This window comes from Lycium barbarum, chromosome 9, assembly GCF_019175385.1.
Source record: "Lycium barbarum isolate Lr01 chromosome 9, ASM1917538v2, whole genome shotgun sequence".
NCBI lineage: Eukaryota > Viridiplantae > Streptophyta > Magnoliopsida > Solanales > Solanaceae > Lycium > Lycium barbarum.
In genome coordinates this window covers 95,235,722-95,307,810 of record NC_083345.1, presented here as the reverse complement: position 1 = coordinate 95,307,810, position 72,089 = coordinate 95,235,722, and the positions used below count along the sequence as shown (strand labels likewise).

Sequence of the window (72,089 nt, the reverse complement as noted above, 5' to 3'; positions counted from 1 at the left end):
AAAGCGGTGCTAAGTTGAGAATAAGGTCCCTTGTGCGAAGAATCAAGGATTGATTATAAAATGGGAGAAAACAAGATAAATTGAGGAGGAAGGTATGTAGAGGAATAAGAATGAGAATAGAGAGAAAAGGAAATATGCGAAATACGTATGCTTAAGAAGAAATTGTGTTATGGTTAAAGGAAGGTGCATCTCCTCCGAATATCTTATACCAAGTTAGAACGAGTAGAGTATATGAAGTAACAGTTGAAAAAAAAATGATCATGAGTTATGAAGCTTACCGTACGGCAGTAAAATGATAGAATAAAGCTATCGCCAAGGACAAACGCCATATGATTACGATTGGTTTTGAAACCAATGTGGAGTGCAAAACAAGAGTAAAAGAGTATGAGGCATAAGGAATATTAGTTGCGCATGAGGCTTGGGTTCTGAACAGCAAAGGCGACGTTACAGGTAAAAACCAGGGGGAAGCGAGTGAAGAGAATATAAGTGTAGAGATTGAAATGATGGACTCCAAGGTGTGACAAATATAGACTCTAAAATAAAGAATAAGAGTTATGTAGAAATGAGTCTAATAACGAGTAAATAAACGAACTTGAATTGAGCAAGCATCTGACACTGTAAGGGAAATCATTTACGAAGACCTTGAACCATGTGACATTGATGAGTAAATAACTCAAGGAGTATGTAAAGGATATGTGTATGATATGATTACGAATAAGAATATGTACAGACATGCATATGAATATGACTATTGATACGACGGGTAAATGAGTACGATTACGAATACGGATGTCGATACCTGTATATGAATAGAAACGTATGTACACGAATCACACAAGAATGATTATGCCACTTGCAAGTATTGATGCGTCGCCAATGAAACCAGGTGATGTACGATCAGAAAAGAGAGAAATGGCTCGCGAGCTCCAACAGTTAGCTAGCCTAGGGGTCCGAGTAATGGACTCAGGTAGCAGCGAAGTTAGTATTCATGATTCAGCGATCTCGTCGCTGGTAGCAGAAGCGAAAGGGCGACAGCATGAGGATCTCATATTAATGCAGCTCAGAGATACGCTCCCTCAGAAGGAGGAGTCAGCATTTGATATTTCAGGAGACGGAGTCGTCCGATGCCGAGGCAGATTATGTGTCCCTGATGTGGCAAGTGTACGCCACCAGATTTTGAGAGAAGCTCATTGCTCTCGTTACTCCTTCCACCCCGGAGCGACGAAGATGTATCACGACATTAAGTCTATATATTGGTGGAATGGGATGAAGAAAGTTATGGCAGAATTTGTTGCTCAATGTCCTAATTGTCAACAAGTGAAAATCAAGCACCACAAGCCAGGTGGATTGTTGCAAGATATAGAAATCCCAACTTAGGAGTGGGAAGTGATTAACATGGACTTCATTTCAGGTTTGCCTCGTTCTCGATGTAAGTATGAATATATATATATGGGTGATTGTGGAAAGACTCACAAAGTCAGCTCATTTCTTACCGGTCAGAACGACCTATGTGGCAGAAGATTATGCAAGGCTTTACCTTAAAGAGATAGTAAAACTCCATGGCGTCCCGATATCTATTATCTCCGACAGAGGGACTCAGTTTATAGCTAAGTTTTGGAGGTCATTCCAAGAGGGTTTAGGGACCCGAGTTAGCCTTAGCACGACATTTCATCCCCAGACCGATGGACAAGCTGAACCTACTATTCAGACTCTTGAGGATATGTTACGAGCATGTATGATAGATTTAGGAGGGAATTAGGATGATCATTTGCCACTCATTGAATTTGCTTACAATAATAGTTATCATTCCAGCATTCAAATGGCACTATATGAAGCTTTATATGGGCGAAAGTGTAGATCCCCAATTTGGGTGGTTCGAAATCGGAGAAACTAAATTGATAGGGCCAGACTTGGTCCAGCAAGCTATAGAGAAAATCAAGCTTATACAAGATCGGTTGTTAGCAGCCCAAAGTCATCAGAAGTCCTATGCGGATAATCGTCGAAGAGACTTAGAGTTCGAAGTGAAAGATTGGGTATTCTTGAAAGTGTCGCCGATGAAGGGCGTAATGAGATTTGGCAAAAATGGGAAGCTCAGTCCCCGGTATATTGGGCCATACGGAATCGTACGCAAGATAGGCAAAGTGGCCTATGAGTTAAATCTACCTCCAGACTTGGAGTCAGTTCATCCAGTATTTTCATATTTCGATGCTTTGGAAACGTGTTGGAGATCCTACTAGGATCGTCCCAGTGAATGATGTGCAAGTGACAGAGAAATTGACTTATGAAGAGATACCCATTGCCATACTAGATAGGCAAGTACGGAGACTTAGAAACAAAGAAGTGGCCTCGGTTAAGGTCTTATGGAGCAACGACAACCGAGAGGAAATGACGTGGGAAGCAGAAGAGAGTATGCGATCCGAATACCCACATCTATTTCAGCCCTTGGAAGAAGTACAAAATGAGACGTCGAGATCATAAGGTATGCATGTTTTCCTTTTATGCTTTTGGGTCGTGTGTGGCCAATTTTTATGTTATTATGTAGTGGCCCTGTGTGGCATCGATATTATGGGCTGTTGTGGCAGGATGGCAGTGCCATAATGTAGGGGAAACTCTGGCGAAATTTTTATAGAATCCCCGAAGACTTTAACATTCGAGGACGAATGTTCTTAAGGGGGGGAGAATGTTACACCTCAGAAAATTTTCCGTTGGTACGCAAGAGAACGAACTAGTGATGAATATGAGTGCATGATGTCCATGAGCAAGAAACGACGTTGATGACCTTAGGCGAGATTTCGAAAGTATCCGATGTGAGACGAGGAAGTTGGCTAAGTTAAGATGAGATACAAGGTGAACAATGCATGTGCATGGACGGGGGTGATTAAAATTAGAAGTCTAAGAAATATGGGAAGTTGCAGAATTGCAACTGCCCAGTGGTCGTATTGCAAAATACGGACCGTAAATTGCTATACGGTCCGTAAACTGGCAGTCGTAAACTGCCATGCAAAAGCTTCAGCTTTCTGCCAGCCGAGGAAATGGTTAAATACGACCTGGTGGACGGACCGTAAAGTGATTTACGGCCCGTAAACCATGATCATAAATCACCATGCATGCAGCCTTAAGTTTCTGGTTCTGCTTAAGCTTAAAGACGACCACGAGGGACGGTCCGTAAACTGAAATACGGACCGTAAACCTCCATGGACGACCACTGTTCACCCAGCACAGATTTTTCAATTCATTAAATATGACGATCAAGACTTGTCTTATTTCATTTCCACATTACACCACTTCTCTCTAAAACTTCTCTCTACATTTATTATATGAGTTTTCAAGGATTATAAGTCACCAATAACATTAAGACAAGTGAATCAAGGATAAGGGAATCATCAAGGATCATCCAAGTCAAGAAATGCTAATGGAGAAAAACTAAGGTTTTGCTCAAAGTGGAGTGTTATTAACCAAAGCTTGTTCCTACAACTTCTGTCACGACCCAACCCCGTAGGCCGTGACTGGCGCCCTACTTGGGCACCCTGACATACCTATCCATATTTGATCACACACAAATAGCATATACGGCCATAATTACTATATGCCGTCTCAAACTATATCAAACTGTTCAAACACATCTCAACGCAACCGTATGCGGATATATATGTATAGATGTCAAAAAGCCGGCAAGGCTATCAAATATGTCAAAAGCCGACAAGGCTGTCAAATGGCACAACGGCCCAAAACGCATATACAAATGCACGCCGACAAGGCTGCCACAACATATACAAAATGCACGCCGACGAGGCTGCCATAACGAATAGAGTCATGCAAACACATCCGTACAGAAGTAGGCACACACACCCACAAATACGTCTACAGACCTCTAAACAGACAAACCGAATCATATGGCGGGACAGGGCCCCGCCGTGCCCCTGAACAAATACATATATACATGGCGAACGAATATATACCAAAATGTGTGCTCTGAAATGAGAAGAGCACTCCAAACAGCAGAAGAGGGTGTCCTAAATGGGTAGATCACCAAACTGTGCGTCTGTACCTGCGGGCATGAAACGCAGCCCCCCCGAAGAAAGGGGGTCAGTACGAAATATGTACTGAGTATGCAAAGCAGAATATACAGAAAGCAAATCTGAGACATAAACGGAATGGAAGTACCAAACATAAGTACCAATCCAACATATCAAAATGTTTACTTTCAAAATATAAGTCATGCATAAGGTACAGAAGAATATGGTCGCCCACCCGTCGATGGCGCCATAACACAGCATAACACCAGAAAGTTTCAAATCTCCGTATCCCCGTCACATATCACATCACAACATAACGCCATACACAGCATAACACCAAATATATGTGGAACCCGACCCTCGTTTGCGAGTAGCTCGGAGAACCATAAACACAGCATAACTTCGGAGTATATCAAAGCGCGCACGATAACAGAACCGGCCCGGGAACCGGTGAAAGATATAACAGAACGCACGAGCAGAGTCATGAGTAACCATATGCATAAAATCATTATCATAGACTCAAATATAAGTAAATGACCATACTTGAAATTCGAAATGATAATCATACCAAATTCTTTCAAAAGTCGTCCGAATTACATAAAGAAAAGTCGCGGGACCCACGGACGGGCATTGACCCGAATCGGGCCCGCCTATGAAAAATATACTCATTATATGCCATATAAACTTCTACAAAAATATTGAAGCAATCCGAGCCTTTCGGTGAAAGATATGGCGTTCACAAATTACGAAATTCTTTAAAGTGAAACCTTTTTATGCAAAGTTCGGAAAACGATTATTTCAAAGACATAATGGTTCATATTTCATCAAATCATACATAAGAGTGCCAAGGAATATTTATAAGGCTCATAACATGCTCGGATTTCGAATCTTAGAAGTTTCCTCAAGGTTTATAATCTAGCCTATTGAAAACTAAGGCATGCCAAAAGAAAGAAGGGTTGCGCTTTACATACCTCGTACGCGCTCCAAGTTTTCCCAACTAAAATTAATCCCAACCTACGCCTCGGGCTCCCCAAGGCCTATGAATACGCCAACGAATATCAAACATTAGCCATAGGTACTTAAGTCATTTATTCCAACTAATTCTAAATTCTACAGAAAATTCGGCAGCACTTCCCCTGTAAATAGGCTAACCCGAGAATTTAACTCGCTCAAAATCAGCAACAACAACCACAATAACCAACCTAGCAACATCGATAATCAATTCGAAAGGCAAAATAACATTAATAGCTCTTTTTTACACCATACGACAACTTTCCAAATATTCAATTCAACGGTTTACCTCAAAGCCAACATCAACACTTATACATTCAAATACTAACCCAAACCCATACTAACAACATCCAAGAACATTCTAAACAATTCACATAATATTTCCAACAATCCACAATTTTTCCATCTATGGCCGAAAACAGCCCCCTAGCGTAGAGCAGCCCCCTTTTCACTTCTTATACCGTATTTCATGCAATCTTTTCAGCAAATTTAATGAAATACTGCAGCAGCTACACCACAACTACATCATCTATCCATATGCAAGTAAACCACATTATTATCATTATAATCCTTATAACAACCCACAACAAATTTAACTCCAACTCTAACCATTAAATTCCTTCATTCTCATCACATAATCCATGATAACAACAACAATAATCATATGAGCATAATCATACCCTTAATCCTTTCAATTCAGCAAGGATAACAACATGTCAATAAAACAACACAACTTTAAATTTGACCATTTAATTCCTCCATAATGCTACTAAAATCAATTCATCATTCTTACTCAAAACACCCCCCCTTACACGGCTCAATTTATAATTCAACATCAACATACATAACCCGTTTGTATTCAACACACATCTACCAAGCTATACAAGTCTAAACTACCTCCAAAACATGTAGAAAAGAATTAAATCTTACCTTAGAGAGAAGCTCTAATATTTCACCATGAAATGTCTTCAAGAAAGCCATGGCTACCATGAGCTCCATCTTTTTCCTCCTCTTAATCTTCAAATCTCTCCAATTAATTGTGTAGAAGGGGGCAAAAATGGGCTGGCCGTGAAAAGTGGCGGCGTGAACAGTAGCGCCGCCGTGAATAGTGCGCCGTGAACAGTACCCGCGATCTTCTCTCTCTCTCTAGGCTTGAGAGCCCCTCTCTCTAAGACCTAATTTGCAAGACTAATTTGTGGTATAAGTGATGACTTAGTCTTCCACTTATGCCTATATATTTTATCTTTACAAAGTGGACATGTGTCAATTTTTCATGACATGTGTCCATCTTTATTCAAGTCCAACCAAATCTCACCACGTGTCGTAGGGCCCACTTTTCGATAATTAGATTAATTAATCACTAATCCCCACTTAATAATCTAATCATGGTAAATTAATCCCAACTTTCCATTAATATTTTTTACACTAAGTAAAATTCATAAGCAATTCATTTTCTAATAGAGACCGGAAATTAAAGATTTTTGTTTCGTGCCCGAAAATGATCCCGTCTTTAACTTGAGTCGATTCTCTTGCGAATAACTCGACGTATAAAATTACGGGGCATAACAACTTCTAAGGTAAGATTCATGATTTTTACAAGATGTTTAAGGTATTGGAGAATTAAAATACATGGATTGAAGAAAATGTGGTCAACTAGGTCATGAATGGTGAATAGTGACATTTTGAGGAATAGTTTGAATTGAATTATGAATGTTGTTGTGTTACGATATGAATGTATTATAAATGGTACTAAGATCATTAACTAGATACTTTAGACGAATGGACGAAGTTGGAGGTCCTGACCATAAATATGGGAGAATTAGAAGCAAATTGAGAAATCTTGATAATGTGGATGATGTGAATGACTAATGGCCATTGTTATGATATTAATGAAGGTATAGACGCTAGCATTGGAAGGAAACGTGCAAGTGTAGAATAGTCTGACGAAAAGGTATGTAAGGCTAACCCTTCTTTCATAAGGCATGGTTCTTGGCCAAATTGCTAATTCCTCTATATGAGTATGTTGTATTCCAGTGATTGACACTCCGAGCTCATAAGCTCACGATCCTTAACATGTACCACCATTGTACTACGCCCCTCATATGACGAGTAAGCCTAAGATATGGATGTAGCAATAATGACGATGATAGTGATGACGATGATAATAATAATGATGCTAAAGGTGCCTTCGGGCTATTATATTCACATGTGCCTACGAAGGGATATAATGACACCCCGAGCTTATAATGCCGGGTAGAATATATGTATATGGATGTATATATGTATATGATTATGTATAAAGTATGTATACGATTACGTAACGCGCGCACACGTCTGCAGATGGTACGGATAACCCTGAAGCCTTGGTAGGGCCAGGTAGAAATAACATTGAGCCTTGGTTGGCTAAGTACGTATGAAACACCGAACCTTATGGTCGGGCACGCTATGTATGTATATAAGTGTATGGCTATGCATATAATATGAATATGAATGTGAAAAGACTATGTATACGAATGCGAATAAGGACATGTGTACGAATATGAGCACAAGTATGGTACGAGTACTATTATGGAATACGGATGATTTCGTAGGTGTACAAATACGTATGAAAAATGGAAAGTCCTACGAAAGGCAGGTAAGCGCTATGACGATGATATTATTGTCTCCCCTCCTATGCTATTTCATATGTTGTTCATGATGCTTATTTATTGATGTTTCTTATGCTTTACATACTCAGTACATTCTTCGTACTGACGTCCTTTTGTTTGTGGACGCTGCGTCATGCCCGCAGGTGCACAGGGAGACAGACTTGATCCATAGCTGCCTATTCGGAGATTACATAGAGAGCTCCATTTCCTTCGGAGCCATATATTTTGGGTACTCATTCTTTTGTGTATATATTTATGGGCATAGCGGGGTCCTGTCCCGCTAATGTGATATGTTATACTCTTAGAGGCTCGTAGACATGTGTGTGGGTGGGTAGATGTGTTTGGCCTTGTCGGCCTATGTTTTGTATGTCATTTTGTCGGCCACGTTGGCCCATGTACATTGATGTGGCATAGATACCTATGATGATATAAATGTGTTGTTGTCCAAATGGGACTAGTTGACGAATGAATGGAAATGCATGTATAATTATGTGGCTCACCTAGATGTAAGCATAAGAGTAAGCTAAGAGGGTGCCCGGGTGGGCTAGCACCGGGTGCTCGTCGCGGCCCCGAGTCGGGTCGTGACAATTTTATATAGTACCCTACTTATTTTTGTGCGATTAATAAGGTAGGATCAATACATCAAGGATACGCAAAAGTTCAGATGGCCGTTTTAGTGGCTGAAAAGTGCTCGAACACCATTTTCGTTTGAAGGCTCGGTGACATTAACTTGAAGTTCTTTACGAATTCTTAAACTTGTTCATTAATAATTAATCAAAGTTAGTCAAAATGGCAGCATTCATACAAAAAAAATAAACTTAATTAAATTGCATCATTCATTCATAACCTTGAGTAGATCAAAATACTTAACATACTAATATTCTTCAAAATAACAGCATACTCATAAATTTAACTTAAAACTAAAATCACAACATTCTTAATCATCATCAGAGTACAAGTCCTCAATATCGTCCTCAGAAAAATATTGGCGGTTTCTTAAGACACATCTTATTTCAGTAGCAGTTAGTTCTCTACCGGTTGATGATGCTTGTTCTTCGGCCAACTGTAGCATGTAAAATCTACATCGTCCTGCCAGCATTCTATTGTTTTCTTTTCTAATACTTTGCACGACAAGCTCGCAAGTTTCTGGACCTACTTAAGGCATGGTTAAGGAGTACCTTGTTGGGATTGGAGCGTTGAGATTTTCCAAATCACGAACAAGACATTCTGATTCGGCAAGCTGATGTGACCATTCTCGGCGTAAACCGCAATAATATTCCCGCAGATCTGAATATTTCACACTGCAGAAATCATCATTACGCTCTATAAGAAGGTGGGGATTTAGCTCATCTAGTTTGAAATCACTAGTATCGCTCGAAAAACTGCTATGATTTGAACTCTCATCATCACTGCTATTTGGTTCTTTTGGAAGGAGTAAAGACCAAGCTAAGTTTCTACTACTCGACATTGAATATGGTGTAGTCTAATAACAAAAGAAAGGGCTACTTATATAGTTGCAAACCCCCAAGTACCCTCGGGGGGGGGGGGGGGGAGAGGGAGGGTCTTTATGACCCTACCTACTTACCTTATTGTAAGAAAAATATTAATCTTCATCGGACATTTCACAGTCCGAATCCCACTTGGATCAAATCTTGTGCTACCATATTCTACCCTATGGTAACGTATTTGCATCTGATTGTTCTCTTCACGAAAACGATTAAGAGCCAAATTAAACTCTTGTGGAGTTCCGCGAGACATTGACATAGCACGTTTTTTTGGGCGTTTAAGCCCTACTAACGCTAACTTGTGCTCCAGTGCTTCAGCTTCCCTAACACGCCAATCCCACTCCTCTCTCATTTTATTATTGTATTCTCGATTGAATCTGTCGTTAGGGTTATTTGAGTAATGAAAATCATCATCACCTAGTTCCCAGGTCCTACCCATAGCTTCAATGATGTTTGCTGGAGTGAACAATATAATACGATTAATATCTCTAAATTGGTCAAAAAATGACATCGTAACTCAATTTTGTGTGGAATGTTGTGTTGGTAAGTTATTCGTCAAATTACGTTATATAAAGTTTGATTCGAATCATGACGTTTTTTTGTTTGACAGTTGAGGTGAGAATATGATGTAGCGGCATAGCGCAGTAAAATACTGCGTTATACCAGTATAACGCATTAAATTAGTGCGTTATTCTGACATAACGCATTATTTTACCGCGTTGTGAGGCTCTGTCACAGAATAACGCAGTAATTTACTGTGCTATTCTGCCATAACACAGTTATTTCATGCGTTATGCAACACTTTATACTTCACTTGATTTGATGTAACACTGCAAGACCCTGTAATTGCATGGGCGAAAGTGTAGATCCCCAATTTGGGTGGTTCGAAATCGGAGAAACTAAATTGATAGGGCCAGACTTGGTCCAGCAAGCTATAGAGAAAATCAAGCTTATACAAGATCGGTTGTTAGCAGCCCAAAGTCATCAGAAGTCCTATGCGGATAATCGTCGAAGAGACTTAGAGTTCGAAGTGAAAGATTGGGTATTCTTGAAAGTGTCGCCGATGAAGGGCGTAATGAGATTTGGCAAAAATGGGAAGCTCAGTCCCCGGTATATTGGGCCATACGGAATCGTACGCAAGATAGGCAAAGTGGCCTATGAGTTAAATCTACCTCCAGACTTGGAGTCAGTTCATCCAGTATTTTCATATTTCGATGCTTTGGAAACGTGTTGGAGATCCTACTAGGATCGTCCCAGTGAATGATGTGCAAGTGACAGAGAAATTGACTTATGAAGAGATACCCATTGCCATACTAGATAGGCAAGTACGGAGACTTAGAAACAAAGAAGTGGCCTCGGTTAAGGTCTTATGGAGGAACGACAACCGAGAGGAAATGACGTGGGAAGCAGAAGAGAGTATGCGATCCGAATACCCACATCTATTTCAGCCCTTGGAAGAAGTACAAAATGAGACGTCGAGATCATAAGGTATGCATGTTTTCCTTTTATGCTTTTGGGTCGTGTGTGGCCAATTTTTATGTTATTATGTAGTGGCCCTGTGTGGCATCGATATTATGGGCTGTTGTGGCAGGATGGCAGTGCCATAATGTAGGGGAAACTCTGGCGAAATTTTTATAGAATCCCCGAAGACTTTAACATTCGAGGACGAATGTTCTTAAGGGGGGGAGAATGTTACACCTCGGAAAATTTTTCGTTGGTACGCAAGAGAACGAACTAGTGATGAATATGAGTGCATGATGTCCATGAGCAAGAAACGACGTTGATGACCTTAGGCGAGATTTCGAAAGTATCCGATGTGAGACGAGGAAGTTGGCTAAGTTAAGATGAGATACAAGGTGAACAATGCATGTGCATGGACGGGGGTGATTAAAATTAAAAGTCTAAGAAATATGGGAAGTTGCAGAATTGCAACTGCCCAGTGGTCGTATTGCAAAATATGGACCGTAAATTGCTATACGGTCCGTAAACTGGCAGTCGTAAACTGCCATGCAAAAGCTTCAGCTTTCTGCCAGCCGAAGAAATGGTTAAATACGACCTGGTGGACGGACCGTAAAGTGATATACGGCCCGTAAACCATGGTCATAAATCACCATGCATGCAGCCTTAAGTTTCTGGTTCTGCTTAAGCTTAAAGACGACCACGAGGGACGGTCCGTAAACTGAAATACGGACCGTAAACCTCCATGGACGACCACTGTTCGCCCAGCACAGATTTTTCAATTCATTAAATATGAGGATCAAGACTTGTCTTATTTCATTTCCACATTACATCACTTCTCTCTAAAACTTCTCTCTACATTTATTATATGAGTTTTCAAGGATTATAAGTCACCAATAACATTAAGACAAGTGAATCAAGGATAAGGGAATCATCAAGGATCATCCAAGTCAAGAAATTCTAATGGAGAAAAACTAAGGTTTTGCTCAAAGTGGAGTGTTATTAACCAAAGCTTGTTCCTACAACTTCTAAGGTAAGATTCATGATTTTTACAAGATGTTTAAGGTATTGGAGAATTAAAATACATGGATTGTAGAAAATGTGGTCAACTAGGTCATGAATGGTGAATAGTGACATTTTGAGGAATAGTTTGAATTGAATTATGAATGTTGTTGTGTTACGATATGAATGTATTATAAATGGTACTAAGATCATGAACTAGATACTTTAGACGAATGGACGAAGTTGGAGGTCCTGACCATAAATATGGGAGAATTAGAAGCAAATTGAGAAATCTTGATAATGTGGATGATGTGAATGACTAATGGCCATTGTTATGATATTAATGAAGGTATAGACGCTAGCATTGGAAGGAAACGTGCAAGTGTAGAATAGTCTGACGAAAAGGTATGTAAGGCTAACCCTTCTTTCATAAGGCATGGTTCTTGGCCAAATTGCTAATTCCTCTATATGAGTATGTTGTATTCCAGTGATTGACACTCCGAGCTCATAAGCTCACGATCCTTAACATGTACCACGATTGTACTACGCCCCTCATATGACGAGTAAGCCTAAGATATGGATGTAGCAATAATGACGATGATAGTGATGACGATGATAATAATAATGATGCTAAAGGTGCCTTCGGGCTATTATATTCACATGTGCCTACGAAGGGATATAATGACACCCCGAGCTTATAATGCCGGGTAGAATATATGTATATGGATGTATATATGTATATGATTATGTATAAAGTATGTATACGATTACGTAACGCGCGCACACGTCTGCAGATGGTACGGATAACCCTGAAGCCTTGGTAGGGCTAGGTAGAAATAACATTGAGCCTTGGTTGGCTAAGTACGTATGAAACACCGAACCTTATGGTCGGGCACGCTATGTATGTATATAAGTGTATGGCTATGCATATAATATGAATATGAATGTGAAAAGACTATGTATACGAATGCGAATAAGGACATGTGTACGAATATGAGCACAAGTATGGTACGAGTACTATTATGGAATACGGATGATTTCGTAGGTGTACAAATACGTATGAAAAATGGAAAGTCCTACGAAAGGCAGGTAAGCGCTATGACGATGATATTATTGTCTCCCCTCCTATGCTATTTCATATGTTGTTCATGATGCTTATTTATTGATGTTTCTTATGCTTTACATACTCAGTACATTCTTCGTACTGACGTCCTTTTGTTTGTGGACGCTGCGTCATGCCCGCAGGTGCACAGGGAGACAGACTTGATCCATAGCTGCCTATTCGGAGATTACATAGAGAGCTCCATTTCCTTCGGAGCCATATCTTTTGGGTACTCATTCTTTTGTGTATATAATTATGGGCATTACGGGGTCCTGTCCCGCTAATGTGATATGTTATACTCTTAGAGGCTCGTAGACATGTGTGTGGGTGGGTAGATGTGTTTGGCCTTGTCGGCCTATGTTTTGTATGTCATTTTGTCGGCCACGTTGGCCCATGTACATTGATGTGGCATAGATACCTATGATGATATAAATGTGTTGTTGTCCAAATGGGACTAGTTGACGAATGAATGGAAATGCATGTATAATTATGTGGCTCACCTAGATGTAAGCATAAGAGTAAGCTAAGAGGGTGCCCGGGTGGGCTAGCACCGGGTGCTCGTCGCGGCCCCGAGTCGGGTCGTGACAATTTTATATAGAACCCTACTTATTTTTGTGCGATTAATAAGGTAGGATCAATACATCAAGGATACGCAAAAGTTCAGATGGCCGTTTTAGTGGCTGAAAAGTGCTCGAACACCATTTTCGTTTGAAGGCTCGGTGACATTAACTTGAAGTTCTTTACGAATTCTTAAACTTGTTCATTAATAGTTAATCAAAGTTAGTCAAAATGGCAGCATTCATACAAAAAAAATAAACTTAATTAAATTGCATCATTCATTCATAACCTTGAGTAGATCAAAATACTTAACATACTAATATTCTTCAAAATAACAGCATACTCATAAATTTAACTTAAAACTAAAATCACAACATTCTTAATCATCATAAGAGTACAAGTCCTCAATATCGTCCTCAGAAAAATATTGGCGGTTTCTTAAGACACATCTTTTTTCAGTAGCAGTTAGTTCTCTACCGGTTGATGATGCTTGTTCTTCGGCCAACTGTAGCATGTAAAATCTACATCGTCCTGCCAGCATTCTATTGTTTTCTTTTCTAATACTTTGCACGACAAGCTCGCAAGTTTCTGGACCTACTTAAGGCATGGCTAAGGAGTACCTTGTTGGGATTGGAGCGTTGAGATTTTCCAAGTCACGAACAAGACATTCTGATTCGGCAAGCCGATGTGACCATTCTCGGCGTAAACCGCAATAATATTCCCGCAGATCTGAATATTTCACACTGCAGAAATCATCATTACGCTCTATAAGAAGGTGGGGATTTAGCTCATCTAGTTTGAAATCACTAGTATCGCTCGAAAAACTGCTATGATTTGAACTCTCATCATCACTGCTATTTGGTTCTTTTGGAAGGAGTAAAGACCAAGCTAAGTTTCTACTACTCGACATTGAATATGGTGTAGTCTAATAACAAAAGAAAGGGCTACTTATATAGTTGCAAACCCCCAAGTACCCTCGGGGGGGGGGGGGGGGGGGAGAGGGAGGGTCTTTATGACCCTACCTACTTACCTTATTGTAAGAAAAATATTAATCGTCATCGGACATTTCACAGTCCGAATCCCACTTGGATCAAATCTTGTGCTACCATATTCTACCCTATGGTAACGTATTTGCATCTGATTGTTCTCTTCACGAAAATGATTAAGAGCCAAATTAAACTCTTGTGGAGTTCCGCGAGACATTGACATAGCACGTTTTTTTGGGCGTTTAAGCCCTACTGACGCTAACTTGTGCTCCAGTGCTTCAGCTTCCCTAACACGCCAATCCCACTCCTCTCTCATTTTATTATTGCATTCTCGATTGAATCTGTCGTTAGGGTTATTTGAGTAATGAAAATCATCATCACCTAGTTCCCAGGTCCTACCCATTGCTTCAATGATGTTTGCTGGAGTGAACAATATAATACGATTAATATCTCTAAATTGGTCAAAAAATGACATCGTAACTCAATTTTGTGTGGAATGTTGTGTTGGTAAGTTATTCGTCAAATTACGTTATATAAAGTTTGATTCGAATCATGACGTTTTTTTGTTTGACAGTTGAGGTGAGACTATGATGTAGCGGCATAGCGCAGTAAAATACTGCGTTATACCAGTATAACGCATTAAATTAGTGCGTTATTCTGACATAACGCATTATTTTACCGCGTTGTGAGGCTCTGTCACAGAATAACGCAGTAATTTACTGCGCTATTCTACCATAACACAGTTATTTCATGCGTTATGCAACACTTTATACTTCACTTGATTTGATGTAACACTGCAAGACCCTGTAATTGCATGCATGCGTTGGTTCTATATTCAAACTTCGAATCCTATTAATACTGAGTTCGTAAAGCATAAAATTCTAAGTTTCAACTAGTTTTAGCATTTTGTATTCCTCCTCAATTTTTCAAAATATGGTAGATGTTCCAAGAATTAGAGTTTCTTTATTCTGGGACGGACAAATTATATTCGAGGAAAATAATTTACGCTACGATTCTCCCCCAAAATACCATGTTAAGTTTCCACTTGACTTAAAATTCTCAAAACTACTCCAAGCCTTGCATAATAGACTACAAGTTAGTAGAAGTGATTTTGATCTCAATATAATTGGAAAATATCCAGTATCATTTACGCCGCAAGGTGTAACTAGTTATGGACAGTGGTACATTCAAGACGATGATTCTTTGACTGATTATTTGAAGGCGCCTTATGATTATAGGCAATGCATAACTTTAAACGTCCTTGAAATGTATATAGAGAAGGTGCCTATTAATCGACTTGAATTCATGGCTAGGGCTCCTCAGAAAGCCCGAAATAGACCTCGTCGGGAAGCCCCGTCTATAATTCAGGCCGAAGTAACTCAAGCGGAACCTACTTATCAACACAATTACCCTGACATGAGTACTTATGAAGGCATTTTGACAAGCCAAATGCCTCTGGATAGTTTAAGTCAGCAATTTGACGGGCAGTGGCAAATATTCATTTTTTACATTATTATTATTATTATTATTATTATTATTATTATTATTATTATTATTATTATTATTATTATTATTATTATTATTATTATTATGTGTAGTGGCACTTGAATCCTACTAATGATGTCGATTATATTATTTAGGGGTTATACACCTAATATGGATCATATCGGACGGTCTCCTCAATCGGGATGGAGGAATCAGGTTGGAACATCCTCAGCCTATCCAACAACTCAAAGCAACGGTCCTTCCCCAAGTTTCGGTGCAGTTGATTACTATCGGTATGTCCATTTTTTTAATATCAATAGTGTTATTTGATGTGTAGTAGTTAAAACACCCTAATTTCTTATGTAGGGAGAATGTGGTGGTTGCACTAAATTATAGGCAAAGGCCTGCTATGGATGGTCCGGATTATCCGAATTATATAGTGACATCATCCAGCGATAGTGAGGAAATACCTAATGCGGATGAAAGTGACGATGAGCAAAGTGACGATGAGATTAAGGTTGGAACTAATCCTCAACATCAAGTAGAACTGTTGCAAGACATGATGGACAGTCCGGCACACGAGGAGGAACTGAATTCACAGCAACCATTTGAACAACAAGAGTCGACTCCGGTTCAGCCGCAAAGACAATTTCAACAGCAAGAGTCGACGCCGATTCAGTAGCATTCTGATGAGATCCCCTAGCTTGATCATCTTTAAGATCGCCCAGATGTCTTTGTCTTTACTAGGGATGATGATCATATTCCGCAAAGTTTGTGGAAAGAGCTAGTGGATCTTTTAAAACAAAAATCTCATATTGAAAAAGGAATGATTTTCAGCTCGAAAAATTCATTGCAAAGGGCTATTAAGATTTATTGCATCCAGGGGATGAGGGAGTTTAAAGTTGACGATTCCACACGAAAACTTTGGCGATTGGTCTGCAAGCGAAAATATCAAGGCTGCGAATGGATGCTCCGTGGTAAGGAAACTGCTGAAAAGATGTGGACTATTTCAAAGTTCTACACAAAGCACACTTGTGATATGAGTGACCTCCCAGATGATCATTGCAATCTAGATACCAATATGATGGCTTGTGTGTTAGTTGGCGACATTGGAAAAAACCCAAGGTATCCCCTTCGCCTATGTTCATTTTATTTTTGGTGTTAATATAATGTTCCTCGTTGCTATATGCTGATATTTCAACTTTTTCAGATACCCTATTAAAGATTGTATTACAGCCGTCCTGAAAGTATATAGCAAAACTATTACTAGGAGGAAGGCGTATCTTGGGCGTAGGCGTGCACATGAGATGGTCTACGGCAATTGGGAGGGCTCTTTCAAGAAGTTGCTGAGATACATGGCGGCTCTACAACACTTCAATCATGGTACTGTTGTTGAATGGAAGCTCAAATCGAAACCTGGTGTGCCCGGTAATATTTTTGATTTTGTGTTTTGGGCATTCAAACCATGCATTGATGGTTTTGCTCATTATCGGCCTGTAATATCAATAGATGGAACGCATATGTATGGGAAGTATGACATAAAGCTGATAATAGCAGTTGGAATGGATGCAAATGGACCTATATTCCCTCTAGCTTTTGCAATTGCAGCAAATGAGAGAATTAGTACGTGGGGTATGTTTTTGGACTACTTAAGGCAACACGTTATTAAGGATCGCATGGGAATCTGTGTCACGTCAGACAGAAATGCTGGCATATTGCACAATATGTTCAATTTGCAGGGGTGGCAGCCACCGTTTGCCTACCATCGTTATTGCTTAAGGCATTTGAAGGCAAACTTCCAAAAGGCATATCGAATCCCAGCACTTTGCAATTGGATGTGGGCGGCTGCAACAGAGCATCAGGAGAAGAAGTTTAACCTGCAGATGGACATTATTAGGCGGGCGAATGAGGAAGCCTTTCACTGGTTGAATGCAATTGATAAAGACAAATGGACATTACACCAGGATGAAGGTAGGCAATGGGGTATGCTGACAACAAATAGCTCTGAGTCATTCAATGACTTGTTGAAATCTGCACGCGGACTACCCGTCACCGCAATGGTGAGAATGACATTTAAGCAGGTTGTGGAGCGGTTCATCACTAGATCAAAAGAGGCCAAAGCATATGCAGCAGAAGGTCTAAGATGGATGCCAAAACCGTCAAAACTGTTCGAGTACCAAAAATATAAGGCTCAGAAACATGACCAGATGGAGTACAACCCTGCAGAGCGCATATTTGAACTCACAACAAGTGTGCACCAAGGTAAAGGAGGTAATGTCCACACAATTTGTGAGATTCCAAGAACATGCACATGCGGCAAGTGACAATCATATCACATGCCATGTTCTCATGCCTTCAAGTGTTTTATCACAATGGGAAAGAACGCCTCCTCATACATGGCTGAGGAATATACAGTTGAAAATTATGCAAGAACGTATGCTGGAAGGTTCTACCCACTTGGCAGTGAGAGTTATTGGCCACCGGATCCATTTTCAATGGTTGCAAATAAAGCACTTATCCGTAAATTCAGAAAGAGTGCACACTCGCGTATTCATAATGAAATGGATGTTCCACCGGGGAGATACACTCAAAAATGCTCATTTTGCAATTATGTTGGTCATGATAAGCGCAAGTGTCCCTTACGGCATGGTGGTCAAACTACATCTCGCGGTGGAAGTACCTCTCGTGGTGGAGGAAACTTTCGTGGTAGAAGTACCTCTAGTGGTGGTGGCACATCTAGCGGTGGTGGCGGAAGATCAACTCAAGGGCATTAATTGATGAATGTTTTTTAAGTTTTTTTCTTACTTTGATGATTGTATTTTAAAAAGTTTGGATTTCTTATTAATTAGTATGTTAAGTATTTTCATCTACTCAAGGTTATGAATGAATGATGCAATTTAATTAAGTTTATTTTATTTTTGTATGAATGCTGCCATTTTGATTAACTTTTGATTAATTATTAATGAACAAGTTTAAGTATTCGTAAAGAACTTCAAGCTAATGTCACAGAGCCTTCAAACGAAAATGGCATTCGAGCACTTTTCAGCCACTAAAACGGTCATCCGAACTTTTGCGTATCCTTGATGTATTGATCTTACCTTATTAATCGCACAAAAATAAGTAGGGTTCTATATAAAATATTGAAGTTTCGGGATCCCGAATCATGATTAATCTATGGTCAAAATACGTTAAAAAGTGTAATGGAAGAAGGGTTAACCAAAAGGGCCGAAAAAAAAATGAGGCACTATAGCGTAGTAATTTACTGCGCTATAGCACTTAACGGAGTTGTCCCCGTTAAGTGCTTTAGCGCAGTAATTTACTGAGCTAAAGGCATTTTGGTAACTTTTGTTTTGTTAGGGTATTTTGGTTCAAAATGTTTTTTTTTGGGCATTTTGGTTCCGGACTCGCCTAGGAACAACCTCGGGGATTATAGCCGTATGAAATGGGCCAGCGTGAACTCCTTTTTCATATTATTGGCCAACAGCCGGAGGCAGGCCACGGTCCTCCAAACTATCGGACCAATCTGGGCCACGAGTAACGTTGTAAGTCCGACACATATCTAAAATGACCGGATCAATCGGGGGGTCGAGCTTGAGGGTGAACGGATAAGTATAAATGTACAAAAAGCCCTCCCGATGGTCGGTGACTGACTCATCTGGTCCGGGGGCGAAAACGTGAACCGGACGGTTATCCCATCCGCAATCGGTCCGGACTAAATCAAGTTTGTCCTGAGTAATAGACGAGGGATACCGCCTTACGTCGAACCCTCTATCGGAAACCAAAGAAGGTTTCTCGACCTCGAAGTCTTTGTTGTAATTAGGTTTGGATGGTACAATGTCTGAAGCAGTAGGTTCGAATGTGACCTTCCCTTTGGGTTGAGAAGTTGGCTCGGTTCCTTGAGATGAAACCGAGGGAACATCATGGGAAGTGGTTTCGGTGTTAGCGGACATTTGAAAGTTATGGAGGTTTAGCGAATTCGAAAAGGAAGAAAACAGAGTAAGGGAGCAGCGAAGAAAAAATTCAAAATGGTAAGGTAAGAAGAAGCAGCAGCACACTCAACAAAAATGGCTAAGTGAATAAGTTGGCAAAGCTGTTTCCGTTCACGTGATGTCAACAATGAATCAACAAGAAATACAGGTTAAAAGATGATGAAATGAAGAGAAATAAAAAGAAGTGAAGAACGAAATGGAAAGGTGAAGTGAAGAACTGGAAATGGAGAACGAAATAGGTCATAAAATGAACAAATGAAGTTGTTGAAGACGTTGAAGATGTTATATAGACATGAATCGAGGCGGTTACAGATCCCAGCCAACCGGGGAGTGCCACGTGTCCCATAATTAATAAGAAGTGACTTGAAATGACGTGCGTGACGGCGGTTGTCAGTGCTGACCATCCGGGATAAGACACGTGGCCGATGACAGAGGGACGTGACGCAACTGTTCCCGCCAAAATGAAAAGATAACGACAGACAAATGGAGCCACCGGTTTCTTGATTCATCCACTTCCCGTTACTCCGGTAAAACTACAGTCCGGAAAGTGTGGGGACTATCTGTATACGGTAAAAATCGGATATATGCTAGTCCGGTGAGTCCAGAGACCGAGCAGGAAGCCTTTCTTTTGGGACCGAAGGAGTGCTTGATCCGAAGAAAGCAAAGTACATCGTTTGGTCCGGTTTCTCCATAGCCGAGTTGATCGTGGCCGTTGGTCCGTTTGATCGTGGCCGTTGGTCCGTTTAATCGTGGACGTTGGTCCGGGTGAGACGTTACACAAATGTCACGCGTCAAGACCGTTCTGCCACCTTGTACTGTGAATCATACAGATGTCAGACTGTACGACCAACCTTATCCATTTTAGGATTTTTCTTTATTCAAAAGGGCTTTGTGTTGTATGAAGCGCATGAGGAAAAACTATAAACAGGGACCATTACCCTACTTTTAAGGGTTGACTTCTTGAGTTCTAGAACATTTGTAATAGCAAAAATATATAAATCTCTCCCTCTCAATATCAGATTTTGGTCCGGATTTATTGTGTTCATCTTTAGATTTGTTCAATCAAACAATATTCAATACATTGGCATGTACGTTTAGTGTAGATCATCAATTATTATTTGGATTATTCATAGTTGATTCTATTCCATTTTCTCTCAATCAAAAATAGATTAAAGTTCAATCACATATCTTATACCTCACTCAGAAATTTAATTGATTATCCAAGTTCGGGGTAAACAAAACTTAAACCAAAACATAAGTGTGTTACTAATCAGTTACTATTTGTAAGTGGCTCGTTCACGTGGGAGGTAGTGATAGAAAGTGCCGAGTTCGTGGAAACGTCTACCTAACCACAAAACAAACCATATATTATACAAACACTGACATTAATTTTAATATTAAGGTCTATTTCACAGCACCATTATGTGTCGAATCAGGTTATTGGTTAAGGTGGCCAAGTAAAACAAAGTAGGCAACTGATCTAGAAATTAGAAAGAGAGAGAGAGAGTTCTAATTAGCTTTGTTTAATATGGAAGCATGTCCCAAGGTCAAACTTGATTATTTTTTTTCTTCTACAATCTCTATCAAATCTTCCTTTTAATTTTTCTGTTGTCTCCCCATTTTAATTGTTTTATCTTCATAGCCGCTTTGAGTTTGTCATGTAGTTTTATCGACGTTGTTCTAGACTTCTTCTAACTTCCTCTCAGATCTGTTTTGTTTTGATGTAGTTATCTTTTTGGCGCATTGTCATGCTTTCATAGACAGTGGCAGAGACAATATTCAACACCGGTTAGTAGTAAACAGTTTTCCTCATATATAGGTATAAATAACAGTATTTAAGATATGTATTATACAATAAGAGACACCGCTTGTAAATAATACAAATATATGCCAATCAGTTTGGTATGTACAGTAAAGTCTTAATTAGACCACAAGAAGTTTAAATTGAAACTCAATTACAAGTTGAAGTATAATAAATATTGGGGATCCAAATAGTGGTACTACTTGTGTAAATTAAATACTGGTACTGCAGGCAGAATACCTAAAATTCCCTTAAACTTGACGCGTTTTATTCAATATGCTGCTACTTTTAGTGAGAAAATCTCTCTTAAAATTCTTTACAATTAAAGAAAAAACAACTAAATCTAATACATGTTTCCCATTAATAGTAGCTCATACTCATGGGAGTTTTAATCATTACCAGTACCCCTGTATCCCAAAAACAAAGTTTTTACCCGTATCTTATCTATCCAACTAAACAACACGCAAGAAAGATAACTTGTAGTCAGGGGAAGAAATGTACATTTCAAGATTTTATCCGTAGTCCTTATGATATTTTTTTAGATGGAACTAATAAATTGTAGGAGTGATAATTATATAGGTTTTAGAATGTGATCTCAAATCTTCTGATATCGTGAGTCCGTGACTTAATACCTTAATAATGAACACATATACGTGTCTATTGACAAGTCTACATCATCAACACTTTAGACTTTTTCTAAGCTGATTAAAAATATAAAGATATAAAATTAAGAGAATGTATTTTGGTGTATCAGAACACTCACAAAACATGACTCTAATTAGGTTAATTAATTACATGAAACTCTGAGTGGGGTTAGATGAAAAGAGGTAGAAGAGTCAAATGAGATGACTGTGAGAGGAAGAGGATGACAAAAAAAGGTGACAAAGTTGTGAAACATACTTACAACAATGAGAAGTCCAAAAATGATTTTGGATTATTTTGGGACAAAAGAAGATATGTGGTGCCCATTTCCTTTTTCTTTTTCTTTTTTTAAATTTGAGGGCTCGAGGCCAATGCTTCCAAATGAAAGTTGTTCTATGACAAGTATTTCTTTTCAACTTCTGTTCGCCTTTTGGCTTTTCTTGTTCTTCTTTGCTCTTCTTTGTTTTGTCCTTATTTTACACTAACAATAAATCTGAACACACTTTTCCTTCATTGCAAGTATATTGCTTTCCAAATTTGGTTCCGGCTTTTCGTTTTTCTTGTTGTTATGCTCATTTAAGTTAGATTAACAATTTAGACTAAAGGGGTTGCTCGGGCGATAAGCACCCTCCGTCTCTAACCTTAAAGTTGTGGGTTTGAGTCGGCAATGGAGTAAAAAAGTGGGAGCTCATACGGAGGGATAAAAGAAAAAGTTAGATTAACAATTTAGAACTTAAAAGAACAGATTTGTTTTAATCAGAACAGGAATAATCTTGTGGTACAACACAAAGTGATTTCGTAGTTTTTTCCTCAAATCAAAAGGTATCCTTATAGTTCGCAGATTGAATTTGTGGCCCATTATAAATTATTTTTAGTTCTAAAATCTTTTAAGAGGTCTTATTATTTACATGTAAGATATTTGAAATAAAGCGAAAGGATGTTTGCAATTCATTTTCTTATATTCAAATTGTAAAAAAAAAAAAAAAAAATCCATCCACGAGAGGGGTGGCAACTGGCATGTAGCCAAATTCTGCGCCCTCTAGCTTCTGCTATTTCTTTGAGCACCTATTGAATAATTCTTTATTGCATTTTTTGCTTGTCTTATAGCTCGTTTGGCCAAACTTCTAAAATCATCTTATTTTAAAAAAAAAAAGTGTTTTTCTTAAAAGTATTTTCAAAAAAGCATTTTTGACGAAAAAACAGTTTGTATTTGGCCAATTAATTTAAAAAGCACTTTAAAGCAACATTTAGTGTTTGACCAAGCTTTTAAAAGTGTTTCTAAGTGTATTTTTCTCAAAAATACTTTTGGGCACAAGCTATTTTTTTAGCTTCTGAAAACTGCTTCTGCTACTCCCCGGAATCACTTATTTTCTCCCAAAAGCTTGGCCAAACACCTCGCTTTTTTTCAAATAAGCACTTATTGAAAAAATAAGTACTTTTGGAGAAAAAATAAGTTTGGCCAAACATGCTATTAGTTCTTTTGTTTAGTACTCTAAGTCTTTTCTAATAATTGTTACTTTATATTTCTAGCTTAGATGAAAATCGCAAAGAGGCATTTAGGGTGTGTTTGGTATGGCGGAAAATGTTTTCCGATTTTTTTTTCTATTTTCTCTAGTTTGGTTGCACTTAAGATTTTGGAAAATGTTTTCCTCCAAATAGCTGAAAATGTTTCCCATAAAAAATTGAGGGAAAGCGTTTTCCAGAATTAACAAAAACACACGAATGCATTCCCCAACCACCCCGCACGCACCACCCCCACAATCCCCAACTCCACCCCCGCCCAAACAAATCCTACCCCACCCCTCTGTTACACCCCGAATTTTCGCGCATTAAAGTCGCATCATGAGTTAGTCGACGCAAGTTCAAAAGAAATTGTCTTGAGGTTAAAAAGGGATTTAGTTTATTAGTATAAATGGTTATAAGAGTTTAGAAATAAGATTAGTAAGTGGCAGAAGGTTTGGAGGGTGAATGAATCAAAGAAGCATGAGTTTCGTCAAAATTTGGCAAGTTGGGAATACAATAACTTGTACTTTTGGGTAAGATTAGGAGTGCTTCAAATGCTAATAAATTAATAATATGAAGTATTTTAATCTTATAATGGTCGTTTGTTAAGTTTGGAAGTCAAACGAGTTGTAATACGAAAGTCGACAAAGGGCGTCGCAAGTTAACTTTGTAAATTTCACTGAAATTTGGGTCAGATGTCGAAGAACTTTTCTCTCAATATACTTGGAGTTAAGAGCTGATACACCTATCAAATCAAACGTCTATGAGTCTATTTTCCAGCTCATTTTACCGTTTATCAATACGACATCGGAGTAGAGAGAAATTCACATTTCCGTCCAGGGACGTAAACTGCCGCGGACAAAAAGCCCCAAAGTCCCAAACGTTTGGCAACTCCATTTTCTCTCAAATAAAAACCCTAAGACACTCCCTAAGATCTTCCAAACCATTCTTCATCAATCATGGATGAACCCAAGAGCTAAACAAGCTAATTCAACGTGACAAAAATCAGGTGATCACAAGACCTTCATTCCTCCATCAATTCGCTTCTCGGAAGAAATCTTCAACTTTAAGTAATCTCTGTTTTGGAGTGATTCTTGAAGTTTAAGGTATGTTCTACCCTTCTCATGGTCCTCTTAAGCTTCTACAAGTATCTAACCTAGAGATTGGAGGAGAAATCCCATAGGACAAGTCTTTATTAACTCTAAGGAACTGTTTGGGCTATTTCTTGTGGTTTAAATGTATTATTTGGAGCTATGAAGTTATGGATGGATTGATAAGGAAGAGTAGGAGTAAAGGAGAAGAAAAATGGTAGTCTTGAATGAATAAATCAAACTATAAATGACCCTACGAACTTACGCCCGCAAGTTGTTCGATGAAATGTCTCAATGAGTATTTCTATAAGCTATGAACTTGGAATTGATCCCATATTGGTCATATGATGTAGGCGATCGTTCATAAGGTATTCGAGGACTCATGGAACATGGAAAACTTCGTCGTTAAGGTATGTAGGGCTTTCTATTCTCTTTGTGGCATGACAAGAATTCAAATGACCTTTCATTGAAAAGTTGTTCCGTTAACTTGGATCGATCGCGTTTCATGATAATTGAGCTGACACATACTTTATCTATGACTTGTAAATTATTTTCCACATCTCCTTTTGGCTATCAATTAAAAGACATTCCGTTCAACTTGTATCGATTATGTTCCAAAATGGTTAAGCTTACCTTTTTCTCATGAATAGCTTGTATTGAAGTACCTTTCACATTTTGTATCCCTCTTGTTTATTTAATGAAGAATGATATTAGTTATGGTACTCTTCACATCAAATTTGAGTGATTGTACCTCATTTAATTGAGTTAATCCTTATCTTTTTGTCTATCGCCCCAAGGTAACGATCCTCTCGTTGGCACACTTTTTCCGATAAAAGTTGTGTCGATGCTATTTCATATGAGTTTGGCTAACTTGGCTTCGTGAATAATTCATAACAAGATGTTTCCTTGCACTTTTACTTCTTTGGCCTAATGATTAAAGAATGATAAACGTAGCGACAATAATGATAGTCGGAGGATAACGACGATAGGTCACTCCGACTCTTTCCATGATATTTTTTCTGAGGTCAGTCTTGCATTGCACTTTTATATATATATATATATATATATATATATATATATATATATATATATATATATATATATATATATATATATATGTATGTGTTTATTTTCATTACCGCGTCGCGCTATAGTGGGCCGAGCAGGCACTTAGATGTGCACCTAGATGGATTTCTTTCATTACTGCGTCGTGTCATAGACGGCCGGGGAGGCACGTAGGTGTGCATACCACTGATCAGTTGGGCAGAGATGATGATATGATGATGAGCTCACCCCATAGAGGGATATATATTATTATATGATATGATATGTTATAAGCCTCCACCGTGAGGAATGATTTTAGGAGCATGCATTTACATTTATGTCATGGTTATGGTTGCCCTCAGTGGCCTCGTTCAGAGTTTCAGGTTGCCTCTATATCTCCCTTCTTGTTATTTATATCTCTTATGCTTATGTTATGTTTATGCTTACTGCCGTACATACTCGGTACATCTTTCGTACTGACGCATTTTGTGCGCTGTGATCATGCCCACAGTATGGTAGACGGATTGGTGTACCTTTCTCGGTAGGATACCAGAATTCAGCAGGGATGTTCGCACTCCATTCTCTGGAGTTGCTGGTCAGAGTCATTAAATAGAATGCATGCATGTATATATATATTACAAGTATGGCTATGGGTACGTCGGGGCCACTATCCCGACTAGTTGATGCATATTAGTACTCTTAGTGGCTTACAGACTATCAGTCAGTGTACATGTATTGTGTTTGGCCTTGCCGGCCTTATGACTAGTTGTCTTTCTTGGTTGTGGCCTTGTCGTCACTAGTTATACATATATGTGTTGTTGGGCCTTTTTTGTTTGCAGGTTGTCATGATATACTTCTTATAATTGTTATTCAGCGGCCTTGTCGGCTTATGATTCACGTTACAGAGTTCAGATATCACAGTTGGTTCGCTAGTATGAGTATGATCTTAGAATGGGTTTGGGTGAAAAGTGAGGAAGTATGAGTATCTTAGAGGTAAAGAGTTTGAACAAAGGCAGTCAAGGTGTGATCATTTGTTTATGATTTTCGATGAGCTAGTATGAGTATCTAAGGTATGTCCCCGGTAATAACTTATGAGGCGATTATCAGAATTTGTAAACCCGACTGTTGAAGTTGTTTGTATTGCATTTAGGATGCCTTGACTTGACTAGATTTGAAAATTTGTATTCGACTGTTGATAAGATTACGTAATATTTTGAGATGTATATAGTTAATACAAGTTGTAAGTTGAAGGAATAGATGATGCTGTTGTGTTATAAACAGGTATTATATGACCACTTGACAGGTTGAGCTTACTTTTGTTGTATAGAGTCATAAGAAATATTGTTAGGTTGTGATTTGGTATTGTGAAAGATGTTCCCAGGTAAGATCTCATTTCCTCTTTATGTGTGTGATTCGATAATGTCACAAATCTAAGATGGGAGAAATGGATAAATGGTGTACTTGAACTGATAGTTGTATCGTGTGTATATGTTGAGCGAGTTTTGTTATATTGAGTGGCTGGAAATGTGACGTATATGTATTCATGCGTGGGTTGATAGTGTAAAGAAATTTTAAAAGGGAGTTAGAAGGGGCTAATGCCGTAAAACTATGTTAAAGCAGGCTTACTGTTCGTCGGCTAATTGATAGACTTCTTTATGTTGAGAATAGTATTGCTTCTCTATTGTGGATTTGAATTATAAGGAATTACCCAGGGATGGAGGACATTATGGTAACGACAAGTGAAGAAAGGATGAGAGAGAATGGAACATGACTCGATGAAAGCGAGTGAAAGAGGAGCGATGCAGAATAAAGTCGATGACTCTATGAATATAAGGTAATGCTATTACCATAACAGGAATCTATAAGTCGGAATAGTTAGATTGCTTCGGGAAAGTATTAGGTTCGTAGGAATATCGGAAGCAAGTTTCGACGGAAGTTCCGCATCGAAGTGCAGGCCGATACAACCTGCGGCCACCAGGACACCACCTGCGAGATGTAGGCAGAACGTGCAGAGCCACAGGTGGCGTCGCAGACCTTGGCAGGAAGTAAGGTCGGTGTTTTAATTTGGGGGCTTGTATGACGATCACTTAAGTTATACTTGGAGACCTGTGCTAATGTGCGTGTGAAACTTGTAGATGATGCCTTCAGTAGGAGTAGTGAGGAAAAGAAACAGGACTGGCAGGAGGAGATGTTATAACAAAAATCATCAATTAATAGGAATACAAAGGTGACCATGACATGAAGGGATTATAAATATAGAGAAAATGAAAGACAATAGGATGTTTGAACAAGATTCCTGGAGTAAATAAAATATTAAGGTTAATAGAAAGATAGAAAGGGAACGGGCTAGATATGATAAAATATAAAGACAAAAAGCTAGACAAAAAGGATGATAACGGTAAGAATTGAAATAGCAAAGTGGCGAGCTACATAATCCTAATCGACGGACTTGGAAGCCTGATGAGATAAGGTTAGAAAACGAAATGCCTCTGGAAGAACGGTGAGCTTTATGAAAGAAAAAAATCAGCATTTACAAGGTATCTTGAGAAGAAATTGAAGCATGAGAGATTCTGTAAAACGGATAAGACATTGATAGCTTGTAAATTACATAGACGCGAGGGCGAATGGCAACAAAGGAATAAGAAAAGTGTGACTCATCCAAGACAATATCTTGCATGAAGGTTAAAGTAAAGGAGTGTTTTGATAAGAAGGGATAAAAGCAAAAAAGGGAAGTGAAAAGTGTAGCAAAATGAATAATAGTCACCAACGGGTACGAGAGAAAATATATCGGTATATATATGAATATGGGGAGTTCTCGCAGTAAGAGGTTGACTACGAAGGATAATTAACTGAGGATGAAATGTTAAAAGACATGGATGCTATCTCTACACGAAAGGGTAAAGCAATAATTTCTTCGATACGAGGGATGTGGTGAAAGAAAGTAAGTTGACACACAAGGGAATATTTTGAAAGAATAAGATGATAGGAACAGAAGTTGTAATAAAGTAAAGTCTTTGGAAAATATTGAAAGGACGATGCCCCAATAAGGGGGTGAATTTATCAAAGGAAGTCTAATGTGCCCGGTAATTAAGAGACATCAAGGAAAGTATACGTGAATGAAAAAAGGAGACAATCATCGAAAAGAAGACTAATGTAGAGGGAGTAACGATAATTGCAAGCAAGTTCAGGTTCGAGAAAGCAAATAGAAATTTCAGACAAAGACCAAATAACTAAGACAAATAAAAGCAAATTGAGAAGAGACACAGTTTTATTTAAGATACAAAGCACTGGGGAAGTGGAGGCCTGATCGCGATGTAACCATTGTAAGACAGGTTCGTTATACAAGCTAAGAATATCGGTGCAATTAAGTTCCGAAGGAAAAGATAAGTAACATTGCTAATAATAAGATGATACGGACCGGACCAAAGGGATTAGCAAATGAAAGGAACTAGAAGTGAAAATGGATATGACAACAAGATATGAAGAGTATCGACAAGGATTGAACCATTGGCCTGTTATGTGCTGAGGCTAGAGATGAAATATGTCACTTAACTGTGCAAGGAATCCAAGAAATAAGTCCGACAAGTTGTTAGAAAAAGAAACCATTACACTCAGTTTGGGTTGGAGGGTGTAAGCTATAATACGGAGTGTTATTTCAGGATTAGGCAACGTCCATCGGGAGTTTAATTCCCTTGAGAAATCGTGAGTAGAACTAGTTCTGGTCTGTTCAAACTACGCTCATGGTTGAAATATTTTGCCAAATTAAACAGAAATAAAATAACTCAATCTCGCTAGATTCCAGTCCTTATCTTACCAAACTAAGGTGCACAATTCTAGAGGCCCTTCCAAGAAGATATATGTGCTCATACTAAACTTACAAGTAACATAGGTGGTTGAGTTCATCCGTATTAATCGCAACCATCCGAGTATGTAACTCTTAACAAGAAGATGGAATCATGATTTGGTACAGCAAACAGTAATAAGGAATGAAAAGGGTGAAGGACTAAACATCCCTGTTTCCTTTAAACATCTTAGCGATATTGACAAGTTCTCAAAGCTGACAGGAATTTTATTAGGGTAACCGGCATCCCTACTTTGGAGTTTCACTAGAATCACCACCCATGAAAGGCCTATTGAGACTCGTCGAGAAAGGTAGACTTATCTTGCAGTGGGACCGGTTAAGTAGTTGATAAGTTTGATGTGCTTAAGGAATTTAAAGTAGTTTATCCGGTGTTCTGCACATCTAAATATCATAAGTACCCCATCACTACCCCTGATCCTCGAAATCATCATTTACAAGATGCAAGTTGGAAAAAAAATATGTTACCAAATAGGATAATGTGGAGGAACCAACATAAGGAGAAAAGGGAAGATATGAAGGCTGGATACCCCCGTTCTGTTTCACAACTCAGATTTATACCGACACTCGTGTGATAAGATACCTCCTTTCCAGTTATATATATTGAATTTTTATACATCTTGTTAGATTTTATTGTTGAGACAGATATTGCTAGTATGTTGCAGACTTCAACAAAGGACGGTTGAGGTAAGTTATGGCTGACCTATTATGGTTTTTGTATAAATAGATGGTCGTGAGGGGCCAAATTGATATTGTTATGCTGTTGTGTCGCCCTGTGTGGCTTTGGACATTTGTTCGGGCTGTTTGACAGGTTTTGGATAGTCCTATTTACAGAGGAAACGTTTCCAAAAAATTTGGAAATCCCAAGAGTTAGAATATCCCTCAACATTCGAGGACGAATGTTCTTAAGGGAAGAAGGATGTTACACCCCGGATTTTCGTGCATTAAAGTCGTATCATGAGTTAGTTGATGCAAGTTCAAAAGAAATTATCTTGAGGTTAAAAGGTATTAAGCTTATTAGTATAAATGGTTGTAAGGGGTCGTTTGGCTCAAAAACAAATTACGCTGGGATAAGTTATGCTGGGATTAGTTATTCTGGAGTTATTTTTTATTGACTATTTGGTATGTTGAACTAAAAGTATTATACATTGGATAATTTCTAAAAAGAAGAGGTTTCTTTCTTATCCCGGGATAACTTATCCGGGGATAACTTATTCCACCCTATGGCAGGTATAAGTTATCCCAGCACTATTTTTACTCCTGGGATAATTATCCCATGATTACTAACCAAACAAGGGATAAGGAATTGCTAAATTCTTATCCCAAGACTATTTATGTTTATCCTTCGTACCAAACGACCCTAAGAGTTTATAAATAATATTAGTAAGTGGTAGAAGGTTAGGAGGGTGAATGAATCAAAGAAGCATGAGTTTCGTCAAAAGTTGGCAAGTTGGGAATACGATAACTTGTACTTTTGGGGGAGATTAGGAGTGCTTCACATGCTAATAAAGTAATAATATGAAGTATTTTAATCGTATAATGGTCGTTTGTTAAGTTTAGAAGTCAAACGAGTTTTAATACGAAAGTCGACAAAGGGCGTCGCAAGTTAAGCTTTTAAATTTCACTGAAATTTGGGTCAGATGTCGAAGAGCTTTTTTCTCAATATACTTGGAGTTACGAGGTGATCCACCCATCAAATCGAAGTTCTATGAGTCTAGTTTCCAGCACATTTTACCAGAAATTAGCATTTCCGTCCAAGGACGTAAACTGCCGCAGACAGAAAGCCCCAAAGTCGGTGGACAATGTTCCAACTTATATAAAAAACATCCCAAACGTTTGGCAACTCCATTTTCTCTCAAATAAAAACCCAAAGACACTCCATACGCTCTTCCAAACCATTCTTCATCAATCATGGATGAATTCAAGAGCTAAACAAGCTAATTCAACATGATAAAGATCCTGGTGATCACAAGACCTTAATTCCTCCATCAATTCGCTTCTCGGAAGAAATCTTCAACTTGAAGTAATCTCTGTTTTGGAGTGATTCTTGAAGTTTAAGGTATGTTCTACCCTTATCATGGTCCTCTTAAGCTTCTACAAGTATCTAACCTAGAGATTGGAGGAGAAATCCCATAGGGCAAGTCTTTATTAACTCTAAGGAACTCTTATAGAGAAACTTGATTGTTTGGGCTGTTTCTTGTGGTTTAAATGTATTATTTGGAGCTATGAAGTTATGGATGGATTGATAAGGAAGAGTAGGATTAAAGGAGAATAAAAATAATAGTCTTGAATGAAGAAATCAAACTACAAATGACCCTATGAACTTACGCCCGCTAGTTGCTTGATGAAATGCCTCAATGAGTATTTCCATAAGCTATGAACTTGGAATTGATCCCATATTGGTCGTATGATGTAGGTGATCGTTCGTAAGGTATTCGAGGACTCATGGAACATGGAAAACTTCATCGTTAAGGTATTTAGGGCTTTCTATTCTCTTTGTGGCATGACTAGAATTCAAATGACCTTTCATTGAAAAGTTGTTCCGTTAACTTGGACCGATCGCGTTCCATGATAATTGAGCTGACACATACTTCATCTATGACTTGTACCAAATTATCTTCCACATCGCCTTTTGGCTATCGATTAAAAGACTTTCCGTTCAACTTGTATCGATTATGTTCCAAAATGGTTAAGCTTACCCTTTTCTCATTAATAGCTTGTATTGAAGTACCTTTCACATTTTGTATCCCTCTTGTTTATGGAATGAAGAATGATATTAGTTATGGTACTATTCACATCAAAATTGAGTGATTGTACTTCCTTTAATTGAGTTAATCCTTATCTTTTTTTCTATTGCTCCAAGGTAACGAACCTCTCGTTGGCACACTCTTTCCGATAAAAGTTGTGTCGATCATATTTCATAAGAGTTTGGCTAACTTTGGCTTCGTGAATAATTCATAACAAGATGTTTCCTTGTACTTTTACTTCTTTGGCCTAATGATAAAAGAATGATAAACATAGCGACCATAATGATAGTCAGAGGATAACGACGATAGATCACTCCGACTCTTTCCCTGATATTTCTTCTGAGGTCAGTCATGCATTGCACTTATATATATGTATTTATTTTCATTACCGCGCGGCGCTATAGTCTGCCGGGCATGCACGTAGATGTGCACCTAGATGGATTTCTTTCATTACCATGCCGTGTCATAGACGGCTGGGGAGGCACGTAGCTGTGCATACCACTGATCAGTTGAGCAGAGATGATGATATGATGATGAGCTCACCCCATAGAGGGATATATATATTATTATGATATGATATGTTACAAGCCTCCACCGTGAGGAATGATTTTACGAGCATGCATTTATATTTATGTCATGGTTATGGTCGCCCTCAGTGGTCTCGTTCAGAGTTTCAGGTTGCCTCTATATCTCCCTTCTTGTTATTTATATCTCTTATGTTTATGCTTACCGCCTTACATACTCGGTATATCTTTCGTACTGACGCATTTTATGCGCTGTGATCATACCCACAGGTACGATAGACGGATTAGTGTACCTTTCTCAGTAGGATACCAGAGTTCAGCAGGGATGTTCGCACTCCATTCTCCGGAGTTACTGGCCAGAGTCATTAAATAGAATGCATACATGTATATATATATTACGAGTATGGCTATGTAACACCCCGTATCTTAGAACTCATGTTAGACTCGTATCGTTAGAGTTTTAGCGAAAAAATTGAAAGTTTGTGCGTATCACGAAAGTGGTTGACCAGCCTACTTCGGGCACCCATAACTCCTTGATTATTTGATAATTTGAGAAAATTCGAAACATGAAAGTTGTAGCCCTTTGGAATAGCTTCCAACGGTATCCTGTGGAGCTCAAACAGAGCTCTGTGATAAGGGTTATGCCTATTTTACTAACACTGGTTAGAGCAGAATTTTCAGATTTTGGGTTACGTTTGTTAGTCTTTTCCTACTCGAATTGGGATTCCCTATTTTATTATTTTATGAAGCAAAAACGTCCATAACACTATTATAAACCCTAAGAGACTATTCTTTTTCTCTCTACCTCCATCCCTAAATGTTATATCCCGTGTTTTCGTATAATTGGAAATCGTGAAATAATTACGACTTGTGTGTTATAAGGACATAATTTGATTTTAGTGAATATGACTATGTTGGTTATGGAATTATTATTGTTAAGACCTCGGGGAAGGCCGAGAATAAATTTGGAGTTTCGGAAATTAGTTTCGGGAATTACAAAACGGGACTTTTGTGAATTGGGCCAAGAATTAGAACACAAAATTGAGGCCCAAAGAATGGAGGGTGGCCGGCCACAACAATGGCCCAAACCCATTTCTTTAATGTCATGTGCTAGGCACATGACCAAGGATAAGGATATATATCAACTTATCTCTTAGTATTATCAAGAACAAAAAAATAAAATTCTAGACCACCAACAAAAGAGGCTCTCGGCCGAACCACATATTCCTCAACAAAATATTTTTCTAGCCTTTTGTTTTGATCACAAAATCGTGTCCCTTTGGTAAGTATAGTAAGCACAAGACGCTCTCCGACGTGATACAATTTGTTTGGCACAAGAACTACGTTTGCGACAAGTCGGAAAATCAAGAAAAGGTAAGAATTTTGCCCCTCTAATGTTATAGAATTGATATGAATGTGTTAAGGATTGGAAATAGACGAGAATCCCGTAATTTTGATATAAATAGAAAGTCGTGGGTGTGTGTGGATAGTGTGTGTTGGCCGTGAGCCATAGAGAGGAAAATTGATGTGAATTGATCTTGGTTAAGTTGGTATAATGTGTTGTTGTGACCCTTATGTCGTAAATGATTAATTGGTGAATGAAATTGGCGTTGAAAAATGATTTGGATATTATCGGAAAGCGTATACCCTTGGTATCATTATGTATATCATTGTATATTTAGGGTGCTAGAGACTTTAGATATGAACTTATAATGATGTTAATGAATTCGGAATGAAACGACGTGAGTTAGAATGTTCGTCGTGAACTTTTGATTGTTTTGAAGAATTATGGAACATAATGGATTTTGGTGTAATTTCGTGTATGGCTTGGATTGTAGTTAGGATGTGATTGTATAAGTTTGAATGAGGAAATGAATACAATTATGTAGACGTAGAATTGGAGTTTTGAAAGTTTGAATGAAAGTTGTCAACTTAGATAACAAAGTAGAATTTTGAAGCTAGAATGGTTTGATTGTTGTTTGTGTTGTTTGTTGACGTGTGGGCTGTTGTGATTGATGTATCTTGAGCCGAGCCAAGCCTCGGGGATGTTAGATTTATAGGGGAAATGCTGCCGAAATTTCGGTAGGCAAAAGTAGAGTTAAAGGTATTTTTAAGCCTAAGAATCTCAATTGGTAACTTTGACCATTTGCAGATTTTTGACGAAACGGGACTGGACTTTCGGGAGAGCTTACGACGTCTGTGAGGTATGTAAAGCTTCCCACTCCTTCATTTGGCATATCTTAGTGTGTTAGACGAATATGAGAACTTCCGGAGCATTTCTGCTCCTCGAAACCCGATCCACAGAAAAGTTACTATTCATTCAATTCAATTGAAGCCTAAGGGCTCTATTTTGGCTAGAATGCCACCATTCGTCCGAAACCTATCGAAATGTGGTCGGGTAACCTAGAAATGATTATGTATGACCCCTGGCATATAAATGTTCGTAAGAATAGGTTCGCCACCTCACTTTGATTCGAGGTGGGCCCGCTAACCCCGAGACGCCCTAATTGTCTTATTGGGCTGTCCTTTTGAATAACGTTTGGAATGGCACCTTCGATGTTGGAATTCCCGTCTACGGGATATGTTTCGAAAATTTCGATATGTTAAGCTACGTTCTGAGCTACACATATTATTTTGGAAAAGTTTTGATAAATGAAACTTTATATCGGCTAAGTATCCGATTATTTTGTACTATGAAATGACTTATGAGACTACTAAGTTTTGAAAGGCTATTTTGAAATATGGATTGCATTGGTTTGCTCACGACTCCGCTCGTGCCTTATTATGACTTCGTTCACCGGTTCCCGGGCCGGTTTTGATTCGTGCGCCTTATGACAATTCGGCCGTATGCTGTGTTACGGTTCCCGAGGCTTCGCCATAGGGCCGGGTTCCGTTTGGAGTTATGCTGTGATATGGCTCGTGATGCGATACGCTCACCTATGATTATGCTTGTGTTCGGGGATGTACGGAGATTTGAAACCCTCTGGTGTTATGCTGTGTGTGGTGCCAGCGTCGGAGTGGCGACCACGTTCCTAAGCGTTTGCATGATTTCATTTGCATTATGTATACGTATATGATTTCGATATAGATTTTGATCTACCCATTTGTACTCCCCTCTGACATTTGATTTGCTTTCGGTTTTGATCCATATTTCTGTACTCCGTGCTTTACATACTCAGTACATATTTCGTACTGACCCCCTTTCTTCGGGGGCTGCGTTTTATGCCCGCAGGTGCAGATATCGGTGATCCTCCGCAGTAGGCTTCACTTCTTGCTATTCCGGAGTTCTCCTATTTGATCTGGAGTCCACTTTTGGTACAGACTCTTTTTGCTTTGTATATATTTGGTATATTTGACTATTTGGGTACGGCGGGGCCCTGTCTCGCCATATGTCTTTGTTTTGAGTTCGTAGAGGCCTGTAGTCATATATGTGGGGTGAGGGTCCTATGTATGTTTGTCTGATTCCGTTTTCTGGTCTTAAGGCGGTCTATTTGTTATGCCGGCCCCAAATGGCCCTTATGCTTATATTTGCACTTTTGACCGGCGATGTCCATTCCGCCGCTCAGTTTGTATTTAATATGACATTTTGATTTGGCACGACCGCTTAAGACATACTTGATATAAATTATGTTCGATATGATTTCGAAAAATTATGAAATAAGTTTGGATTTGAAAATGAACGTGCGATTCGGTTTGGGTACCCAGGTAGGGTGCCAGTCGCGGCCCACGGGGCTGGGTCGTGACACTAAAGAACCTAGACACTTCAATCTTTCAAATAACTCATTATTACAATCAAGAAAAATCAAGAAACATTAAAGAATTTGGTTTGACAATTTAGTTTCCTAAGGTTTTCTCCAAGGTAAATATTTTAATCAAGAACCTTTGTATTCTACAAGATTTATCATTTATAAATACTAGAATAAATCCATCCTGTTACCCTATAAAAATCAAGAGTTGTAAAAAGTTGGAGAAAACTCTAGTATTTTTCTGTTGAGTTTCATTCCGACCAGCCATATTAATTTGGTGTTTTCGATAATCTAACCGTTGGATCGAGCCCAAATTTTAACTGAGTGTTCATAACACATAAGTATAAAATATGAACGGTGGAGTTGAGCCACGAACAATAGCTACGAAAATCAGTGAAAACTCTTCTCAAGGTTTCAAATTCAAAGCTTTTGGAATTCTTCTTCAAAGATTCAGACTTTTCTTCAAGTTTTGGAGCGATTAAGGTATGTAGAGTTACTATCTATGTGTGAGAACATCATTGTTCTTCCCCACGCCTCATAATCCATAAATTATGATTATTTACGAAAATTAGGGTTTCGATACCATGCTCATGATAACCCTAGGTCCATGTCCATGATTATATTATGTATTATAATTCCATCATTGAGTTCTTAATATTTCTTTATGATTATTAAGAATCTATCTGTAATCTATGAAAAATCCATATATCTCATTCCATGGGTTCATGCCTGCTAGTTTATGATATACTATGCTATTTTCAAGAAAATACTATACATGTTTTACAAGTTCATGCAAGCAAGCTATAATTCATGATATCCATGTACAAGCAAGTTATATTCATGAAAATCATGGGTAGCAAGTGCCACTTATTTTACATGGTTATGTTTTTGGGAGTTGCTTTGATTACCGAGGAGGGCTTCAGATAGACTGAAACTACGTAGCCACCGTAGGATGAGGATTGCTCCCCCCATGCCCCGGACGATCTCTCATAATGACTGGATCCTTTCATATTTTATTAAATCTCATGTTCCCTGGCAAGGACTGAGTGTTCTGCTGGCGGGACGCATGCACCAGACCATGTATCGGTTATAAGTTATTGCTCTCCTTACTTATGATCTTTTTACCATGTTATATATATATATATATATATATATATATATATATATATATATATATATATATATATATATATGTGTGTGTGTGTGTGTGTGTGTGTGTGTGTGTGTGTGTATTCATGTTCATGACCAGGTTTCAGTTTCACTTTCAGTTCTTATCATTATTATTTCATGTCCCATGTTATTTCATTCAGTTGCTTTACATACCAGTACATTCAAAGTGCTGACGTCTCCTTTCTATTGTCCGGGGGCCTGCATTTCACGATGCAGGTACAGACTTACAGGACGACAGATGTACTCTATAGGATCATCCATGTATCAGCTTTTGGTGAGCCCATCTTCTTCGGGGTTTAGTCATTATTTACTTTTATGATAGTTATGCATTTAAGAAATGCTGGGGGCCTTGTCCCAGTAAGTATGTTTAGAATTTCATACTCATGTTAGAGGTTTCATAGACTAGTCAGTGTGTCATGTCAGATACTCAGAGTCGTGTATCCATCTTTGGCTCAATTTATGATATTTCCGCATTAATGTTTTAAACAAGTATTTTATTAAATATTATGACATATCATGTTTTATAAATGCTCATCACATTACATGTTATATTCTGCTCATGTTATGCCTCATGATGATTCAGCAAACCATGTGGTTCGCTCGGTCACATGCAATAAGGCATCGAGTGCCGTGTTTCGCCCAGGCCATGGTTCGGGGCGTGACAGACTATGGGTACGTCGGGGCCACTGTCCCGACCAGTTGATGCATATTAGTACTCTTAGAGGCTTACAGACTATCACTCGGTGTACAGGTATTGTGTTTGGCCATGCCGACCTTCTGACTAGTTGTCTTTCTTGGTTGTGCCCTTGTCGGCCCTAGTTATGCATATATGTATTGCTGGGCCTTTTCTGCTTGCAGGTTATCATGTTATACTTCTTATAATTGTTATTCAACAGCCTTGTCGGCCTATGATTCACGTTACAGAGTTCAGATATCACGGTTGGTTCGCACGGCCCTTCGGGTGCCAGGCGCCGGCCACACCCCCCAAGGTTGGGGTGTGACACCCTCCCTCCCCACTCCACCCACCACCCCAAACCACACCACACCCCCAACACCCCACCTTCCACCACCCACCCATCTCAAATCCCACTCCACTACCCCCCACCCCTCCCTCCCCCCGCCTCTCGAATTTTCTTTTTATACATTTTATTTTACCTTTATAAACAATTTATAAGAAATGGAAAAAAAAATCTTATCCCTCCCTACCACGGCCCTCACCCCCCCCCCCCCCCCTCCTCCAAACCTTTTTAAGAAAAAGATCTTTTAAATTATTATTATTATTTTTGGTTTTCCACACCCAACCTCCACCCCCAAACCAAACCCCTCCAAAAAAAGTTCAATTTTTTTTTTAAAGGAAGTTTTAAAAAAAAAAAATAGAATTTTCATTTTTAAAAAAGTTTTTCTATTTTCTTGATTTTTTAAAAAATCATTTAAAAAAAATTGGTTTTTTACACCCCCCCCCCCCCCCCCTCCAAAAAATGAATTTTCGTTCTTAAATTTTTTTTTCTATTTTCTTGGTGTCATTGTTTTAAAGTTTTTTTTTATTATTATTTTTTGCACTACCCAACCCAACCCACCCCCACGACCCTACAAAAAAAATCATTTTAAAAAAGGTTTTTAAAAGTTTTTCTTTTGTTTTATTTTTTTTACACCACCCACTCGCCTACCCCACCTCCCAACCCGTACTCCCCACCACCAAAAGTTGTACTCCTTATTCAAAAACTTCATAGTGGTTTTGCTTTGAGTATATGCAAATGCTGATAAAATGACATTTTTTTAACTTGCGTACCAAACACAAGAAAATGAGTAGAAAAATCACTTATTTTCCCGGAAAATATTTTCTTCCATACCAAACACACCCTTAAAGATCATCTAGTTGGAGGCGAATTCAGAATGTAAATTTAATAATTTTAACCTTTAATATTTTAGTACTAAACGCATCGCACTTCTAAAATTATGGGTCCCTTACCTAATATTTATGAAATTTTAGTGTGTTTTCACACATGTATTTATGCTTTGCGTGGGAAATGTTGAGTTCAGATGAATTGTTGCCCAAGCACTATATCCCCACTGCGTCCAGTGACCCTAAAACGTGCTGGAGACGATAAAAAGCCAATAGCTTGAAACTCAACAAGACAATATGACCAATTTAGAGAAGAGAAACTTCTTTAGAACATTTGCAAGTTGGTAACAACGTACCACCTGAAGAGAAACTTCTTTAGGAACATTTGCAAGTTGGTAACAACGTACTACCTCAAGAGAAACTTCTTTAGGAACATTTGCAAGTTGGTAACAACGTACTACCTCTAGGTTAACTTCGTGGAAACTACTGAAATCAGGCTTGCATTAGAAACGATCCAACAATATTTCATTTCCCCGGAAGACTCTTATAGAGTTCCAAGCATGGTACCAGTTTACTACCTTACACCTTTGCTTGAAAACTTTGGAATGGAAGGGAAGTGAAGATAAAATTACGAAAGAAAATATATATATTGAAGATAACTCTCCTTGTCAAGCCTTCCCTGTCAACAATATGCTGCAATTTCATTGCTAAAAAGCACTATTAAGAAAGGAAGTTTCGCCATTACCGCCTTTACTCGTTAAATACTTAATACTATATTGTAATGCTACAACAATCTGTATACATAATCCACATTATTCTGTGGCATGTGTAAATGTGTAACACTTGCATTAAAATTATTTTGGTCCTCCCCTATAGAACCGCGGAACAAATGACAATTTAACTTATAGAACATAAAGTAATACTAATAATTACAACCCTTGAACATCTAAATCCAGAGATGGAGACTCTTCTAGCTTTTGGAAAGCTCCATCCAGGCTGCAAACTTGAATAATGAATTTAACGCTTGAAGTGCCAGAGGGAACTACAAGATCAGACACATAAAATGCTTCAACTTCCGCAACTCCCAGGTACTCCTGGACAAGTTGAAGTGATCCATTTGGCTCTGCAATTGAGATACTGGATTGTTTCTTGACATAGATATAATACTTGGGGAATAGGTGGGTTTTTCCGTCTTTCGATTTCCAAACAAGCTTGATATTAAGTTTCCTGGAGCCATGAGCACCGGAAGACCATTTAATAAAGTTACTATCAACAAGCCATGAAGTTGATGGTGGGAAGTCGGAGTTCAGCGTACGACTATCTATTGCAAGATGACCGAGCACTGCGTGATACTCTGATGGAGAAAATACCATGGTTTTACCTTGACTTTCTGATTTGTGAACTTCAGGTCTTAACATATAGCATACAGCATGGATTTTTGTTAACATGTATCCTTCCATTGCTATACTACTTTCTTGTATGACCCATGATGATTCCGTCTCTAGTTTAGTAACACGATGAGGCATTATAACGTTGTCAAAATGTCTAACAAAACGAGTCATAGTCAGCAATGAATCTCCTGAAGAAGCAACTAATACTGATTTTTGCTCCCCGATAGCAGAAGTGAACTCAAGAGACAAACCCAACAAAGAGCTTCCATTTGATTTTACCTGCATTAAAGCGTACTGGATGATAAATGAACAAGTACGACGAGGGAAACAATGTACATGTATTCCATCACAACGTGAACTTTTCGTATTTCTGCAGAAGTTGGGTCATTGGGAGGGTAATAAATCTCAGGAAATGCACCAAGTAGGAAAGAAGGATGAGCCCATAAGAAAAAAGGAGGAGTATTCAGCTGCCAGTCCCTAAGGCTAGAATTCTTTCTTGGTAAGGTCCTTAAGGGTAGAAACTGACAATGAAAAGTTAGTATTTTGACATTGGCTACTTGAAAAAATAGAATATAAAATTTTACATAGGTACAAATTCTTTAGAAAAAATCTGTATATTTTGATGTCGTAGAGCAAGGTACTGTATATATTCTTGTGGAGTTTCTCAAGGACTTTTTATCACCCAGAAAATTTTATCACCAAGCATTGTAGTACAACATGGCTCTGAGATATAACACAGCACTACTCTCAGGTGAACACCAAACAGCTGGAGGCAGTAGGATAATTCTAAGTTGCTCAGACGAGGATGCGAGTGTCGGATACGGGTGGGGATCTAGGGTCGGATCCTTCATGATCTAAATTTTAAGATTCGGGAATATGGATCCAGGTATGGATACGGGTGCGGGGATTTGGCTAAAAATAATTAAAATATCTAAAAATGGAATTATAAAACCTAAATTATGAGATATTATGTGGAAAACTTGAGGAGAAAAAATTGATCAAGAGGAGAATCTCGAAAGGAGATAAAAGGAAAAGGAGTGACATAGAAATCTCAATATACAGGGTATTCCATTTTCTTGAAGTCCACCTTAGCTTTTGTTTTGATTATAGAAATCATTGGATCTGTTCGGAATTTCTCCATCGATTTTGGTCAAAGTACCCAAAAACAGTTGAGCAGATCGGGTACTGATCCACACCTACAACCGCACCCATGTCGTGTCGACACGGGTGCGGCACCGAAAGTGAAGAGTCCGAGTAACTATGTATAATTCCCGTCTAGAAGAAAGGTAACAAATCTTTCTAAAAGGATTTCTCTGGTTGGTGAAAATTATCAGTATGACAGTACAAGTGATTAGCAGCAATTAAGAACTTTAAGAACTATTATCCCAAAGAAAAAGATGGCTTACCGAATACGTAAAGTGAACAGGTGAATCTGCCAACTGAAGCTTCCCTTCAAACAACCTTGCCGAGAATTGAAAATCATCATAAAGTGTTCCATTGAATGATAGGTTCCCTCCTCCATTATAAGATGGCTCCTTAATACTACCACATCCAATCATAGGTCAAATTCAGTGCAGACGATCAGTTCCCAGTTCAAAACATTAGACAGAAGCGTACACCAGCTAGAAGCAATCTTATGAACAAAAGCATGCACACAAAACCTCAATATGTACACACGCATACATACACGCGCTCTCAGAGAGAGAGAGAGAGAGAGAGGGGCAGAGATAAAGATTTTGTTATCATACTTCAAGAATGTAGTAGGCCAGCACTCTACCCACTTCTCTTTCCATTATCTACACAATTAGATTACCCTTGCCAACTCATTACTCGAACGCAATATTCTTACATTAATTTGGCCGTTATATATTTTATCATTTCTGTCTATTTTGTCCATGTTCTTTGAGAATTCATTGTTTTGTTCGAACTTTGGTTTGGCTTGTCTCTGGCCGGTGTCTTAATTTGTGTTGCTGGGTCAGCACATATGTGGTTTGGTTATTTTCTGGTGAGCCTTTTATTGGCAATTAGGGCAGCTTTTGCTGGTTAATGAGCAGCTTCAATTTTGTCTTCTGGCATTATTTGTTTGGGTGCTGATCTGCAGCAAGCTTTTACTTTGTCATTCAACTCTGGAGTTTAAGGTTTTGGTGAGTGATTCAGGCAATTTACAGAGTGCTCTCTCTCCTCTCTCTTTCTCTCTCTCTTCCCCCTCTCTCAACGGTAAGTAACAACTCCCCACCCCACCCCCCTCCTTCCTGGCAGCGAACCAGCCCCCGGCGGGTATAGGGTCCTTTTCCGGCCAATCTCCTCCTTTTTCTCTCCTTCTCTGTTCTCTTCTCTTTTCCTTTCTTTTCTTTGTTCTTTGTTTTTTATTTTTGCCTCCTGTCTTCTCGTTTCTGCACCTGGAAACCTCCGCCAGAGGGTTTCCGGCGGTGAATAGTGCTCGGCGGTGAACAGTAACTCCGGCAGCGAACAGGTTTTTTTTGTTTTAAACTTGTTCACCTGGAGTTGGTACCTCTGGTGGCTCATATTAATTCATGTGTCTTTTAACCTTGTTAAATCTTGTCTGCTACACATTCTTGACTCTTGACTTTAAATTCTTGCCTCTATTCCTTTAGCTTATAGTGCTATCTTTCTTGTCATAGTAACCTGACTTGCATATAGTTTCTTGATAACTGTGCTTTAGTATTGATTCTTGTTTGTTTTAGATAAATTTTTTATTTGCTTTTATTTCACCTTAGTGGCTATAGTGAGTGCTGGTAGACTAGGGTCATGTTCTCGGTCGGGGACGGGGGCTAGGATTAGAGGGGGTAAGTGGGATCAGGGAGCATCTAGGTTGAGAGGGTCCTGGAACATTGGGACTTTGACGGGGAAGTCCATAGAGCTAGTTAAGATTCTTAAGGAGAGGAGGATTAATATAGCTTGCGTCCAAGAGACCAAATGGGTAGGGTCTAAAGCTGAGGATGTGGACGGGTATAAGTTATGGTTCTCGGGTAAGTCAATGTATAGGAATGGGGTAGGCATTTTAGTAGATAGTGAGCTAAAGGACCAGGCCGTAAAGGTTAGGAGGGTCAATGACCGGATGATGGCGGTTAAGTTAGTTGTGGAAGGGTTTACCTTGAACATTATTAGTGCTTACGCGCCACAAGCGGGCTTGGACGAGGAGGAGTAGAGGCGCTTTTGGGAGGATTTGGATAAAGTGGTGGGAGGTATACCGCCCACCGAGAAGTTATTCATAGGAGGAGATTTCAATGGACACATCGGCTCAACCTCGGGGGATTATGATGATGAGCATGGAGGTTTCGGCTTCGGAGTCAGGAATGGAGGAGGAGCCTCACTTCTGGATTTTGCTAAAGCCTTTGGATTGGTAGTAGCCAACTCGCGTTTCCCGAAAAGGGAGCAGCACTTAGTAACCTTTCGTAGTTCGACGGCTGCGACGCAGATAGACTTTTTGCTCCTTAGAAAAGAGGATAAAGGTCTTTGTAAAGACTGCAAGGTCATTCCGAGTGAGAACCTTACGACCCAACATAAGCTTTTTGGGGATTACGAGGAAGAAGAGGAAGAGGGTCGCGGATGACCTGCCAAGGATCAGGTGGGGGAGTCTGACTTTATCGAGTGCCCAGGAGATGGGGGAGAAGTTGATGGCTATGGGGGCTTGGGAGAGTAGGGGGGACGCGAGCAGTATGTGGGATAGGACGGCGAGCTGCATTAGGGAAACAGCTAGAGATGTCCTGGGAGTCTCGAGAGGTCGCCGTGGTAGGCGACGAGGGGACTGGTGGTGGAATGGAGAAGTCCAGGGAAAGGTGGAAGCAAAGAAAGTGGCGTACGCGAGGCTGGTAGACAACAAAGATGAGGAGGAGAAGCAGACGAATAGGGAAAGGTATAAGATTGCGCGAAAGGAAGCGAAGTTGGCAGTCTCGGCGGCAAAAACGGCAGCTTTCGAACGTCTATATGCAGAACTAGAGGAAAAGGGCGGGGATAAGAAGTTGTTCAGGCTAGCCAAGGTGAGGGAAAGAAAGGCACGGGACCTGGATCGAGTAAAGTGCGTCAAGGACGAGGATGGCAAAGTATTGGTAGAGGAAGCTCTCATTAGACGGAGATGGCAGTCATACTTCCATAAACTCTTGAACGAGGAAAGTGATAGAGACATTGTGTTGGGAGATTTGGAGTGCTCTGAGAGGCGTCGCGACTTTGGTTATTGTAGGAGTATAAAGGTGGAGGAGGTTAAGGGTGATGTTCGCAGGATGCACAGGGGAAGAGCTACCGGTCCTGACGAGATCCCTGGCGAGTTTTGGAAGAGTGCGGGCAGGGCAGGTTTGGAATGGTTGATTGGATTGTTTAATGTTATTTTTAAGATGGCGAAGATGCCTGAGGAATGGAGGTGGATTATGATGGTCCCTTTGTATAAGAACAAAGGTGATATTCAAAGTTGCAACAACTATAGAGGGATCAAGCTGCTAAGCCATACTATGAAGGTGTGGGAAAGGGTGGTGGAGATGAGGGTGAGAAGAGGCGTGTCCATTTCAGAGAACCAGTTCGGATTCATGTCGGGGCGCTCGATTACAGAAGCCATCCATCTTGTGAGGAGACTAGTGGAGCAGTATAGGGAGAGGAAGAAGGACCTGCACACGGTTTTCATCGACCTAGAAAAGGCTTACGACAAAGTGCCAAGAGAGGTTTTATGGAGATGCTTGGAGGCCAGATGTGTAACTGTAGCGTACATTAGGGCGATCAAAGACATGTATGAGGGAGCCAAGACCAGGGTAAGGACGGTGGGAGGAGACTCGGAGCACTTCCCAGTGGAGATGGGGTTGCACCAAGGATCAGCTCTTAGCCCATTTTTATTTGCTCTAGTGATGGATTGTCTAACGCGGCGAATTCAAGGTGAGGTGCCATGGTGTATGTTATTTGCGGATGACATAGTCTTGATCGACGAGACACGCAGCGGAGTAAACACTAAGCTGGAGGTTTGGAGACAAACTCTGGAGTCTAAAGGGTTCAAGTTGAGTAGGACTAAGACAGAGTACATGGAGTGCAAGTTCGGTGACATGACACATGAGTCTGGCGTGGAAGTGAGGCTTGGTACCCAGGTCATCCCAAAGAAAAGAAATTTCAAATATCTCGGGTCTATTATACAAGAAAATGGGGATATTGACGATGATGTCTCACACCGTATTGGCGCAAGGTGGTTGAAATGGAGGCTTGCTTCAAAAGTACTGTGTGATAAGAAGGTGCCACCAAAACTTAAAGGCAGGTTCTACAAAGTGGTTGTCAGACCGACCTTGTTGTACGGGGCAGAGTGTTGGGCAGTCAAGAGCTCTCACGTCCAAAAGATGAAAGTTGCGGAAATGAGAATGTTGCGATGGATGTGTGGGCACACCAGGCGAGATAGGATTAGGAATGAAGATATCCGGGATAAGGTTGGAGTAGCATCAGTGGAGGACAAGATGAGGGAAGCGAGGCTGAGATGGTTTGGGCATGTGAGGAGGAGAGGCACAGATGCTCCAGTGCGGAGGTGTGATAGGTTAGCTATGGATGGTTTCAGAAGAGGTCGGGGTAGGCCGAAAAAGTATTGGGGAGAGGTGCTGAGACAGGACATGTGTTACACCTCGGAAAATTTTCCGTTGGTACGCAAGTAAACGAACTAGTGATGTGTGCGAGGAGTGCGAGTGTACAATGTTTCATGAGCAATGTGCGTATATGGACGAGAATGATTAGAATGAAAAGTCGAGAAATGTGAAAAGTTGAAAGTTGGCAAAACTGTCCAGTGGTCGTAAAGTGCAAAATACGGACCGTATAATGGAATACGGTCCGTAAACTGGCAGTCGTAAAGTGGCATGCAAAAACTTCAACTTTCTGCCAGTCGAGTAAATGGTTAAAAACGACCTGGTGGACGGACCGTAAAGTGATTTACGGCCCGTAAACCATGGTCGTAAATCACCATGCATGCAGCCAAAGTTTCTGGTTCTGCTTAGGGTTAAAGACGACCACGAGGGACGGTCCGTAAACTGGAATACGGACCATAAACCTCCGTGGACGACCACTGTTCACCTCAACACAGATTTTCAATTCATTAAATATGAGGACCAAGACTTGTTTTAATTCATTACAACATTACACCACTTCTCTCTAAAACCTCTCTCTACATTTATTATACAAGTTTTCAAGGATATTTATGGATCAACAACATAAAACAAGGTGAATCGAGAGTAAGAACATCATCAAAGATCATCTAGGTCAAGAAATCCAAATGGAGAAAAACTAGGGTTCTGCTCAAAGTGGAGTATTATTAACCAAAGCTTGTTCCTAAAACTTCTAAGGTAAGATTCATGATTTTTACATGATGTTTAAGGTATTGAAGAGTTGAAATACATGGATTGTAGAAAATATGGTCAAGTAGGTCATGAATGATGAATAGTGACATTTTGAGGAATAGTTTGAATTGAATCATGAATGTTGTTGTGTTGTGATATGAATGCATTATAAATGGTACTAAGATCATGAACTAGACACTTTAGACGAATGGACGAAGTTGGATGTTATGACCATGAATATGGGTGAATTAGAGGCAAATTAAGGAATCTAAATAAAGTGAATGACAAATGGCCATTGTTATGATATTAATGAAGGTATAGACGCTAGCATTGGAAAGAAGCGTGCAAGTGTAGAATAGTCCGACGAAAAGGTATGTAAGGCTAACCCTTCTTTCCTAAGGCATGGTTCTTTGGCCAATTCTCTAAATCCTCTATACGCGTATGTTGCCTTCAATTGATAAATTTTCCAAGCTTGTAAGCTCACGATCCTTGATACATACTACGATTGCACTACGCTCCTCGTATGACGAGTAGGCCCATGATCTAGATGTAACGAAAATGAAGAGGATAGTAATGATGACGATAATAATAATGATGCTAAAGGTGCCGATGGGCTATTATACGTATGTGTGCCTATACAGGGCTATAATGAACCCCGACCTTATAATGCCGGGTAGAATATATGTATATGGATGTCTATATATATATGTATGTATATGATTACGTAACGCGCGCACACATCTGCAGATGGTACGGATAACCCTGAAGCCTTGGTAGGGCCAGGTAGAAATAACATTGAGCCTTGGTTGGCCAAGTATGTATGAAACACCGAACCTTATGGTCGGGTACGCTATGTATGTATATAAGTGTATGGCTATGTGTATAATATGAATATGAATGTGAAAAGACTATGTATATGAATGCGAATAGGGGCATGTATACGAATACGAGCACTATTATGAAATACGCATGAGAAATGGAAAGTTCCTATGAAAGGCAGTAAGTGCCATGATGATGATATTATTGTCTTCCCTCCTATGCCAGTTCATATATTGTCTATGATGCTTCTATATTGATGTTGATCATGCTTTACATACTCAGTACATTCTTCGTACTGACGTCCTTTTGTTTGTGGACGCTGCGTCATGCCCGCAGGTGCACAGGGAGACAGACCTGATCCATAGCTGCTTATTCAGAGATTACATAGCGGAGCTCCATTTCCTTCGGAGCCATAGCTTTTGGGTACTTATTCCTTTGTGTATATAAGTATGGGCATAGCGGGGTCCTGTCCCGCTCATGTGATATGTTTTACTCTTCTTAGAGGCTCGTAGTCACGTGTATATGGTTAGATATGTCTGGCCTTGCCGGCCTATATTTTGTATATCATTTTGTTGGCCTCGTCGGCCCATGTATATTGTTGTGGCATATATGCCTATGATGATTGAAGATGTTGTCGTCCAATGGGACTAGCATGGTCGATGCTCAGAAATGTATGATTAATGATGTGGCTCACCTAGATGCAAGTCTAAGTGTAAGCTAAGGGGTGCCCGAGTGGGCTAGCACCGGGTGCTCGTCGCGGCCCCCTAGTCGGGTCGTGACAACATGGCGCAGGTTCAGCTTACCGAGGACATGACCTTAGATAGGAGGTTTTGGAGGACTCAGATTAGGATAGAAGGCTAGTAGGTAGTCGTTGTTTCGATCTATAGTCTATTGTCCTTTGTTTCTTGCTACTATATGTGGTTTCTTGTACTTCGATTATCTTATTTATCTGTGGTAGCTGGTGCTCCCTTTTTTTCAGATTGCTCTATTTTGACTTATTCGCTTTCTTTAGTTCCATTTGCATTTTGCTTTGAACTGCGTCTGCTTATCTAACCTTTCTCGTTGTGATTTCTCTTGAGCTGAGAGTCTTTCGGAAACAGCCTCCCTGTCTTCTGAGATAGGGGCATGGTCTGCGTACACTTTACCCTCCCCAGACCTCACATTGTGGGATTTCACTGGGTATGTTGTTGTTGCTGTTTCAATTTCTTTTGTGATCGAAAACTGGAGCACCTGATTTATTTGGTACAATTTTCCAATGATAAACCACAGGGCATGGATTTGGTAAAACATGAGCCATCATTAGAAGTGATAAGGTAGGAAGGTGAAATTGGAAGCTAAAGGTAAAGCAGAATATGTGTGTGTGTGTGTGCGCAGAGAGAGAGAGAGAGAGAATCATGGTAGCTATAAGAGTTATGGGATGAATGGGGTGGTGGGTGGGATTTGATTGTTTGTGAAGATTCAACCTTAGAGGTACTTTTCCCCATGAGTAATCATGACCAAGAAAGAGAAGAAAAAGAAATTTAAAAAACAGAAAAGGACAGCCATGCTGCTCATATATCCTTCAACCTGCAAACAAAAGTAGCACTGATTCCCTCTGAATGATGATGAGAAAGTCCTGTTTGCATATGCTCTTCAATTGTTACAGAATGAACGTAGACTATTTCCTGGGAATGTACATAACAAATTTATAAATAGCAGATTTGCAGGAATCCCTTTTATTTCTTTCCTTAGTTTGAACCTTATGTACCTGTATTTATATTGCTTACCTCTTGGAATAATACAAGAAGTTAATTCTCTCAAATCAGTTCACATGGATCAAAGCGGAGTATCCTGCTCGGCCGGAGTTAGATCTGAAAATCAGAAAACTCACTGGAGATCGCCGAAGTTGGGTCAGTGTACTTCAAGGAAGTTTTGAATCTGAAATTTAGCAGTTTCCATGAACTTAGGGAGGACCGGCTCTCCCGATCTACGAAACCCCAGATTCCATTGGTTGGAGGAGAAGCGCGTGTAGCTCACACGTCGACGAAACTGCCAGAGACAGCCCAGTTCAAGCCGCGCGTGGAGGCGCGTGCGTGGACCAATTGTGGTCCGGTTTTCTGTCCCGACTTCACCTTGACGTTTTCGGTCGAATTGTTGTGGCGCTGTGATTATAGGACCACGTTTTGGAGTAGAAGGGTCTCAAAACAGATCTGTGACCAACATTTTGGTCAGGTTTGAGATTTTTCCCTTTTTGTTGCTGATTATTCTTTTGATTTCGGGAATTGGTTGGAGGTTGCCCACGAGTGCAACACTGATTCGGATTGTTGCTTATCAATTTGTGATTTGATATTATCTGTGGGAGGCTTTCTGAGATTTTGAAAATCGTTTCTTCGAAGTCAAACTGTGAGTCTCTTTGGTTGCGTTACTGGTCATTATCGTCTGTTTCAAGTAGTCTGATTTTGGCATATAGTCTGTTAGGCATTTTTGCTGGTTTCTTCATCACTTTATTCTGATACAGTGAGTTTATTAGTTGGAAAATGACTATAAACGATAAGGAAGGAGGAAACAAAACAATTCTTATTTCGGCAGATGAGTTTGCAAAATTTATTCAGTATCAGAAATCACTTAGGGCCTGTTTGGAAAGCCACCCAGGTAATTGGGTGTAATTACACAGTTTCGCCTGCTTATTTGACCAAGTAATTACACAGTTAGGTGGGAATTGGGTATAATTGAGAGGGTGTAATTTCGCCTGTTTGTTTGACCAAGTGATTACACTCTCCAATTCTCTCAAGGGGGGGGCTGAGAATTGGGTGTAATTACACCCTGTAATTACAGGGTTACTTTTTAGTTTGTTTATTTTAATTTCTTTTTATTTTTAATTTATTTTTTATTTCTATTATTTTTAATTTCTTTTATTTTAATTTCTTTTTTATTTTTACTTTTTAATTATTTTTATTTTTTAAAATGTATTTTTCTTTTTATATTATTTATTTTTCATTTTCTTTCTTCTCATTCCCAACCTTTACTTCTTGTGGTTCCATGTAATTGCTCGTATTTTTTAAATTTTTTATTTTATTCATTTAGCATAATCGTATTATTCTAATTTTTTAAACTACACCTCTTAATATTGGAAAGAATGAGTCATTAACAAACTTGACATATAACGAGTGACGTTATTAAAGTAGAATTTCACTGTAAATGAGGTTATAGACTTATATTTTTCCTTTCTTTTGAATTATTTACTTAAGTTACGTTGCAACTTACTTATGTAATGTTGGAAATTTACATAAGAGTATTATGTTAAACTTTTTCTTTTGGATTTTGAATTTAGGTTATATTTCCAATTTTAAGTTATTTGCTTTCACATTGCATGTTGTTTATTTTTTACTTACATTTGATGGATTTTTTGTGTCAAACAATTGAATAATGTTATGGCATTATATTTATAAATATTATTTTTTTGTCAAACATCCAATCCATGATGTTCTCACAACAAAAAGTCTTCTTTTAAGGTTTATAATTAATTAAAATTAAATATTATTAATTTGAAAAATATATATCAATTATTTTTTACAATATTAGTTGCAAATATATGATTATTAATTAATATATTTTCAAGAAACAATGTGTTATTAAATAACTAATTTAATATCATTCATAAAGGCAAATATTTTTTAATTATTACTTTTAAATTTTTTATAATTAAATTTTATTTTTAAATTAAACTAACTGTGTAATTACACTTGTGCAACCAAACAGCACGCTTGTAATTACACTGTAATTACGATATGACAAACAAACAAGTTGTAATTACACTACTGTGTAATTACTAGACTGTGTAATTACTACCCTAGTAATTACACCAATTCCAATTACCAGGTGGCTTTCCAAACAGGCCCTTAATGCGTCCACTTCAGTTAGTACATTTGCTGAGTCGGGTAAAACCTGTTTTATCTCTTCTTCAAACAAATGGGTAATTGATTCAGGTGCTACAGATCACAAGACAGGTAATCCTAATATCTTTTCCAACTTTCGATCATATAAAGTACCCTTTTCTGTTGCTGTAGCTGATGGGTCAACCTGCAGTATTGTTGGATCTGGGAATGTTAAACCAAACACTCATATTACCTTGTCATCTATATTAAGTCTATCGAAGTTGGCCTTTAATTTGATTTCTGTGAGCAAACTTCATTGGAATGTGAGTCATGTAAATTTGCAAAACACCATCGTAGCTCAGTAGGTCCACGGGTTAATAAACGGGCTGAATCAGTTTTTGAGCTAATTCATTCTGATGTTTGGGGACCATGTCCTATTGTTTCCAAAACTGGGCATAAGTATTTTGTCCCTTTTGTGGATGATTTCTCTCGAATCACTTGGATTTATCTGAAGTGCTTACTCACTTTTCTACTTTCTATGCTGAAATTAGAACTCAATTCAATACTTCAATACTTCTTCCAAGGAGTGATAACGCTAAAGAATACATGTCAGAATTGTTTGGGTCGTACATGAGACAACACAGTATTAATCATCAGTCTTCATGTGTTGATACACCCTTTCAAAATGGAGTTGCTGAGAGGAAGAGTAGACATCTACTTGAGACAGCTCGGGCACTTTTGCTCCAAATGACTGTTCCAAAACAATTTTGGGCAGATGTAGTCTCTACAGCTTGTTTTCTGATTAATCGCATGCCATCTTCTGTGCTTGTCAGTCCTTATAGTGTTCTTTTTCCAAATAAGTCACTATTTCCGGTGGAACCTAAGGTGTTTGGAAGCACATGTTATGTTCGAGATGTTCGACCATCTGTTACAAAGTTGGATCCCAAGGCATTGAAGTGTGTTTTTCTGGGTTATTCTCGCCTTCAGAAGGGCTATCGGTGTTATTCTACTAAACTTAGCAAATATCTGGTGTCAACTGATGTGGTATTTTCAGAGATACACCATTCTTCTATGCACCTCCCATTTCTACGAATCAGGGGGAGGAAGATGAGTGGCTAGTCTATCAGGTTACTCGTGCTTTGACAGAACAATCAGATGATATTGTTCCTCTATCTCCTAGTTCTTCTATTGAGCACCAATCGACTATTGTACCTTCAACACCCGCTCCATCTACGCTAGCAATACCACCCATTGTTCAGGTTTACTTGAGGAGGAAAAAGGCCAATGATACATGTCACCCAGTAGTTCCGTTGTCATCAGACCCTCCTCCACCTGATCCTCTAGAAAATCTTGACCTCCCTATTGCTCTTCGCAAAGGTACACGTACTTGCAAGTCCACATATTCCATTGCTAATTTTCTTTCCTATGACCGCCTGTCTTCTACGTCTAGATCTTTGATTGCTTCTCTAGACTCCATCTATGTACCCAAAACAGTGAATGAGGCTCTGAATCATCCTAGATAATCTGATGCAATGCTTGATGAAATACATGCCTTAGAGGAAAACCACACGTGGGATTTAGTGGATTTGCCCAAGAGAAACAAACCAGTGGGTTGTAAGTGGGTCTTCATAGTTAAAGTTAATCCAGAGGGTTCGATAGCAAGACTTAAGGCCAGACTTGTGGCTAAAGGGTATGCTCAAACTTATGAGGTAGATTATTCAGACACCTTTTCCCCGGTTGCCAAACTCACCTTTGTTCGCTTGTTCATTTCTCGAGCTACTTCCGAGAAATGGCCTTTACATCAGTTAGATATGAAGAACGCGTTCCTTCATGGTGATCTTTAGGAGGAAGTATATATGGAGCAACCACCTGCTTTTGTTGCTCAGGGGGAAAGTCTGTCATTTGAGGAAGTCCTTGTATGGCTTGAAGCAGAGTTCACGGGCTTGGTTTGGCAAGTTCAGTGAAGTAGTTTAGGATTTTGGGCTAAAAATGAGCAAATGCGATCACTCAGTCTTTTATCGGCAATCAGCAGCTGGCAGTATCCTCCTTGTTGTATATGTTGATGACGTTGTATATGTTGATGACATTGTCATTACAGGAAGTGGTTATGCAGGGATCTCTTCCCTCAAGTCTTTTCTGCATACTAGGTTTCATACGAAGGACTTGGGCCAGTTGAAATACTTATTGGGAGTAGAAGTAAATAGAAGCAAGAAGGGTATTTTTCTATCCCAGATAAAGTATATACTTGACTTGCTTGCAGACACCGGAAAGTTGGCAACCAAACCTTGTAGTACTCCAATGGCTCCTAGTGTACATCTTCTGAAAGACGATGGCGATCCTTTTGATGATCCAGAGGTATAGAAGGTTAGTTGGGAAGTTAAACTACCTCACTGTGACTCGTCCAGATATTTCTTTTGCGGTAAGTGTTGTTAGCCAGTTCATGTCCGCACCTACAGGGAAGCTTTGGAGCAGATTTTATGTTACTTGAAAGGAGCTCCTGGACTTGACATATTGTATCACAATCACGGCCATTCTCGTGTGGAAGGTTTTGCAGATGCTAACTATGCTGGATCCAAAATTGATAGAAGATCTACTACAGGCTATTGTGTCTTTGTTGGTGGAAATCTAGTATCATGGAGGAGTAAGAAGCAAAGTGTTGTATCTCGATCCAGTGTAAAATCCGAGTACAGAGCTATGTCGCAGTCTACGTGTGAGATAATGTGGATACGCCATCTTTTAACTGAAATTGGCGTGAAATATCCTACTCCATCAAAACTCTGGTGTGATAATCAAGTTGCACTCCATATTGCTTCAAATCCAGTGTATCATGAAAGAACCAAACATATTAAAGTTGACTTTCATTTTATTCGTGAGAAGATTCAGGAGAATTTGATTTCCACTGGCTACTTGAAGACAGGAGAGCAACTAGCTGATTTGTTCACGAAAGCATCAAATGGCACTCGAGTTGATTACCTTTGTAGCAAGCTGGGCATGAGCAATATATATGCTCCAGCTTGAGGGGAAGTGTTACAGAATGAACGTAGACTATTTCCTAGGAATGTACATAACACATTTATTTTGTAGGAATCCCTTAGCAAATTTGTAGGAATCCCTTTTATTTCTTTCCTTAGTTAGAACCTTATGTACCTGTATTTATATTGCTTACCTCTTGGAATAATACAAGAAGTATATTGCTTACCTCTTGGAATAATACAAGAAGTTATTCTCTCAAATCAGTTTGCATCAATAAAATCAAAAGAAAAGATAAATAACAGATGATTTTCAAGTGTGGGAATTGCTAAAAGGAGACTGGAGGATCGCAGGAATTAAAAACTTTCTGAAAAAAAGGAAGGAAAGATGATTCTTCTGGTTTTGCTAAGAATATGATATCCCAGGTCCCAACAGAAGGTGATTGGAAGCGCGCAAATGGCTGGTGATTGGGGAAAATATTTTTGTTGAAAGGCAAAAGTGCGCCTTAATGAGAATGTGAGGACATTTAGGAGAACTAAAAACTGGGTAGACTGCTAACTTACTAATAAATTTATGTAGTAGGATAGCAAAACCAGACAGCTTTCAGCTGCTGAGTTGCTGGTTAAATGCTCTAATGTTCTGCGTTGCTGAACTAGTGGGCTTTAGTGATTCCCAATTAAAGGCATTTCTAAGATGCTCCGTTGACAATCTATCGAAAGAAAGGCATGTTTGGTTATCTCAAATGAAGCTGCTGTCACAAAATGCACTAGGTCTCAGAGAAACAATTTTAGCTGCACCAATGTGCCAATTTCTAATCTAGAACAGCATTGCAATGGAGGAGGGCAAAGAGACAACAATTTACATATGCGGGTGTCCAAGTTTTTGAATTTCTTACATCTATGATGGCTTATGTAGAAAGATTTACACATAAGACTAATTTTCTCCAGAATTCAAGTGTCAGATGTTTCAAATAGGACTTTATATGTGATAGAAGATCATCAGACTGAAACAAGGGACTACCACTGACAGAAAACAATAAAGTTCTGGAAGATAGAAAAAAATGTAATAAGTACAAAAACTTACTCAACAACTACTTTTAGATGCCCTCCAGTAGATTCTCCAGAAAACTCCAGGAAAGGCTGAGATGAATGTGTATATATTAGCAAGGGTGAGAAGTTTGTAGAAGGGAATGGATCATCTTAGTGATGACATGGTACATAATCTAAGAGCGAAAGTAACATTGGTACACTCATAAACATATTAAGAGTTCCGTTGATTGCGCAAGTGACAACCCTTATCAGATATTCAAGTATTTTACTTTGTGTCATGGTTAGAGAAGAATTTATCGCAGCCAAAACTCAAGGATGATATTTCACAAGGTGAAGGCAAATTCAAGTAGGGGATAACCACAAGGAAGTATCAACTTTGTTGTCAGTACTCGATTCAAACTTATAATCTTTCAAAAAATTAATCTGAACAGCAAATCGTATAGTTCAAGACATCCCCGTGAAACTGAATTTTGCTGACACTAACGACATGTGAAAGATACGAATAACATGTCTCGTAAAAGGATTTCAGAAATTAATGAAACAGAGTCTGTATCTCCACTATATTGTGCTGAATTGCATGAATTCTAGCCTTGCATACTCCAAACGAAAATCTCTAAGACACCATTTACTTTGGGATATTGTGACGTCCAAAGAAGCAGAAACAAGGTCACAGAAACTTCTTTTGACGATAACAGTGACATTATGTGAAACTAGAAAGTACATGAGAAGATATGAACATATTTTCAGAGACACCATTTACTTTGGGAAATTGTGATATCCAAAGCAGAAACAAGGTCACAGAAACATCTTTTGACGATAACAGTGACATTCTGTGAAACTAGAAAGTAAATGAGATGATATGAACATACACATTAGCTGTCGGAACGTACACCAGACAAATTAATGAATTTGTCTATAATGATGGTAACATGTAAAAATGTAGATCTCAGAGGACAATTAAATTAAAGAGAGAATTTCTCAAAATTGGGACTCCTGATAAATGCCATATTTCAACTATGGAAATTACTGCACTTAATAACAAATAAAGAAAGAGAAAAAGTAAAAGGATACCAGAAGACACCTGAAAGCTTTGGGAAGAAATGTTGTTCCAAGGAGTCTCGGATATTTTCTTTCCCTCAACAGCAAGATGGTAACCATGACCCTGATGATGACAACATTGATGTTAGCGGGCATTGCCACCTCACAGACTTTTTGAATTAGAAAACATTTCAATTGCATTAGTCTTCCCCCCAAATTATTCATAAACAGTCATGGAAGCACCTTTAGACCAAGATAGGGACCCTTTTATTACATCCCGTATCCTAGAACTAAGGTTAGACTTGTATCGTGGGAGTTTAGCGGAGAATTTGAAAGTTTGTACGTTTTGCGGAAATGGTTGACGGGCCTACTTCGGGCACTCGTAACCCCTTGATTCGTTTAGAATTTGGAAAAGGTTCCTAAATGAAAGTTGTAGTATGTGGAAACACCTTTCCATCCATATAAGGTGGAGCTCAAACGGAGCTCTGTGCTAGGAGTTATGAACATTCTACAGAACACTGTCGACAAGATGAAAAACGTGAAATTTTGACTAGGTGTGAAATGGACCTAGGAGCTCGCTAAGCCCCGCTCAAAGCACAGCATGATCAAGCTATAGGCTAAGCTCAGCGAGGTAGGGGGTCCAAAAGTGAAAATTTTCAAAAAAATTGGCTAAGTACAAAGTGGATAGGTGAGCTCAGCTCAAAGGAAAACATAGTCAAGCTACAGGCTAAGCTCAGCGAGGCAGGGGGTCCAAAAATGCCCATCTTATAAATTCAACACTTAACCCGAAATTTCATTTATTTAACATTCCAACTTCGTTCTAAAGTCCTAAGCAGCCGTTTTTCTCCTCTCCTCATCCTCCCACGTCAAGGTAAGATCGCTCTAACGATTCCTAAGTGATTCTAACATTAATTTATGATTAGTAACATGATTCTTTAACCAAAACCTAGGATTTCCAAGGTAAATCCTTCTCAAGCGGTTCAAAGCTAGGGTTTTGGTGTTCTTTGTTAGAGAAGCAGTTTAATTTGTTAAATTGAAGCAGTTACAGGTATGTGAGGCTAACTCTCTACGTTTGGGAATGTTAATGATTCTCCCTACGCTATGTTCTTTTACAACATTACGAATTTCCTCAGAAATATAGTTCAATTTAGTCTTCTTGAATAGTTGCAGAACTTCTATTCCCTAGTATCGTAGTTTGTTCATGACTTTCATTCCGAACGTTGTGAACCCAGAACGTAATCTAGTTAGACTCATGTTCTATACCCATGAGTCTCAGTCTAGAAACTCAGCATGTTTATAAACTAGTTAAAGTTTTTGTTCTCATAATTAGTTCATAAATTCATGTCTCAGCTAGTATAGTAATAGTCAGTGCTGCATATTAGCACCTCGGTATGCTTCCATGTCTCCGTATGAATTCATGTTCAGTATCTCATATCAGTATTTCAATATGACTCTCAAAGCCATGTTCGTATGATTTCATGTCTCAGGATAGTAATGCTCAGATTTGCTTACGAACAGTTAATGCTTTAAACTCCATAATCAGTTCAGGAATACATATCCCAGTTTAGTTCTATTCAGTATTCCAGTATTATGTAGTCTAGCATGATTCAGTATTATGCATTGCAGTATGACTTTCAGCTCCTTGATATTCCATGAGTCTCAGCTATGAAAACTCAGTATGTTTACACTCCATAATCAGTTCAGAAATACATATCTCAGTTCAGTTTTGACCAGTATTCCAATGCTATGCATTACAGTATGATTTTCAGTTCCTATATATATTGTTGAATGTTGAACACCTGCATCTTTGCCCAAGGGCACACAGTCTTATGTATACGTATACGTGGCCAAGGCCACCGACTGACGCACTTACTTGGCCAAGGCCACTGATTTGTGCATTTATATTGGGCCAAGGCCCCGGAGTGTTAGCACTTTCTTGGCCAAGGACATAGTTTTGTGCATCCATATTGGGCCAAGGCCCCGGATTATTAATTCCATAAAACAGGTGATTCATATTCAGGACAGGGAGTACCTATTACTTTACTTCTCTTGTTCAGTTTCAGTTATTAGTTTCAGTTTCAGTACATATTAGTTTCAGTACATATTATATTACCTGTTTATTGATTTGGGCTGCCCTTTCCCGAGCACCCACTTACAGTTCTTTCCTTCAGTTGCTTTACATACCAGTGCAATTCAAATGTGATGACGTTCCTTTTGCCCGAGGCCTGCATCTCACGATGCAGATAACGATTTACAGGACGATGCATCTGCTCACTAGGATCTCCAGTATCAGCTGATTGGTGAGCCCCAGATCTTTTGGGGCCTTATCATTTATTTACAAACAGACAGTGTTTTCAGTACTTCATTAGAGGCTTCATAGACTAGAGTAACAGTAGACAGACTCGCATGCTTTTCAAGTTAAGCTATGTTGGCTACGGTTATGTTCCAGACTTGTATTAGTGTTCCCGCACTTTGATTATGTATCATTCAGACTTTCAGTATATCAGCATGTGTTAGTTATTTTCTGCATTCAGTATGTTATAATACCACATGTTGATTCAATCAGCCAGTTGGTTCGCTCGGTCACATGTAGTCAGGCATCGGGTGTCGTGTTACGTCCAGGCCCAGGTTCGGGGCGTGACACCTTTTGAGTTTTGGGAATTGCTTATATCTCCCTCTAACTTTCAGTACTTGACAATTTTATCAGATGGCCCTTGTAATAAAGTTACACCTTTCTGATTATGCATTTCGTGGCGTCTTCAGCCTGAAGTTTCTGGATTTGTTCCTCTAAACAGAGGACATTGAACCAGATTTTCTGTGTTGCTAATCAAATTAATTAAGATATGATTACGTACTTGCTTTGTCCCCTCTCCGCCCTTCAGGAGCCACCACTAATGGTCCAGACTCTTCATTTCCCCCTTGAACCATCATTATTTGCTTCTTGAAATTGAGCATAAACATGTTTCTAATAAAAGTATCAAAAGTTTCTAAGTACTGGTTGTGTATTACTATTCAACAAGGAGTTTGATCATAACTGGTCCTTCAGATAAGGATCATAAGGAGCCACCCCACCTTGGCATTGATTGGACAAAGTTACAAGCAATAATTCTGCATTTTATTTTGTAAAAGGACGAAGGAAACACAAAACGAGATTATGGAAAACAAACAAGCTTAGGCCATACCTGATCAAAATTTGAGTAGAATGGAAGAGTTAAGGGGTAATTTTGTGAAACATGCCATGATCTTTCTACAAGTGCCCACCAACTGCATGCTAAAGCATTTCATTATGATATGGTGAACAGAAGGCATATACTATTCAATTACCAAAACAGGCGTAATCAACTGTAGATATGATAATGCAGCAATATATACAACATCTGAGAAGACATCCAACACAGTTTTGATACACACATTCATAAAGTTGCATAAATCTACTCAGATTGCCCACTTTATGTGACATAGTTTGATTTGGAAACATAGATTAAGAAATAAATTTAAAGTGCATATAGTAATAGAAGAAAAACATTAAACTTTGCTGTTGAAAATTTAGTTTAATGGGGCAAGCATCTTTCCTGGTAAGAAATTATAAATTGCTTGAATGTAACTTTTATATAGTAATAATGTAACATTATTTTAGAAGTGCATATAATTTACTGAGACGTTTTAAAATAAAATATGCCATATTGATTGAAATGAAGAGACTTTCATTTCTGACTTGGTTACTTCAAAATATTAAGAAATGGAGGGACTTTCACTCTCGACTTCGCATTTTATTTATTGGACCTCATCTTCCACTTTGCTGGTAATGTGTTATATCATTTGCCAAGGAAAGACAACATGAAGAAAAGGATTTATGCTTTTTTCAAATAACTTAAAAAGAAAAACCATGAGAATATCCATGTTGTGTAGAGTGCGATCACTGCATGAAAAGAGATTGAACCATGTAAATCAGGATACAGAAATACTGTGAATCTTTGCAATAATCTGAAAAATAACCTTTATTGGAAATCAGTAAACATATTATTTTACAGTAAGGCATTTAAGAGATATTATGGCAGGGAGTACAGGACCAATTTTGTGCAGTCTGAAAGTCAGGTAGCTGTTTTGTCTCATACACCCATCCAGGAGCAAATATGGCAGCTGACACATTATCCTTCTTAATCACATCAAGTGCCAAATTTGTCTGCATGAAAGGGCAGAATCAGATATTTACAAGTGGGTATTTTTATTAACATGTGGTTTAAGAAAACAAAAAGTGTCTACACAGCCTATACAAAAGCTTAAACTAGTGACCTGGAGTAAGCTTGTAACAATGAAATTCGTTTTACAACCAACAGCCGAAAGTAACTATTTGCTAAGAAAGATACTTGAACTAAAAACCTTATTAGCTGGTTATATCCGTGAGCTCGCATCCTGCTTTCCGGAACTATTATATACAGATCCCAAAATTGCTAAAAGAAGTTTTCAACAATCAGACAATGCAAGTGTTCTCTAACAAACTTGGAAGTACACATATTGTTTTAAGTCACTGAACTGGGAGATATTGAAACTCAGCATATAAATCGCAATTCCATTTTGTCCATTACAGCAGGCATAAAACCCACATTTTATAAATACTCATTTTTCTGTTTCTGGATAGGATCCATTTTTCTGCGAAAAATACGAAGTTTAGAAGATATAAATGGAGTAGTAAAAGGAAACCGTGAAGAAAAGGTCTCCCAACGTTAGGTGGGGATTCAAATATGCTTTGAGAAATAGATGAAAATGTGATAAAAATCTTTCAAGAAAACTCACATGATAGACAATTCATCAGGTAATTTTTTGGAAGTTCATTAAAATCATAGAACTTGGTGAGTCCAGTACTCGTGTGAGAATGATGAGTGAAACTGATGTAGACAATTTTGAATATTGCTGTAATATAGAAGGTTGATGATTATTTATGAGGTTTAACAGCTCTTAATTGCCTACTCACAGCATTGTTACATCTGATCCCAGTTATAGTCTATCGTAAAAACCTAGCAAACTGAAAAAGAAAAAGCATTAATGTTACACTCATAGTAAAGGTAGAATTGTGGTTCACAGACATTTTTAGGTCGAATATCAGATATTCCTTTAATCAATTGATAAATAGAGTAACAGGCCCCAATCCTCTCTCCTTGAATAATCAAAGAAGAGAAACAAGGAAAAGGGACTTCTCACTAATAAAGATTCCCAAACAAGATGACACAATAAATTTTCAAATATTCCTGTCAATATCAAACAGTATAAAACAGAAAACTTACAAGATAAATGAGAGAACAATGATATGGATTATGTATTTAGCACTAATAAACGAGCATAGAGTGTGAGGTATGAAATTTTTTATTTCCCATACTTGGTAAAACTCACCGTCCATTGTCCACCACCATAAGTGTTTCTTCCAAAGACATCAATTCCCATGTAGACATCAAACTTCCTGTCACCGGCAACCTCAGCTGACTGCTTAGGATAGTTCTCCTATAAGTAAACAAGAAAACAGGCTTTAGCAATTATTATTATTAATCTAAAAAAAAAAAAAAAAGAACTAAGAATTAGGAGAAAGTACCCGCCAAGTGTAGTTCACAAATATACCATCGGATATGTCAAAAAAAGGCTTGTTTTTTTCATTTAGTTGATCTTGCCAGCTAAGATCCCCATCCATTGTGACACTATCATACCTGTAGCATCACCATAAGAAAAACCAATTATGCTGTTTTTTCACTCAGAAGAGATGATTTATTTCATGATATTACCATAGGACCAAACATCAGGAGCAGAAAGAAAGAACAACTATGCTGCTTTTAACTTTGAAGAGAGGTTTTCTTTCATGATATTACCATATGACCAAAGATCCAGGGACAAGGGAATGCATGGACTGAGTTAAGTGGCTGATGAATTCTTTCAGGTTAGGAATTTGCCGAACATCCACGGAAACTTCCATATTGACCTGGAAGCAAGATATTTGAAAAAGAAAAAAAGGATCCTTGATGATTTTTTACCAGAAAGCAGTTAGGACTGTATGACTAAACTTACTTTATTTCACAAGCAACAATTACTCTAAGGATTTTTACTTTATAGACATTTGTCCTATTCTTCAATTTCCAAATATGTTACTGACAGAAAACTATTGTTTCTCCTCTGATATAGGGAAAACTTCTCTAGACTACATAGAAAGGACAACAAAGGAGGATTATATAAAAAAATATCACTTTTCCAGTCCACCGGGCATATCTAAAATTAAGGCAATCAGGAAATTTCATGCTATGAATGTAAAGATTTGACATCAATTTCTGTGATTAGGAAATGCAATAGAAGAAGAAGAAAAGTGAAGGGCCTGAAGGCCTATCAGACTTCAGAATCAATCCCTTACCAGCCATCCATCAAAGCCTAAAGCAGCAGCAAGCTCACTTAACCGCTCTGCATACATCTGAGCTGAGTTCGTTGATGACGATAATTTGTTGGCAAGAAGTTTCCCTTCATCCCACTCCATGATAAAAGTTCCCAATACCTTAAAATAAATGAAAATTACGCTCAATGGAGAAGGAGGAAGTGACCAGCCAAAAAGGCAGAACCTTAGGTGTTGGAAGAGTAGATAAATAACTCAACATAATTGGAGAAATTAGTCAATCAATCAACTATAACTCAATCCGAAATTACTTGATGTCTTTTATGAATTATTTGTCTCGATTTAGCGTTGTTCAAGTCTCAACAACAACAACATAACCAGTGAAATTCCACAAGTGGGGTTTGGGTACGCAGACCTTACCCCCTACCTTGGGAGGTAGAGAGGTTGTTCCGGTAGACCCTTGGCACAAGGACAAGCAATTCAAAGCAGTACGAAAAAAAAAATAACTAAAGCGACCAAGCCATGGCAAAATACTATAACAAGCATGATAGAGCAGTCTGAAAAAAGGTTCAGTAACTACCACAAATTAATACGATAATCGAAGTACAAGAAACAACAAATAGTAGCAGAAAACAAAGGACAAGGAACTACAAGAGTAATACTACGACTACTAGTATGAAAGGATAGGTGGGACAATGCTAAACTACTTACTAACCTTCTACCCTAATTTGTATCCTCCATAACCTCCTATCTAAGGTCATGTCCTCGGTAAGCTGAAATTGTGTCATGTCCTGTCTAATCATCTCTCCCTAATACTTCTTCGGCCTACCCCTAACTCCTGAAATCATTCTATTCAAGTTTCATTCAACATAATTGGAGAAGTAAAAGAAAAAAATTTGTCTTACTAAAAGTACAACCAAGAAAGTCTTTATACATTACTTGGTGCTTTTATTTTTAAGGGCGAAAAAGAAAAAAAAAAGAGAGAGAGAATGAGCTCCTATATCCATATTTAAGCATGCATCCTATTGTACTCCTACAAGTGCTTGACAAGTCATTGTTCTGCTCGCAAGTCGCAAATATCCTTCAAAATTTTCAAGATAAAATGCATATTGACATATCGATGAGTACATACAAGCAGCAAATTAAAGATATGGTTGTCTTGTTCAAATGATTTTCAGAAAAATAGTCACCGTGACAAGTTTCCCAAAGCAGATCAAACTAAGGGGTCGTTTCGTAGGGTGTATAAGAATAGTACTGAATATGGTGTATTAGAAATGCAGATTGCAGGGGTTAGTTACGTTGAGATTATTTCTTCTGGATTGTTTGGTGTGGTATATTAAAAACAACATGTATTGCCTAATTTCTTTAACCATGCTTATCCATGCATTAATAACCTATGTATTAGTTATGCATAGGATAATACCAAATAGGGTGTATAACTAATACAGTACAAGATTTAAAAAGTGTACCAAACAAGGGATTAGTCAGAGCTAACACATGCATTACTTTCTCTAATACATCGTAGCAAACGACCCCTATGTGCGAAACACGAAAGAACACAAAAGAAAGATATTTAAATCAAAATTCTTTACTCTAATACCTTAACTCCATGCTTATGAGCAGTATTAGTCCAACAAGGAGGCGGCAAAGTAACCAAAGAATGGGAAAAATAGACAAAAACATCAATTAAATACCAATGCCATATAGCATAAGCATCAGGATTATTCCCTCCTTGTATCCACTTATCATCAAGGTATCCACCAGCCATATCATGACACACAAGCAGTCTAGGCCTTTTCGGTAACTCATTAGAAGGCAACTTCACTGAAGCTTTATTGAATGGCAAATGAAATGAATTGAAATAGGTTCTTGATTCGAGTTCTTCAAGTGTTTTTAATGGGTAAGATATTGGGTTTGAAGGTTCTGAGGGATCGAATGGTGGAGGATTGTTGGAGGGAGGATTTCTTGCCATTGGATTGATTTTAGGGAGGAAAGAGAAGAAGATATTGAGAATGGATTTGAGTGAAGCTAGGGTTTAGCTATTGAAGTAGGAATGAAAGCTGAATCTCATCGTTGAGAATCCATGGAATGGAATGGAGTGGACTCTTGACTTTGGAGTGGACGTTTGGATATTTGAATTTATGCTTTCTTCCCTTATTTATACGAAAAATAAAGATAAGGCAGCTTCCAATTTCATTTAGACATTGAAACTATCTTTTGCTCTAATTGAGTATTTTGAGCGAATGATAAAGTGTTTCAAGTTAGATAATTGATTTAAATTTTGAAAAATCTTTCGCATGTATTACGAGTAATTTTAAGTTAACCACATAAAATATATCAATCTCTTTTAACTAGATGTATTCATCGCGATAAGCTGTAAAAACCTCAGGTATTTTGTAATTGAGGTTGATACGTATAATTAAAGAAGATAATGTATATATGTGGTTAACTTAACTATTAAATAGACGGATAAAACATGTATAAAATAAATTTAATATTTGAATAGAAAATGCCTAATTGGAATAATCTATGGTGTGTTCAATAGAAACAAGTTACTCCCTCCGTTCTAAAAAAATTGTCTTAATTTAATTTGACACGAAATTTAAAAAATAAATGAGTACTTTTGAAATTTATGACAAAAAAATAAGATAATTTTTTTGAAACGGGTGTAAATAATACTAGTGGGGTCACGATTATGGACATACCGTGCGGTTCGAGTCTAAAAAGTACTAGTGGGGTCACGGCTCATGCCTTTCCAACAAAAAGTTAAGCTAAAGTTTGTTTCTATGAAACTTCAATTGATGTACACTTTTTCTTAGGAAATGTATCATTCACCCATAGGACTTCCATGCCATGCTCCGCAACTGTCTGACGTAAAGGAAAATATAAGAGAGGAAAAAGAGGGAAAATTGGCGTGTTTGGTAATACGAAAATATTTTTTAATTTTTTCATGTTTGACTGATTAAAATATTTTAAAAAATATGCTTTTTGAGAAAATAAGTTCTTTATAAATTAGAAAAATGACTTTCTTAATAGAAATGGATAAAATAAGTTTCATACCAACTACCAAACACGAAAAAATAAGTAAATTTTTCATGAAATTATTTTCTAAGAAAACATTTCCTTCTCACCAAACACACCCTTTTAACATTAAATTCTTTCTCGTATCTTTCTTCTCTTTATTTTGTCGAGCAAACTGCAAAGTAAGGAATTCATTTCCTTCCTTGGCTTAGTTGCAAAGCGTGGTGACTCTTTCTCTTCAATTAAATGTATGTTTTGTACTTTTAAGAATAAAACTTAGTTTCGACGCCATTGCTCGGGCTAAATTGACCCTATCCATCCACATAACAATTTAAGACAACGCTTTATTCAATAAAAGAGTGTCATATTTGATTCAGTTAGAATTGAATAAAAACAACAAATCTAACAAACACAATCACCATGGAAAGCAAATCGAATTCAAATAAGAAAACTTTAGTTTCATTTCGTCTTAACTCAAGCGCTATAGTTTCTTGCCCTTGATTTTCTGTTACTATCTGTTATTTCTTGTACTTCGAGTATTTTATTTATCTATTCCTTTTTTTTCAGATTGTTTTATCATGGTCTTTGATCTTTCACTATTTCATTTTCATACTGTTTTGAATTACTTGTCCTTATCTTACCTTTTTTTGCCATGCTTTCTCTTGAGCCGAGGGTTTTCCGGAAACAGCCTCCCTACATTGTAGGGGTAAGGTCTGCGTACATTATACCCTCCCTATACCCCCACATTGTGAGATTTCATTGGGTACGTTGTTGTTGTAGTAGTAGTAGTAATACTATAAAGCTGTCAATATAGGCTTGGCCCGCGAGGCCGGCTCAATCAAGCTCTTTATTTAAGTAGGGTTGGGCTAAGATTTCTTTCGCCCATATAGAAGTGAGACTCAAAAGCCCAGCCTCTTTTGGCCCACCAGCCTCAATGGTTGGGCTGAGGCCAGAAAAGAATAATAAATTAATTAATTTTTTAAAAAATATAAGTAAATTAAACAACAAGATAAAAAGTAGTGAGAAAAAAGAATGTACTTATTACTAAGTAGTAATTAGAAACTGCAGTAATATTTCTTAGTCTTAGAATTTATATTATGTTTAATTTCTTTTGAATGTGATCTGAATTAGTGATTAAAAATAATAATTTATATTTGTTCTTTTGAATTTTTTCTTCTATGATATGGATTTGCGCAAGAATGGGTGATAGAAGATTCTATTTTGCAAAAGTTTCATGTTCAAATTGTACCAAAATTCACTTAGAAAATGTTATTTCGAAAGACGAAAAAACTTAAAGGACTGACCCATCCTAGCCCGCGGTACGCTTAAGGCTGATTGGGTTGCCATTTTGCCGACCCTTTAATTAAAAGGACCAGCCCGTCCTAGCCCATTTAATTCTTTGACCCTTAGGGCTAGGCCAACCCAGCCCATTTTGACACCTCTAAGTAATAGTCTTAACTCAAGCAAATTGAAGAAACGGTTGGATTAGTTTACAGAAATGTAATAAGACATTCAACTGGAGGCATAAAAACAGTATATAACATTAGTAATGGGTTACTAGAAATGAATTTTGCTGCTTCATCTCAAAATTATGACCGATCAATCTGTTTCCAGAAAATATATTGTCAAATTGTAAAATCACTTTTCAATAATACATTTGGAAAAAAGAAAAGGAACACTAGAAGACTCGTTTTGAGTCCAAGATTGACGAATTGTGATCCTCTTTCATTTGGAGCTCAACATTTCTAAAGTCGTGATATAATTTGCCCATTGGAGTGAATTGCATTTGAAAACTCGTCCATTTTCAAAAAGTAACATCAGCACAAAATTATATCAAACCAACAATGTATAAAAACCGTCCATCATCCAGTTTAAGTCATTGATAAAATCCAGTGTATCACGATATATGACATAAATTGCATATCAGAAAAAAACACCCCGCTACCAATAGTTAGAATAACAACAACAACAACAACAATAAGCCCAATATAATCCCACCATGTGGGGTCTGGGGAGGGTAGAGTGTACGCAGACCTAACCTCCACCTTGAAAGGTAGGGCGGTTGTTTCCGAAAGACCCTCGGCTCAAGAGAGGAGAACAAGATAGGAAAAACAAGACAAAAGGTTAGATAGGACCAAGCATATCGAAAACAATAAGAAAGCAAGGAATAACAAAAGCGAGAAAGTCATGGTAGAACAGTTCAGAAAGAAAGGAGCATTAACTACTATAGATAACTAAGATAACCAAAGTACAACAGCCCAACAAATATAAGCAGCAATCCAATGCAGAAATCAAATGGCAATAAACAAATGAGCAAAACTACAACTACTATGGTGAAAGGATTAGCCACCTAGCCTTCTATCCTAATCTGAGTCCTCCACAACCTCCTATCTAAGGTCATGTCCTCGGTGAGCTGAAACTGTGTCATATCCTGTCTAATCACCTCTCCCCAATACTTCTTCGGCCTCCCTTTGCCTCTCCTGAAACCATCCATAGCCAACCTCTCACACCTCCGCACTGGGGCATCTGTGTCTCTCCTCTTCACATGTCCAAACCATCTCAGCCTCGCTTCCCGCATCTTATCTTCCACCGATGTCACTCCCACGTTGTCTCGGATATCTTCATTCCTAATTCTATCCCTCCTAGTGTGCCCACACATCCACCGCAACATTCGCATTTCCGCGACTTTCATCTTCTGAACGTGAGATTTCTTGACTGGTCAACACTCCGTCCCGTACAGTAAGGTCGGTCTAACCACCACTTTGTAGAACTTGCCTTTAAGTTTTGGTGGCACTTTCTTATCACACAGCACTCCGGAGGCGAGCCTCCATTTCATCCACCTTGCACCAATACGATGTGAAACATCGTCGTCGATATCCCCATCTCCCTGTATAATAGACCCAACATACTTGAAACTTCCTTTCTTTTGAATGGCCTGGGTACCAAGCCTCACTTCCTCGTCAGCCTCACGCGGTAGGCCACTGAACTTGCACTCCAAGTATTCTGTCTTGGTCCTACTCAATCTAAATCCTTTAGACTCCAACGTCTGTCTCCAGCCCTCCAGCTTATCGTTAACTCCATTGCGAGTCTCGTTAATCAGGACTATGTCATCCGCGAACAACATACACCAAGGCACCTCACCTTGTATTTGTCGCGTCAATTCATCCATCACTAGGGCGAATAGAAACGAGCTAAGAGCTGATCCCTGATGCAACCCCATCATAACAGGGAAGTGCTCCGAGTCTCCTCCTACCGTCCTTACCCTGGTCTTAGCTCCATCATACATGTCCTTTATCGCTCTAATGTACACCACAGGTACACCTTTATCCTCCAAGCATCTCCATAGGACCTCTCTTGGCACTTTGTCGTAGGCCTTTTCTAGGTCAATGAATACCATGTGCACGTCCCTCTTCCGCTCCCTATACTGCTCCACCAATCTCCTTACAATATGAATGGCTTCTGTAGTTGAGCGCCCCGGCATGAATCCAAACTGGTTCTCTGAAATAGACACACCTCTCCTCACCCTCATTTCCACCACCCTTTCCCACACTTTCATAGTGTGACTTAGCAGCTTGATACCTCTATAGTTGTTGCAGCTTTGAATGTCACCCTTGTTCTTGTACACGGGAATCATTGTACTCCACCTCCATTCTTCCGGCATCTTCATTGTCTTGAAAATGACATTAAACAACCCAGTCAGCCACTCCAAGCCTACCATGCCTGCATTCTTCCAAAATTCCCCAGGAATCTCGTTAGGTCCGGTCGCTCTTCCCCTGCGCATCCTACAAACAGCTCCCTTAACCTCCTCAACCTTTATACTCCTACAATATCCAAAGTTGCGACGCCTATCCGAGTGCTCCAAGTCTCCCAACCCAATGTCTCTGTCCCCTCCTTCGTTCAAGAGTTCATGAAAGTATGACTGTCATCTCTGTCTAATGCGAGATTCCTGTACCAACACTTGGCCATCCTCGTCCTTGATGCACTTCACTTGATCCAAGTCGCGTGCCTTCCTCTCTCTCGCCTTGGCGAGCTTGAATAGCTTCTTATCCCCACCTCTGTCCTCTAGTTCTGCATAAAGGCGTTCAAAGGCAGCCGTTTTAGCCGCCGAAACTGCCAACACGCGCACGGGTAGAGAGTCTGCCTGAGTCGTGCGGCCCCAGGTAACCTTCGCCTCCTTTCTCGCCATCTTATACTTTTCCCTGTTCTTCCGCTTCTCTTCATCATCCTTGCTATCTACCAACTTCACATATGTCTGCTTCTTTGCTTCTACCTTCCCTTGGACTTCTCCATTCCACCACCAATCCCTTCGGTGCCCACCACGACGGCCTCGTGAGACCCCCAATACCTCTCTAGTTGCTTCCCTAATGCAACTGGCCGTCCTATCCCACATACTGCTCGCATCCCCCCTGCTATCCCACGCTCCCATAGCCATCAACTTCTCCCCCATCTCTAGGGCACTAGACGGAGTCAAACTTCCCCACCTAATCCTCGGTCGGTCATCCACGACCCTCTTCTTCTTCTTCCTTCTTATCTCCAAATCCATCACCAATAGCTTATGTTGGGTCGTAAGATTCTCACTCGGTATGACCTTGCAGTCCTTACAGAGGCCTTTATCATCTTTTCTAAGAAGCAGAAAGTCTATTTACGTCGCAGCCACCGAGCTACGGAAGGTTACCAAGTGCTCCTCCTTCTTCGGAAAACTCGAGTTGGCTACCACCAATCCAAAAGCTTTTGCGAAATCCAGGAATGAGACTCCTCCACCATTCCCTGTCCCCAAAGCCAAATCCTCCATGCACCTCGTCATAACCCCTCGAAACAGACCCAATGTGTCCATTGAAATCTCCTCCCATGAATAACTTCTCAGTAGGCGGTATACTTACCACCACTTCGTCCAAGTCCTCCCAAAAACGCCTTTTTACCTCCTCGTCCAAACCCACTTGTGGCGCGTAGGCACTAATAATGTTCAAGGTGAACCCTCCAACGACTAACTTAATCGCCATCATCCTGTCATTGATCCTCCTAACCTCTACCACCTGATCTCTAAGCTCACTATCTACTAAGATCCCTACCCCATTCCTATACCTCAACTTGCTCGAGAACCAAAGCTTGTACCCGTCCACCTCCTTAGCTTTAGGTCCTACCCATTTAGTCTCTTGGACGCAAGCTATATTAATCCTCCTCTTCTTAAGAATCTTAACTAACTCTATAGATTTTCCCGATAAAGTCTCAATATTCCAAGACCCTACTCTCAACCTAGAAGCTCCATCAACCCCCTTAGCCTCCCCAACCCTGGCCCCCGATCCCAACCGAGAACATGACCCTAGTCTACCATCCCTCACCAAAGCCAGTAAAACAAATATATGCTAGTGAAAGGTTAATCTAAGACAAACGAAGAGTCAATACTAAAGCACAAGTTAGCAATAGTCTATAAGTAGTGAAATATGCGGAGCAGGCAAAATTTATACGGCTAAAAGACCGGAAATGGGCTATTGGAGGTACCAACTCCAAGTAAATAAAACCTGTTCACCACCGAGAAACCTCT

At 38.9% G+C, this 72,089-nt stretch overlaps 1 protein-coding gene across 3 annotated transcripts; it reads right to left on the bottom strand.

Annotated features, from left to right (window-relative positions):
- Positions 1-40,463: 40,463 nt before the first annotated feature.
- Positions 40,464-65,694, bottom strand: LOC132609093 (cytosolic endo-beta-N-acetylglucosaminidase 1). Of its 3 annotated transcripts, none has more exons than XM_060322932.1 (11): positions 65,127-65,688; positions 63,551-63,688; positions 63,018-63,127; positions 62,747-62,858; positions 62,551-62,658; positions 61,233-61,345; positions 60,345-60,426; positions 57,206-57,286; positions 56,159-56,214; positions 42,528-42,663; positions 40,464-41,400 (listed from the first exon to the last, which is right to left on the bottom strand). In XM_060322932.1, the coding sequence occupies exons 1-11, from the start codon at positions 65,496-65,498 to the stop codon at positions 40,660-40,662; spliced, it is 2,049 nt and encodes a 682-aa protein (XP_060178915.1). In that variant the 5' UTR covers positions 65,499-65,688; the 3' UTR covers positions 40,464-40,659. The 3 variants fall into 3 exon arrangements, with proteins under 3 accessions (XP_060178915.1, XP_060178917.1, XP_060178916.1); XM_060322934.1 differs by having other exon boundaries at positions 65,221-65,355; XM_060322933.1 differs by lacking the exons at positions 42,528-42,663; positions 56,159-56,214 and having other exon boundaries at positions 65,127-65,694.
- Positions 65,695-72,089: the final 6,395 nt, after the last annotated feature.

Excerpts from the sequence above, each read along its gene's own strand:
- LOC132609093 (XM_060322932.1), bottom strand. The coding sequence starts at position 65,498 with ATGGCAAGAAATCCTCCCTCCAACAATCCTCCACCATTCGATCCCTCA. Across the intron at positions 60,427-61,232 it reads TTTCAGACTGCACAAAATTG|TTGGTGGGCACTTGTAGAAA; the intron begins GTCCTGTACTCC and ends TTTAGCATGCAG. Across the intron at positions 41,401-42,527 it reads CTGTTCACTTTACGTATTCG|GTAAAATCAAATGGAAGCTC; the intron begins GTAAGCCATCTT and ends GCTTTAATGCAG.